Here is a 67,823-nt window from a genome sequence, read left to right as displayed (position 1 = left end):
TAGGAGATACTAGTTCTACACTAGTTCATAATCTCCTCTAAGTGAAAATTGGACTAAAATCCATCCATTATTAAAGAGATACACATATGTACAACACAACTGAAATTCTGGAATAGGACAGAACAATTAGTTACTTTCTGAGTCACTTCTGAAATAGAATTTGATACTCAAATCTTTGCCCTTTGTTAATAAACTCCATTGACAAATATTATAATTCTTCCAAAGCAACTGAAGTGGCATCTACAAACAGGAGAAAGCAGCATTGCTTTCTCGAATGGCTATTTCTGTTTTCTAGATTGACCGTAACTTTATTTTCTACTTGAAAAGTGAAATATTTCACCAATATTTTAGCTTGGGTTTATTTTCATTATCTGGGGATTAGTTTGCAAACATTAAATTATTACAGAATTATTTTATAATTCAAATGGGAATTTTAAAACTGAGAAGAATTCAGTGAAGTGTCACAGAAATGATTAAACAGGAATGATTGGAAGACATGCCCTTCTGTGTAAAAAGTGAAACATGAGGTGAAAAATGAGTAGGTAAAGAGGTAATTCAATAGCACTCTATAGAGCATGGTCACATTCAGGAACAAGTCTATCGTATCTCTTATCTATCATACAAACTAATATGGCCAAATAGCTAGAAATCTGTGGGTTTGGTTTTTTTGTTTGTTTGTTTGATTTGTTTTTCTCTATGCAGCACCGTTTAGAAACAACATTTTTTGGACAGGAAGCTGAAGAAGGAAGAAATGTTATTTCCAAACTTTTCTGTACCATGGCAACGGCAACAGCATCAGCAAACGGCAGACAGTATCCTAAGTTGCTCCTACAGTCGGTCTGTTCCGTGGGAGAGATACTGACTTCCTATTTTTTGCAGGGAGTAATATTAAAGTAACATGTTACCCTTAAGACACAGGCTGGGGTTCTTGTCAAATGAATAAAATGCATCTATGCCCTGTATGGAGAGAGGTATGTGGCACTGCCAGTACCATCAGAGATGGAAAAAATCCAGAAGGGGATAGGAGAAGCAAGGAGCACTCTTGTGGTACTGCTTCCAAATTCAGGCCTGCACCTTTCAGCAGGTGGAGCCACAGCAGTACGTTTTGGCAGGTCTGGCTGCCTCCAGATCCAGCCTTCCTGTCCTTAGAGAGGTGATCGTCATGCCACACTCAATCACATAACAAAAATGTAGCTCAAGATACATTCAGGAAGACTCATCCTTTTCCCAATATGTTTTATCCAGAGGATTGTTTTTACTTTTGGCAAGCAATTTGCAAGCCATAAGAAATGAAGCAATAGGAAGCATAATAAATAACAGTTAATACATCATTATAGGTCTGTTTCTCAAGGAAAAAGGAAATGGGGAAAACAATGCGTTTTGAAGTTAACATCAGCAGAATTTCTGGATACTGATTTTGTGTGGTTAATCATATTGACACAGAGTCAGTAGAAATTTCTGCAGTTGTGAAGTGCACGCACTGTCCAGTGAAAACTGTTTTTTCCAGCAGCCCTACAGATTACCCATTTTTTAAATTTTTTTTCAAAACAGTGGGATTCTGTCTTTACAGACAGCACAATAAACATGTTCCGTTTTCTGTTTTGCATTTTCCAGAAACTTTTTCAACTGAGATTTAAGTATTTAATTTCAACTTCATAAAAGTTATTGAATCTTAGATAAATAGCAACCACATTCTAAAACATATTTGCAGAGTATTATGACTCTGCGATAGGTTCATATCCATTTCACAATTATGAATTTATTACATAATTTTTAATCTTTGGTGAATGCTTAATAATGAGTATTCAAATAACATACATTAACTGTCCTATTAAATCTAAATTAATTATGGCTCAGGGAACATCAGTTTAAAAGGTTAACTCTTTTCCCAGCAGGTCTGATTTTGCTTCATATTTTTTCATTAAAATTAGTGTTAAAGACTATGTAAATTTGTTTCATTTAGAATATTGTTACTAGGTGCCTAAAATACCTAGGAATCACATTTTCGTAAGCTTCTCTGCTAAAAGAGATATTAAAATTATCTCCCGTTTTCTTCTAGTGCAATTAGCATTACCTGGAGATACTGCATATTTTTTTTAAAGTAATCTCTATTGCGTAAAACAATTGGCATTCAGTAGTTCATCAGAATCAGTGAGTTAAAATCTGGCTGTAGCGTTAGCGTATTTTGATTTTACAAAATGACCAAATCAAAGAAGATATGTAAGGCATTTTTTGAAACACATTTCTTCTCTAAATGAATGAACATCACCACAGAATTGATCTAAAAGTGTCTCTATCCCTTGCATTCTTCAGCTTAACAAACAGAAGTTACGATAGTACTGGATTTAGACTTCGTCTTCTTTTGGTTGCCAAAGGCTGCAGAGCAATGAGAAAGAACGGGAATAAGAGTATTTTGAGCTGAGACATTTTGTTGGAAAAAAGAGACAAGATTCAACGGAATTATTGGCAGAAGAAGCTCTGGAATCACGTAGTCAAACTATAGGAAGGCTGTTTTGGCCTCGGAGAATTGAATCTGACTGAAGATCTCTAGAGAAAGATTTCTTAATCTGAAAACATCCAGAGCTAGAGAAGCCATCGCTTCTCTTTGCATTCTGTTCCCAATGACTCTTCATCTTTGGTGTTAAAAATAAAAATCTCCACCTGAAATCTGGGGGGCTTGAGTTAGGCTGATTTTAAAGAGAGTAAGACATTATTTATCACCCGGCATCTAATTCTCAAGATTATATAGACATTTCACCTCTCAGTCTTAAAACCAAACAATCCCTTTCATACAGAAATTTGTCCCAGCCTTTTGAATCACTTAAAAATGCAGTTGCCAAGACTATATACATTATTTAGTACTAGTCTTATCAGTACCATATGAAGTAACTTATTGGTTTCAACTCATCATTCATTTTGTATTTCCAAAGATTGTGGGTTTTTTTGTTGTTGCTTTTTCTTTAATTTTGCCACTGTGCATTGGAAATCAGTGGTCAGACACCCATTGAACAGTTGTTTTGTACATCGACCCTAAGTTCTTTTTCCCCATCTAGATACCATCTCCGGTTTATACATGAAAACAGACATAAGTTTTTAACAAGAAACAGCCAGCTTTATGTGTCAAATGCTAGTTTTGCATGAAGGACTCCATGCTTCTGAAACCAAACTTTTGATGTATTACTGAGAGAACTATTACAGTGGTGCTATATAGTATCTGATGACTAAAATGCAGTCACAACAGGATTGTGTTCTGGCTCTTCCCACAGAGTTTCCACTTGAAACCTTCACCTTTCACATTACCATCTTAGAATAAGAAAGGTTGAAAGGGACCTTTAAAGGTCAACTGGTCCAATTCCAGCTCTAAGCAAGGCCAACTTCTGTGTTTGGTGAGGTTGCTCAGAGCCTTGTCCAGGTCTATACAGGTTCTTCTTCAAATTCCAGGCAAGTGGCTGCAGTCCCAAGGAATCTCCTCGATTACCCCGTACATAGTATCCATCACTCTAACAGTTAAGCATTTGCTGAAATGTATGTCTATTTCTGGAATGGAAATTAAAACATTGCAGAGATGTTAATCAATTAAAACATTGCATTGCAAGTCTCTAAAGAGATGTGCTAGAAACATCTTAGTGAGAGGCCTAATTCCCACAGGTATCATTTTAAGTGCATTGTTTATTGAATGTTTAATATCAATTTCCAATTGATAACACATAACATTGACTTATTTTTAATTAGAATGCCATTTAATATAGTGTTACAGCACTTTGCAAGGAATTCCATGTGTGAAGATGCCTCTATCAGTCAAACTTGGTCTCATGAAAGAAGGAGCTTAAATATTCATAAGAGCTGTACTAAAAAAAACACATAATTTTGTCCTTGTTGACCAGTTAAACCCTATGTTGACCTTTACTATACTCTGCCAAGCTATAAGTTCACATAAGTCATGGTTCTTTGAATGGCACTTTTGCATGTTTTCTACAAAATAATACATTCTGTACAACAATGTATTCTTGGTACAACAATAATATTGCTTCTGTTCTCTGGAGTTCGCTCAGTTTTACAAGACATACTAGAGTGAATATCTCTGAGGAAGAGATACCCTTAGCAGACACTCTTTGGAGCCTCAGCCACAGCTAATCAAATTAAAAAAAAAAAATCAAGTGTTACCCTTAAAAGATGTTGTTTGACATCCTCCAGAGTCACTAGCGGTGAGTCAAAAAACCACAATATATTACTTGTGCAAGACTGCTGGCTTCCATGTATTAAATACACATTTTGAACTGCATTTTCTACACTCCTGTGCAGACCTGGAGAAATACGCACTTAGTATAAACAAGAAGTACAGGCAACAAGAAAAGGCCTAATCTTGTGAGCCAAAGATGAGAAGCCACTACTGTAGGCCAGTTTGAGTAGAACTCTCTCCATCGTTCACTGAAGTCATTTGTTGATCAAACTAGATTTTACTACTCAAGCGTTACTCACTTTTTAGTGCTTGGTCTGAAATATCACTCTGTATCTTCACTTCTGGATACCAAGGGGGAGTTAAAATTATATTACAATTTCAAGGTTGAGAATAAGCAGAGAACAGAGAGAGATGAAGAAGAATTATAGGCTACTAAAATTAACTTCAACACCTGACATTTAACTGGAACAACTAGCAAAGCCAGAACAGGCAGTATGTAAACACCTAAAAAAATGCAGTGATAAGTCAGTAACACATTTGTAAAAAGCATAAATCAAGTGCAACCAAATTAATTGGTTTCCGTCACGGAATAAAGTGTGTATAAAGGAAACATGGTAGACACAGAACTTCTTGATGTAAGACACAGATATTGGTTGCGCATGACAATCACAGAACGAAACTAAAAGGGTGGATTAGATGAAACCAGCATAAAATGAATGCAAAGATAAAATAAATGAAACACTGAGAAGGTTTATGAACAGCTCATCTGGTAGCAGGTAAAATACATTTCAGATGATCAGACATCTTAGATAACACAGTTTAGACTTGGGGTGTCGCAGACAGAGGTTTTCTTAGGAAAAAATAAAAATAGACCAAAAGACCATAAAATAGCATCTAGTACAAGAAACACCTAAATAAAGAAACTGAACAGACCAGCAAAAATTACAGCCATGTTGCTTCTATGCCAACACCAGAATAGCTTACATCACCATCGTTTTCTGCTACACAGCTGAATTTCTGTATTTAGATGTATCAAATACTCTAAAGCATATCTAAATAGAGCTTTGATTACTGCAGGATTATCTCAAATTTATTTATTGACATTGCTTCTGTTGACTGGTATTTTTGTCCATTCATCTAAAATCCCCATGGTTCATGAAATGTTTATGCCTTTCTGTTGTGACTGAGTGACAAAAGATGTCTAGTGGTATCACAAGTCTCTGGGAACTTTTGCCACATTTCCTTTATTAAAGCAAATAAAGAAATAAAGATTCACATGATTGTTTATATTTGTCACAGCAAGTATTCCCTCTATTGGCAGTTTGGCCATCTAAGAGTTGCTATATTTTAGATTTCAGGAATACAGAAAAAAAAAACCACTTGTTCTTGTCACAGAAGGTGTCAGTCAGGCCTCCAGTCACAGTAATGTCATTGTAAAACAATTTTCTAATTTTACCTGCCTTCCCTGCCTGTATTATGTAGTCTGCAACCGAATGATAAACATGACCCATCATTTTTGTAAGGAAAAGACAGTTTCTCTCACAAGATCCTCACAATCTTAAAGCCGGGTTCAACAAATATGCATCCCCATGATTTCTCCATACTGTACCCCTCCAAACCGACTCTCACTGGTCAGGAAACTTACTGTTTAGAGCATTTTTCTTAGCTAAGAGACTAAACATATCCAATCCACGTTGAACAATCTAATCCTTTGTAATGTTGGACCTGTGTAAAAGAGCTGTGAGCAGGCTTATACTTCTAGCTTAAAATACCAGAGGTTCTTGCGCTGACAGGCTGTACATCTTCCTCACATCAAGTAGCCTTTGTCAGTGCAAGAAAGGCCCTCATCTTTAGCGTCGTTAGTCTAGCAATTCTTGTATTCCTCTCTTCAGAGCATGCTGCATTTTTTCTAGTCTCTTTTCTGAATAGAGCATATAATGTTGGGAGAATAATTCTGCTTCATAAACAATGCCCATGTTGATGACTGTATTGTTTTATAAAACTCACCTGTTTTATGTTCAAGCACTACATTATATAAATGTGAAAATAAAATGCGTATTTTAGGGTCTTAAAGATGCACAGCTGAAGACTTCCTTCCTCTTCTGAATGCAAATGCTATTAAAATCACTTTTTCAGCAATTAAAGAGCATTAGGTAGACTCTCAGTTAAGATAAATTTACCTCAAGAATGTATTCATCACTCTCTTCAAAAGTAAAGTCCAAAAGCAAAATGCACATAGTTGCCAGCAGCTTTAGTTAAAGCTAAAATTAGCCATGCTGATTAAATGGATTTTGCATAACCTTAGCTATTAATCCTTCATATTGGTCTTTTTTCTTTGGAAAACATTGAAATACCAATAACCTAAAGGTTTACAGAGTTACTTTTTAATACTACTTAGTTAAGATTTAATCCTTTGTATAATAGTTAACATTGGCACCATCTTTTAATAGCCAAAGATTTCTAGCATGCACTTACCTAACAAAACAGACACATCCCAGGAAAAGAATGGCAAAGCACATAAAGCAGCAGAACTTTAATTTAAAGAATTAAAAATGCACTTACAAGAAATGAAATTGAAGTGACAGTAAATTAATCTTCCGGTTTTTACCCTTTCTGTAAACGGCAGCCTTCTAGAATTTTAAAATAATATTTCTTTTCATGCTAAATTATCTCCCCTTCTATTTTCTTTAGCTCAGATCCTCATTTCCTAATGGCTGGATTGTTCCCCACCTTACCTGACTAAGCAGGGCATAAGTTCTCTAGTGAGACCAATGTGGCATTTGACTCATAGTCTGTTTTAGCAAACAGCCCTTATTTCATAGGCTCTTCCTCTAAAGAAGCAAGATAGTGCAGGAGCCTGGATACTATTGAGTCTATTATTTTGCTGTCAAAGACAAAATAAATAACCTCTTTTAAAAGCTGAAATCATTCCTATTCTCAGATCAGAACAAGGGGGAATCAGCTAATAGTTCTTATTGAAGTGGAGTATCGGTGTGAACTTACCTCTCATTTTGGCTGCCCCTGCTAAGAGAGGGGTTTCTCCCTGGAGGTTAATCTAACATGCTCTGCCTCTTGTTTGCTTCAGGCCAAGTGTGCAAATATTGTTAGTTACCAAAGCTCAACTGACACCTGGAAGCTCATTAGTTTACAGTAATTCCTTCGTGGGCTTGAGCCCTGCCTCAGAGTTGCATAGCACCTTCTCTTGTGCCTTTCCATACAAAAATTAATCAGCTTTCACATTTTGTAATAATTGACATTTTCTGATATTTATTCCTTATCACCACTAATTTGAAGAGAGTCCAGGAGCCTCAGTGATCCTGCTTTCTTTCACCTGGAAATATTTGAGAAGAATCCCAAAATAAGATGAGTGGTTAATAATTATAGCACACCTCTCTCTTGCCAGCCAGATAAACCACCAACAAAAAGAAATCAAGAAAATTATTAATTAGTTAATCACTTAATGTTTTTACTCTTTTATATCAATTAGGCATTTTTTCTCTTTGTTTAAGCATTAATTTATTAATTGTTTTAACCATCACTTCCTCAGCGGTGAACTCAAAGCAGCTGACAGTTGTGTTTTGTTTATATATTGGATCAATACAACCAGCTGAAAACTTTCAGCATCATTGATCATGTCATGTTCTGCTGAGTAATTGGACAGTAAAATTGAGTATTTGGAAACTAATGACTCAGGGGTTCAAGGGTCAATTCGGTAAGAAACTGAAGCTGGCTAAATCAGACTTCCTTCCCGCCCCCCGGCTTTCTATTTCTTCAGTGTGTGGTCTTGTAGATAATCCACGATCTCATCTCTGGTTCTTCATAGTGTTCTTCCTCTTTATTGATGACACAGTTGTTCCACAGATCGCTTTATTCTACTGTCTATGCTGCATTGTGAAAGTAGTAGTGATGGTATTCCAGTTGAAGAGCATAGTTAAATTTCCTTAATGTTTTGTTTGCTGTGCTTTTCAGTTACTTACAACTTTCTCAAGCTTTCACCTTCATAGCTGAAATTTCTGAGATAATTGAGCAAACTTCAATTTTATCTGCAGTATTAACAACAACAAAAAAATCCACTCCCATAATCTTAAATTGTGTAGCAGATGACTTTTTCCTTTGTGAGCGATTGTGCATTTTTTCCTGCAAAAGTTTAAGCAACACTCATACCAGAACACTTTGAAATTTGTTATTGAGAGCACTTAGTATAAACATGTTCTTTCCAGGAGTTTTTTAAAAGTCTATTCCTATTTGGCAGAACTATATAGATTATCAAAGCCATGTTACTTTTTCAACAGTGTGTCTCGTGTGGAAAGAGACAGAACTTTGAAAAACTAATAAAAATTAAGAGATTCCCAATTCTTGGAGAGTTGAGTTGTTTCCTACCCTCTTTGATAGGTTCATATTTAAGAATAAGTTCACATGGACATCTCGCTAAATGGTGTGGTGACTTCGCTCAGGAAACTGGCGCCTAGGAGAGACTCCACAGTGGTGTCATTCCTCCAAAGATTTTGCTGAAATTAGGAAAAACTTTCTTGCTCACTATTTAGAAGAGCTCACTATGGTCACTGCTTCTTGAGTAACACTGCTCATTTTTTTTCTTCACCCTTTTTATGCTGACAGTCACAATTTCTTACAGATATATTAGTCTCAAGTAGCCTAACAGTCTTTTGAGCTATTCCCAGCTTTCCACAGAAATTTTCCTTCATTTGTTATAGTAACAGATAGCTTCAGTATATATACACAAACACAGATTGAGAAGAGTTTGGTTTCAAGTTTTAATGGTTGCTAAAAGGATAAATTGTGAAGCGCAGGGTGAATAGCAACAGAGATAAAACCACAGTGGAAAAATATAACATTTTTTGATACTGTTCAATGAAAAACCTGCTATTGTTTGCAGATAGATTTAACACATCTGTTAAAATTCTAGTCCCACAGTAAAGTACCGATCTGCCCTCTTATTAGATTGTGATCACAACTCACTTCAGAGGCAGTTGGAATTATTTCTTCTGTAAAACCACCTATTTCCCGGACAGATTCACAGGAGAAATTTGAATAATAAAAACTATCAAAAAAGGTAATCTCTAATGTCATTTACAGTACTCTTATTTGAATTGACTGTATACTAAACAAAATCCTTTAAGATTTACTTCTCCACAGGAGTTGAGATGCTGCAGTATTGACTTAAATTTAATAGGCAATCATTTATTTAACTTCTAAAACACAAAGTAAATTCAGTTCAGGAAACTTGGCATCGCGAAGGTATGGATAAAAAGATCTGTTTCAGCATGCAGTCAACAATGCATAAGAGTTGCTTAGAAGGGAAGAGTGATACTTGATTTTGAGTTTCAGGTTTTCTCTCTGACATTTTAACATTTCACTTATAAAGCTCCATTAATGTCATTTTTGAAGGGTTATACTAAGTTTCCAGTTCTGTTGAGTATTTTTACGTACGAACACTCCAGGAAAAAGCACCACTGTAAACTGACTTTTAATATGTACGTAAATAGAGAAGACAGTTAAATTAACCAAAATAAAAAGAAAGAAAAAAAAAGAAAGAAAAAACTAAACTCCTAGCTTTCTGTTTTTCTAATTGTATACAGTAAATAAAACATCTGTACATGTGCTTACATGTTTTCCTAACTCTTCAGAAATGTGCTCAATGTAAGATAATTCTGCAGTAGATGTGAGATGATACAGATAGGTATAGTCCCCCTGAAAAGGACATTTGCCTGCTGAAAGCTGCAGGTGTTTTCCTAAGCCTGATATTGATCTTTTATATGGCTTTTGAGAAATTGTCTTTTCTGTAGCGACTCTATTTTTCTTCCAAAGGTCTTTTCAGGGACAGTGAGAAACTCTCATGTTAACAGCACTGGAATCATTGTACTGGGATATTTACTGTGTTGTGTCATTAAGGATCAGACAGATACCAGTTGTTTTTTAGGGCATCTGTGTCTCTTAGTAGTTTTATTTCTTACTTAGGTCTTACCTTTCCATTTGCTCATTCATGAACTCTTCTCTGGGCGCAGTAATTCTGGTTCGTAGTCATTGAAGAGCTTGTCACGTTCAAGAAAGAAAAGCTCAAAAAATTAATAGCCTCATTCTTTGTGCATTATTTTTCAGTTGTGGGAGAGACTAAACCAATGACTAGAGAAAATAGCTAGATGTTGCTGGAAACAAAGGATATAATAATCACCAGATCGTCTCTTAAGAAAATATTCCCAGCTTGCTTGATCATGCTGACATTCTCATGGAACTTTCCAAAGAGAACAACAGTTTTGTTTTGTTTAAACATTCTCCTTGAAAGGCAAGGTATGCTTAAGGCGGTAATCCAGCTATATAACAGTTGTGAGCTTTATAAGCAATAGCACATGACAGAGCATGCTGAGATACACATCTTGGGTCTGATCTAGGCATCTATCCAAGACTGTGCTGCAACTGCAAGAGAAATATGGATTTTTTTTTTAATATGCGCAATCTGCAGCCTGTAGAAAACCTTTAGAAATCTTATACATAACATACCTTAACTAGGTGGGTGTCTAATCTTGATTAGAAGTGAGGGAGCAAAACAAAAAAATCATGATCCCTTGTGCATTATCCATTTAAGATCCCCTACCGACAGTTCAGCCATGTTAAAAGAAGGCTGAGATAATAACTTTTAAAGTATCAGTTACAGATTATGTGTATGGAAATTTCATATATCAGTTGACTTGAGAAAAATGATTGTTTTATTTACAGAAGCCCCTGCAAAATAACCTAACCATTTCTTAGAACAAATCTAGGAAAATACATTGTTTTGGTTATTATAACATAGAAGCTTTAGTGCTTTCAGATACTGAAGAAGTGAATTGAAATTTGGACACAAATGACACCTGCGTGTCAGCGCGCATCTCTTGTTGTATCTGTTAAGATTCACTCAGATTTGTATAAACATTAGAAAATGTACACTTCATATAAACTCAGCGGAGAACATGTTGGAGGTTGGTTCAGTCCACCTGGGGGACAATGCCACCCTTCTCAGCTTCCTTGCCTTGACTGCATGAGACCTTTCCAGCACAGTGAACAAACTCCATTCTGCAGTTTAGAAACCAAACAAAATTTTTCTAGCCATTTTCCTACTCCTGGCAAAGGTTGTTAAAAAACAGACACTAAGATGAGGAATGCAAGCCAGGAGCAGTGTAAAAATAATTCGTAATCAGTAGAGCACACACTGTTGCAGAACTTGGAACTCAACGTAAAGTTCCTCAGTCTTTGGCAAGGAAACAACTAACTGAAACCAGTGGCAAGCTGTAGTAATAGTCCACATAGAAGGTAACAGCTTTCTGTTGTTATGTCTTCTTGCTTTGGCCCAGACTAACAGAGGAAAGTGGTATGAGTAGCAACACTACCAATGGCCCAATTTTTAAATACATTTAGTCAGCTGTTACTAACTTCGTATTCTACTGAAAGCACATTAATTTACAAAATCCGTTTTTCAAAGACTAGAAATTCATAGATTTGACTGCCTCAGTGCCCCCCTCCGCCCCATGCCAGTCTACATCATAGATCACAATATAATCTTTTTATAACCTAAACACCCACTATTCTTCTATAGGCCTCCCTGGGAATGCAAAGAACCAGAAACATTTCTAAGAGCTCAGTATATTTCCCCAGCCTTCATATCCTTGTGTGTTTAAATATTGCCTCCTCTTGGACATTGATCACAGCAGCCAAGAGCTTTAACACAACAGCTGGTACTAGGTCTGTTTTCCAGGACAGTTTCAAAGAGGCCATTGAGAGAGAAAGGTACAGAGGAGTTGGCTACAGAGAATAGGCTTGCTTACTCAGTTTGTTTTGTTTTTTCTTTTTATGAAATTCCATAGTACTTTATCAGAAGAGGAAAAATATGTATGATTTCACCTACACTATGCAACTGCTCCGAAGTGAGCTAAAATAGAAGGAAAGATCTGAAGAGCTTAAATTGAAAGAGATGCTATATTCATCCGTGTGACTTCTTTGTTAAGTAGACAACCTCTGTGATGTTAAAAAGGTCAGGGGCTTCATGATTGTACCTAGCGTATACTTTAATTTTTTTTTTTCGTTTATGTGTTTAAATCAAGCAAGAGACAGCTATGTTAAAGAGTTATACGTTTTTTTTTTTTTTCATTTGATTCTATTAGTTTAGCTTTAGGATCAGGTGTGTGTTTGTGATGTTTCCAGGACATCATAATCCTAATACATCACTGCACATCTTAATAACGTTTAGAAGACCAAAAAAAATTCATAAAGTATAAGTTACTTGAAAAATAACCTGTATTTACTGAATTCCAAATAGGTATTTGGATTACTTTGTCAAATTAAAGTACTGCTATGCCACTTATCTCACTTTCCAGGTGCAAGCAGTAGTGTTCACTAATATTTTGCAGGATAAATATGTAGAGTACAATGGATAGTATTTCTTGCAAAAGGAAAAAAATATTTACAGCATAATGGCCTAGTACAAATCTTTTTAAAAGTAATATCAGCTACTGTCTCTTGCAGTGTGCTGCTGCTTAATAGTAGATTGTTTCATATTGCTGATATAAGGAAGTGAATTTTATGTAAATGTACTAGTATAATGGGATTTCTTAATCCTGACTGGTGGAAGAAGCTTTTCAAGCATATTTGCTAAAGTCAATGTCATTAGTCATAGTCAGTGACATTCTTTTCCGTAAGAAAAGAAAATGAAAGATACAGTTTCAGTGCTATAAAAACTATTTTCACTATTTCTAGCCCATTCTGAAAACAAAATGTGGTGACTTCACACATGTCATAAATGGTGAAATCATTTGATTTAGTCAGCATATCTCCAGTACAAAATCAATATGAGCAGCATTTTTTCCTAGGTTATTCTTTGTATGTGCTAAAACAAAAAATAATTTCTGAAAGGGAAAAAAAAAAAAAGATAAAAAAGTGTTAAGAGTTCTTCTGGGTTGTTAGAGTTTTGGTGAAGAAATCTGCATAGAGTTGAAAAAGAACAAATAATTCCATGATCATTAACAGTTTAAAAAACAGGTTTGTCTAGATATTTTTGACTTTTGCTTTTTTTGTGGTTTCGTGCATCTTACTTGAAGTTTTTCCCATGGATATCAGCATTTGTAATGTGTCTCCTCTAAGCATTTTCTCTGATGTCTATTATTATAGTTGTGCTTCCATTTCAGGCTTTACCAGAGCAGTATGAATCTATCCAGTTTATTTCATCACATATCCTCACAAATCTTAGTTTTCTGTCAAATTGAGCTGAAACTGGCTGGTGATTTCCATTGATTGGAGGGTTGATAGAGAACAATGTTGCATCATCCCAGCAACAACATTTAGACTTCTCAACTTCTTTTTTACCTGCTCTACCAGACTGTGTGACTGGAATGGGCCTTTCCCTCTGGGGGAGCAGTAAATGCCGCCATGGGACAGCAGCTGCAGTCTACTCGTGCTCTGCCCTGGTTTGGCCACATTCTTGCCCACCTTTTCTTGTCGATGAGCCCACAGTCTGGCACATGGAGTCAAAAGTCCACAAGAAAAGTGTTGTGCTAGGAAATATTTAAGTTGTGAGGTTAGGGTGGGAGGATAATATGGTGAGAGGACATCTGTGAGTCTCAGGAATAACACTAAAGAGATCTGTAAGGTTTCTGAAGATAAATACGATTTAATTCCTAACAGGAGTTTCATAAAGTACCTTGATATTGGATACTGGGCCCGTGTTGTCAAAAGAGGCACAGTTGTCTTCTGTGTGTGCATTCATGTGAGCACTTGAATGGTCTTCCAAAGTGAGGGGGCTCTTGCTTGAAATGTTGGGATTCTGAGGTATATATTTTATGGATAAGTAAAAAAAAAGCACATACCAGTTATAAGGTAGAATATGGTGTGTGCAAGGAAGATCATATATGCCTGAGTTTGAAAATTTGGCTGTGAGGAAAAATAGATTCATGACATGAATAGGAAAACTGTACTGCTTTCGCATCCAGTTAAGATATCTGGGACTTCTATTTTAAAGTTGATAAACAGTACAGTTTAAAATTATGCAGACAAGTCATCCTAACCAGTTTCATCCAATTTGATTATCTGCAGCAGACATTTTCTTGGCAAAATCGTATCAAGTGACTTTGCCATTAGGCAGTTTCTACAAACTACTTGACACTGTCCGTTTTTGCAAAAATACAGGCAGCTCTCCCTGTAATGCCAGCAAAGGGGCACTGTCTCAGCAAGTGGGTTTCATTTATAAGGAATCCTTTCCATGTTTGTCTGTGATTCCGGTACTTTTTTCCCTAACATTTTTACATGATGCTTAATTGTTTGTACGTTTATTTACTTAGAAGACAGACAATCCAGAAATGGGGAAAAGGAGGAAACTTGGTGCATGAAGGAGCATTTGCCAGTTTTCCTATTGAAATGTGAAAATTCAAAAGTGGCTGACCGTATTGCTGTGTTCTCAGAGAAACAGGGACAAACTTTGGAGTGGCCAGACCTATGGAGATGGTCAGCAAGGAAGGACTGCCAAGAACTACCAAGGAGTTTTGAGGACTGAAGACCAATGTGCAATATCATTATATACAAATACCATACAGGCTAATGCTGTGGCATGCAGAATTATCAAAGCTCTTTCTGATACAGGAAGTGGTACACACTGAACCAAACATTGGAGTTTGGCATATTGCCATAGTTAATGTAGAGTTATTCCCAGCAAGACTAATTTGTGTGAGCTCCTCCGCAGGAATTAACTAGCTCGCAACTAGCTGTATCTCTCCAAGGTATTGTGCACATCTATCTGGTATTGGAAAGTTCATAGCAGCTGGCATTTGATGAGCAGTTTCCTCAGCAATACCAAAAAGAAAAAAAAAATTAAACTGCACAATGCAGTTACTATAAGGAATAGGAGAATATGTTATTTCTTCACTGTGTCATGCTCTTTTACTGTCGTTTAGCCTGTCGGTCACTGCTCCATCATTCACTTCATCAAGAGTAATACTGTTTGCTAACTTTATTGGTTACTTTTAATTTTACTTCTTGGAAGAATTTCTGTAGCTGCAAGACATACTGTTTGTTGTTGTTGTTTTCCTATACGTATGAGTGGTAGCCTGTTTTTCCAGTGCTCAGGCTAAATGCATCTTCCAGAAGAGGGCTAAAGGTACAAGAGCTGTTGCAAGATAAGTCATTACTTTGCTCGTTCTCTAACAGTTCTGAATACACAGTAGAAATTTCATTTTTATGTATATATATGTATATATAAAATTATTTTTCCGCTGCTTGTTTATGTATTCTTGCCCAGTTTTTCTGATATTCCTAACTTTAAATCTCTCTTAGCATTACAGCTCCCCAGATTTTCACCTTTTACCACCTGTCACATTTTTCTTCAGCCCAGACATTTTTCTGTTTTCTAAACTGAATCTCGTTGCAAAATTCTGCCTGTGTTTCTAATCTTGCCATGACCCCTTGTATTATTTCTCCATTTTCAGCAGTGTGCTCAGCTCCTCCTAGTTTAATAGATCTGCAGATTTCATTAATGTACCATTTACTCCCTCTTCTAGCTCATTATTGAAGCTATTAAATGAGATCAGAAGTAATACTAATCTTTGTGTACCACACTAAATGCCTCCCTTCAAAGTTATTGTTTATCATTACCCTTCATTGTTTGTCATCACCCTTCATTTCAGACAACATGATAGTTCATTTCCAATTTGATTTAAGTTTGGGAACAGAATTCTGACACAATGGAGATGGGAGAAGAGAGGCTAATCAACAGGCTTGTAGAGGCTTCTAATTTAAACTCAATTTAGAGAATCCAAGTTAGGAGTCCTCTATTGCAGAAACAGTGTAAGGTGGAAACTGTCTCCGTAAGGTAGTTAACAACACCTATATTTAGTTCTAAAATATCATAAGGAAGTAAAGTGCTAAAATTCAGACACACGACAGTATAGCTTCTACTTTCCATTCATTAATTTTGAATTACTATTAACAAAAATCAAATTTGTCTGGCAGACTTCAAAGTGTTTTAGTAAATTTGTTTTCTCAATAGCTGTTCCATTATGTTGCCTGGGATAGAAGCTAAATTTATGAGTAGCAATTTCAAAAACAGCTCACTGAATATGTGAATTTCTTCTGTCTTTGGCTGTTTCAGAGACATATGATCTTGTTTTCAAAGCAGCTGTATGCTTCTTCAGTTTCTGCACTGTACAATTTCAGGAAAGAGAGTTTCATTTTCACAAAATTAAATTCCTAAATTCCATAGTAAACACTATTAAAATTATTTATAATATGAAGCTGGGAAACATAGATTCAGTCAGGAAATAATAATCTCTAATCATAATTAATCCCATATGACCTTATGGACCAATACCAAAGTCTGTTCATCCTTCATCTTAATATAACACCTTTTTAGAAAGATATGTTGCCAGCTTTTAGTATCAGGGCCAATTACTCTTGGTCTGTACTGACTTGCCAAAAAATATTTTTATCCAAGTACACTTGGATATCCAAGAGCTGCTCAATTTTTCCAGGGAAGACTTGGCTTGAGCTCTTCTAGTTACGGTCTATGTCAATGCAAATGTAAAGCCAAAAAACCCTAAATCTAGTCTGGAAAAACTCTGCCCCTGGGTGGAACTGACGGCTCTTCATAATTAGATTCAGCTTTGGACCTATATAAGTTGAACAAAACAACGGAATATTGAATTTGAAGTTGGGCTGAGGTTATTAGATGTGGGGAAAATTACCAAAATAAGAATGAAGCTGAATCAGTCAGGCATTAAATACCAGTGTTCAGTGGTTTGTATCTCAAAGTCATGACCTGCAGTGAGCCTAATGGAAACATAATTGCAAGTCCCCTTTCTGCAGCAAAAAGTGGGTTCACGAGTCCAGAAACATGACAAAAAATGAGGTCAAAAATATAGAAATTGGGCTGCCAGAAAAACTGCTTTGAGACTAGCTGCTATAAACTCAACTTCTCTGACTGCTGAAGCTCTGCGTCTTTCAGTATCTGCCTACTTATCTGACATAGTCTGCTATCTCATTACTGTGAATCTGCCTTTACCTCTGAGGCAAATTTTCTTCACTCTTCCCCTGCCTGCTTATGAAATATTTTCCTAAAACCCATCTCTGTCTCTGTTGATTCCTGCCAGGAAATCAGCAGTGACACTTTTTAGCCTTGTTTTTATGGTTAAGCATTTTTATAAGACATTTTATTGTTTTTTTTTATTGCTACTATCTCCTCTGCCCCTCTCCACCTATTATTGTGTTACGTATTTATTATATCTCCTGTGAAATTGAAGTGTATGATTTTCTGAGAAAAGATTTAATGTCGCATTTTCAAAAGTACCTACCAATAACATTCAATGATGGAAAAATAGGCATAATTGCTCTAGTTCATTAATGCCTATTAATCATTATCTAAGGTGGCCTGGAGAGTTTTACTGTTAACTGTCCAATACTTACGCTCTTGCAACTGGATTTTTGCTTTTAGGGTTTTTGGTGCTGTAGTAGGATATGCCTGAACAGGCTGCTTCAACCAGAGAACATGAGTTACAGTAGTTCATTGGAGCAGTTTTGGGCCATTTGTATAAAACATATTTTGTTTTTATGTTTTATTTGTCTAAACTTGTTTTGAGAACAAGTTAGTATGTTGTGCTTCATTCCCTGCTTTGTACCTTTGTATTTGTGGAGCTTTTACCTTTCCTTTGAAAGACTCTTGAGGAGGTACCTGGCTGCTGTGAGACCCTGCTTCATTTTGCATCACCTCTGCACTGCCTCCTTCTCTAATGGGCATTTCAGAATTAGAAATGTGGTTTTGCTTTATTAAAAAATGGGAGAAAATACCTTTAAGTCCAAAAAAAAAAAAAAAAAAAAAAGGAAGGCTTTGCCATAGTGCCATCTAGTGAGCCAGATGTGAAGGTAATTTAAATGTTTTGGATTTTGGGTAGGGACAGTAAACTATTTGCAGCTTGTCCCACTTGTTATGATCTTATCTAGACTTTCCCTGCTGCTGCTGCTGCTTCCCTCTTGGCGTGCGGCTGCAAGAGCAGTAGCTGCACTCACAGTGGAGAGAGGAAGAGACCTGAGGGCTGCTTTGCAGATGTTGACTCTGGCACACATGCCGTGAAGTGGTTGTCATTGCTGCTCTAGAAAGAATGGGCTGCCATGGGATGTTAAGGATACTCCCATGCAGATCTTCCTCTACTACTTAGTGGTTTCAGTGGCTAAATATGTCCTGGTTAAGTATCCCCTTTCCCCCCTACCAACAATGGCCAGGCCAATTGTTTTGGTATTTGGAGAGAAAAATACTCATTTGATGCCAGAAAAGAAGAGAGAGTGCAGATGTTTGGAACGTACCAAAAGGCTGGAAATGATTCTTTGCCAGGTGGCTAAAGAATTTGTACTGGGCAGAAGCTCCTTTTTTCTGGGTGGTGGGAGATACGGGGAAGTCAAGGGAAGGTGACATTCTGGCTTTTGACACTGCTTGGGATTTTGGTTTTTGTTTTTCAATATAGAATCTGCTTATAACAAGTGGAAGAGTGAGCCAGCCAAAAAATGTTGTCTTTAGCAAGCCCAGATCTCCACAGTTTTGGAGAATGTATTCTCCTGTCCTTTGCAGATGATGTCCAGGGGATATTGCTTTTCCAGTTGGATTTGCTTGAGGTGCAGCTACAACGGTGTATCAAATTGAAAGTATCAACTTTTATCTGCCAAAGTGTTAAGGGAGTTTTAAGTGAACATAAGCATAAAATCTGCTTCCAAGGAGGAGAGCATTTGATCTTTGACTCATTACACAGATGCTAAATCTGATGCAAATCCATGTAGCTCTTCCTTTAAATCCTTCTGGCTCGAGCAGTAAGAAGAGAGAAAAAGGTTTCAGATCTCAGAAATATAACTATGTAATGGGAGAAGGAACCATTCACCAACTACTGAGAGAGAGAGAGAGAAAACAGCAGAAATATAACTAATTTCTCCAATAGTTCTTGAGTATTTCCTCTCTCTAGAGCTAATCTAACTAGATTAGTATTGAATAATGCCAAACAGAATGAATGGGAGAACTACCTCATCAGGTGCTGGTAGTGACAGGGAAGTTCTCAGTAAGGAATTAATTTCCAATGAATATGAAAAACAGTCAACTGGGAACTTAACAGCTATACTAGTGGAGACCCCTTCACAAGGATGTATGTATCATATTCCAGTGACTGAAAACACTGATAAAATGGTTTGTCCACCACTGTATGAAATTATGTAGCATAGGAGGGAATGCAAAAATGTTAGGGACCCCAAGAGCCATATTCCCAACCTATATGTCTTCATAAATGTGTGTTTAGGGACCTTTAAAATACATACAGATCAGATTTTCTCAAATTTGCCCTGCGGCATAGAGGAACTTATCTCCCATTGATTTCAGTACCTAAATGGGAGTTGTAGATCTCAAATTGTCTTTGAGGAGGTAGCTTTTAGTTCCTGGTTATTACTGAGAATAAGAATACTTGTCCATAGCTGGAACCTTTTAATGAGTTTTGTTAACTTTGGCTAAAAGACTGAACAACTCTGTGTTCCCTACAAATCAATATTCCAGGCCAGATCCTAACTCGAGTCCTGCAGTGCACATTGCTCCACTAACTGATTTCTAAAATGTGAATTGTGTGTAGAATGATATTATAATTTCCTGCCTTTTGAGTGGCTGGATGTGCAGCTTTAATGTTCTCTTGATGTAATTTTAATGAGCTTTCCTATGGATTCTGAGTGGGAGAAACTTTAAAAAAAATCTATTATGTGGTCTAGACACTACTCAAATGACCTTATTCCCACAGAAGTAAGAAATTCAGCAGGGAATTCCTCCTCCTGAAGGCTCAGGAAACTGCAGCTTCGGACTTAAAGGCAGTATGATTGAAGCAATAGTTCTCATGGAGTCCAAACTCAGTTGCTGCACATATCATGAACTACAGAGCAGATGAGGCAAGGGCTGACAGGCTACTTTATTTTTTTTACTGTCAGCTATGTATGTATGCATAGCACAACCTTCTTCACTCTGTATATTTCGAAGTGCTAAAAAATCATACCAATTGTACTCTGCATTCTCAAAGTGCAGATTTCAAAGGTTCATGACTCAGTCAAATCAAAATCAATTTGCACCAGAACACTCAGAGGCTCTTCTTCTTACTGAGGGCCATTTCTATGCTAAATTTCAACTCTCTGCTTGATTTTGATGGGGGAGGGAAGGAGAGGAAAAAGTTGCAAAAATTCTCATAATGGTAAAAATGTTTTTTTTTCACTTCTTTCTCATGCCAAATAGTTGAACTGCATTAATTCAAACAAAATTTCACCTTCTGGGCAGAGACCAGGCCAAGAAAATGTCACTCCAAAAGGTGAAAGCGCAACTGAATTAGAAAAAATGTAGCTTGGAAAGGTACATGAAAACTTAAATACTCTGATCAGTAATATTTTTATACCAGCTTCACTTCAAAGGAAAAAATATTCTGCCTTATTCCACTGTAATAACTGTAGAGAATGAGGAACAGCCATCAGCATGCTACATGATAATTGATTTTAATCATTTGATGACATTATTATAATATATAATAATTTGGTAGCTAGGTCTCACCTCTGTGTTTGAAATGTAAAATCAGTTCGTTGTCACTGTTTTTCCTGGCCCCGAAGCTGCCTAAAACTCAGTGTATGTCTGCACTATGAATGCTAGGGGTGCAGCAGAGCCATTTCTGAACACGCTGAAAGGGGCAAGCCCAGGTCCTTGGGGCTTGACGAAGCTATGCAGAGCTCTGCGTGGGCTGGTTGTGGCTCAGCAGAATATATTAATGTATGTGGAGCTTTCTGTGGCCTTGCTACCTCTGTTTAGTTGGCTCAGTTATTCATTCCTGTACAGAGAATAACCTGAAGAACATCTGAAAATGGCTTTGTTGGCCACAGCCTCACTCAGGGCTTTCTCCTCGTAATGACCACAGTCCTACCCCGAAAATCCGGTGCATTCTTCTCTCCCTTCTACCTCCTGTGCTGGAGGAAGGCGGACAAAAAATAATAGTTCAGTGTCTGTGCCAACTGACTATCCTTAAATTAAGGTGTCCATTAGGGCAGCCTTTAGCTTCTTTTCCCCACAACCCTGGGGAAAAGTAATTGTATCATAGTCCAGATTGGGGTAACTGTTCCACATGTGTTGCAGGAGATGTGTTGTTAAAGACTTCTACCATAAGATACCACAAAATAATTATCATTATTTATTCCTTCGTGCACTCCCTGGAAAACAACTGGTTTTGCTTTTCTTTTTCTTTTTCTTTCTTTCTTTCTTTCTTTCTTTCTTTCTTTCTTTCTTTCTTTCTTTCTTTCTTTCTTTCTTTCTTTCTTTCTTTCTTTCTTTCTTTCTTTCTTTCTTTCTTTCTTTCTTTCTTTCTTTCTTTCTTTCTTTCTTTCTTTCTTTCTTTCTTTCTTTCTTTCTTTCTTTCTTTCTTTCTTTCTTTCTTTCTTTTAGATATATTTGAAATCAAAAGCAGCACATGGAAAATTTTTAGTATTGTATTTTTTTCTGAGGAATGTTCTGACAGAGCCCAAAGTTGGTGATAAAATCTAAGAGGAAGAGAAACTTAAACTGTCTGGATCTAAAAATTGACCTACTTTGAAGGTTGTCCCCTATAAGAGTTTAATTTACTGATCAACCAAATGTAGATGTATCGGTGTTCGTGTGCTGTGATAAAATTCTGCAAAGAACATGAAATGTGACAATGATCTTTGAAAAGCTAGGTTATAGGAGTGATATTACAGATTTTAGTAATGCTTTAAATTAAGTGTCTTCAATATGCTTAACCTTGCATTAAACTTAGATTTAATAAGACAGATGTGTATTAAGTACTGAATATACTTAAGGGAGCAATCTTGCATTGGCAGGGGATGGACTCAATGACCTCCTAATAGTTCTCCTCCATCTCTAATTTCTATGATACTAATTGATTATTAAAACGCTTTTATTGAGGATTGATATGTAGCTATTATATAGTTATTAATCTTACAACCCAACTGATATTTAATTTATACATGATTTTAACATGCAATGTCATTTTAGTTTTTAGAGAGTAACTCAGGACAGCGTATTCATTGGAGCTCTGAAAATTCTCCCTGGGAAAAGAAGCTGGATGTTTTGGGGTTATTTGGAATTTTATGATAAAATCACTCTTTGCAGGAGTAAGTTTACAGAGTTCTTCACATTAAAAATTAAATGTTTGCCTGGGATACAGCATGGTTCTGAAAAGATAAAGAAGCTTGTCATGAAGAAAGGTGCATTTATTTTGTTTAAATACCGTGTAATGTCAGATCGCAAACAGTAACTAAGTTTCAAATATTTTAAAGGTAACCTCTATCCCAATTTTAGAATTGCAAGGAAATTTCTCAGAACTGTGGGAGCGAATAAAGTGGTGCAGGGATTTTGAACCTACAAAATTCATTTTTGTGAATGTTTGGCTAAGCGAAAAGCAGAAGATTTGCAGAGCTGTGTTATTAATTCATCTTGTAGATGCCTAGGGCCATGGCTCATAATGGCATTCCTTTCTTTTTAACAGACTGTCAGGATTTTCAAAGGACATCCAGAAAGCCATAAGTGTCTATTTGTTGGATGTATTTCTCATACCCCAAAGGCTTTCTTTGATATGGACTGATCTTTTACATTTATTGATGGAAGCTGCATTCAAAAATGCCCTTTGTGAGAACATGCAATATCTCAAGAGTTGCAAGCATCTGACTTTTGGCTAAGAAATTATGAAGTATGTCAGAACTCTAAATGGTTTTTGAAACAGGATTTTCAAATAATTAACAGCAAGGAAAAATATGAATGAATGCAAAACGTGATGCAAATATTTACTAATGCTTGAAAAATCTTTACTTCAAATAAAATGGAGGAGGGTGTGCAAATGCTGCTTGATTTGCTCATAAGATTTTGAGATTCTTGTGCCTGCTTTGTGATAAATGTTTACATTCAACATATGTCTTTTGATATCAAAAGTGTAACGACCAAGTTTTGTTTTTTAATCAGGAGGCTGGAATGCAGATGGAAAAGGCCTTAATGTCTGGGACACATTCACCCATCAGGGAGGAGATCGAGTTTTCAAGAACCAGACTGGTGATGTAGCTTGTGGCAGCTACACTCTGTGGGAGGAAGGTTTGAAATGTATCAAACAGCTTGGATTGACTCATTATCGCTTTTCTCTTTCCTGGTCACGTCTGTTACCTGATGGGACGACAGGTTTCATCAACCAGAAAGGCAATTGTTTCTTAAAAATAGAAGGTTGCAGTTTTAATTCAAGGTTATTGCTGCAGTCTGGCATAATTAATCCGGTATGCTATTCTGCAGCGTAGCTTTGAAATTGCAACTTTTTTTCACAGTAATTATGGGATGATTTTTATAGGTTTGCAACAACTTACTAATTAATATTCTAGATCCCCTTGGATAGCAAAATCTTTGGGGATAGGATTAGTATTATGTTTCCTATGTATTTTTTTGCTTACTCCATTTTTTTTAATTGTAACTCTAAATCACTTTGCTTCATCAAAATATTTATCCTTACAGGGATCCTAGCCATGAGGATATTTTTGGATGGCTTTCAAGAGACAAATCTCTTATTTGGCCAATACATTTAGATAGTTTATCAGTATAACCAGATGTACTGAACTCCACATTTACTGTTTTACGCTGGATAAGAGAGACAGAATTTCTGCAGATATTTTCATTAGTTAGAAAATGAGGGGGAATTCTTCATACTCAGCTAGAGGTTATGCTTAGTTCTGTGGCAAACACAAGCCAGTCCACGCTCTGAAAAGAAGGGTTTTCACAATCTTATCAAGTGATGTAAACTTTAAGTTAACAGGGATGCAGCACATAAACAGGTTGGTCAGATTACTAAATGTCAGATACAAAATTTTTTTGCACATCTGCTTTGTTTTTTTAACTCCTCAGGTATAGACTGAAGATGACTTACTATGAAAAGAAAGAAAAGGGCAGATTTATGTATGCATTGTGGGGAAAAGAAGAAAGAAGGAATGAAGGGAATTATAAAAAATAAAAGGAAATGAAGCTGAACCATCAAGGACAGGAGAATCAGGATAGTTATCTGAGGCCTCCTGTGTGCTGGTGGGAGAATGTTCCCATAAAAACAGTGAAGTAGGGTTGGATGAACGTCTGATTCTCAGTCCTATCTCTTACTCTTTGAATCTCATTTCAACAGAGAAAATATCTTTGTACTGCCATGAAAGAATTTGCCTTGGTAATTCTTTTCTCCCACTGGTTTAAAAATGGCAAAGATAGAAAGCTACAAAGGAAGGAATGTCTTAAAAATGCTCCTCCAGGTTGTTGTGATCCATACTGGATACTCCAGAAGGAGTGTTTTGCTGCAGAATTTTGGTCCTGTAGAATTTCAGCTGTTGAAGTGGGCAGCAGCCCTTCCTCTGCATCCAGCAGGAGACACTTCCCACCTGCAAGTGGAGCCTTTGTTTCAAGAATTTGCAAGGGGAACTGGTGACTCTGCTCTAAACAGACCAGCCACCCACGTCCCCCGCAGCCAGGGCTTCAAGACTGCGCCAAAATCCCATAGAGGCCTCACTGCAAGCTGCGCCTTTGCCACCACAGTGTACAGCGCACAGCCTGCTTTTAGCAGCACAGTTTCTCCGGGAATGCGTTGTGTGGCCTGCTGAATTCATATTTGGCTGAGAACTTGTGGTATCTTCCTTGTCTGTCACTGCTACTGAACAGGTTTCATTGTTTAGTTGTCAGAGTGGGGGAGAGCAAACAGACATGCGGGGTGTGCTTCATAAGGAAAGCCAACATTCTGACAAACCTCAGCTATAATTTCAGAAAATGCTCACTTGATTTCCAGTATAAGCAGTTGCCTGATTAATATTATGAACTTTACGTTTAGCAAAAGGGCATTGGAGGAACTCCAAGTAGGCCGGTTTTCATTAGGCAGGAGTTCACTTCCCTTGTGCAGTGATCTGTTGAAGCAATCGTAGCTCAATCGCAAGGAAAGGCCATCATCTCCTATATAAACATTTTTACAAAGAGCATGTGAAGAATTAGAAAGCTTAGAGCACTGTCCTTTCAAATAAAATCATTCACGCCAACTGATTCACTATCAATTTCACACCTAAAACGCAGGACATTTGAAAACCTTTAAAATCCTTCTGTTTCCCACTCATGGCGTGGTGGTGGGAAGCTCTTTTACAGCAGCAATGCTGTAGTTCTGTTATTGCCAAGAAATGTCAGGTTTTAGGTTAAAACTTATCCTGACTTTATTTTTAAAGAATTTTTGTACATTTGTTTTTACCCTAGGAGCTCCTCTGAGCAGAGTAAGTTAGCTGTTAAACACTAGATGTCAGTCTGGAGGAGGACAGAAGTAGCAGGCATAGGGGCAGCGTCTCTCGGAGAAATGGTGTTATGCCCTACTTCAGCAAAAAGGCAGAGAATCAAGATGGGGAAAAATGATGGAAAAGAGAGAAGAACAAGCCTTCATTTTCCCATGTGTTCCTTAATGTCTGTAATCCCGAAATGTCTGGAGAGTCTCCAATCCAAGTTGTGTATACCTGCTGGTATACCTATGCCTATTTTCCCCAGGAGAAACCTTCCTTCTGCATTCTGCTTTTAGGTGACCTACAGAGATAGCCATAAAAATGAGATCAGGCTATTTTGGAAAGCATGAAACAATCTGGAAATTTGATTTGATATTTATATTTTCTCAGAGATGCAGTTTCTCTTTCTAACACAAAGCATAAATCTTTTCCATTATTGGTGTTTAATTGATATGTAAAAAAATGATAGCTGTTTGTGATTAAATGTCAGAAATTTTGCGAAGTAATACAAAATCTGAAAAATAGAATCGGAAACTTTTATTGTCTTCTTGGGAGCACTGCTCTCAATACCATGAAACAGGATCCTGTGCCAGTGAAGGTATTATTTTATTAACCCTAGATTAAGTTTTTGCATTAAACCTTGCTGGTCCATCAGCAAACAGTTAACACATGAGCAGACCAGTTGCTGAAGTGAAACATGTCATTGCTCAGGGGCAGTAGTAACAGCCTGTGAATTTGTTTCTAACTGGATGCAAATTGCAATAATTTTCTTTTTCGAATATTAAAATTCTGATGAATTTCATCCCTTTTTACATGGTGCACTCTCAGCCATATATTGCTTCAGAATGTAATGTGTTTTTGTGCCGCTGTATTTAGAAAGAAAAGCAAACTACCTGTGAGATTTATTGTGAATTACTGTGTAAAAACACTTATTGAGTCTTGTTGTTATAAAGGGTGCATATGCGTTCATTTGTTTGCGGGAAGGAGCACTCTCAATCTGGGGTTCATAATTGCCTGTTACAGTAAGTGCTATATTAGAAAAAGAGCTCGACAGAAATCCTTAAGACCAGCCATTTGAAGTTAGGGCAATTTAATTCTTACACTGTCCTTTTCAAGATAAAGCAGTATAGGGTTCTGTGTCAGCATTCTTAAATATCAGCTGAACCTAAAAACCTAAGAGAAGAAGCCAGTATAGTACAAACTTATTTATTCATGAACAAGAAGTGGCCTGTTTTGGAGTAAAAAAATCTCTGATTCACCATCTGTTAAAAATAATAATTCATACCATACATCATTTCTTAATCATACCTTTTGTTAGTCTGTGCAGCCTAGTCTCCCTTTCTTCCTTTTCCCCCTCTCTTCCATATTCTTAGCTTCTTTAATCCTTTCTTAGTTTTGTATTTCAATCCACCAAGAGTTTGGGGACTTTCATTGAATTTTAGATTAGATTAAAACCAACCAGCATAGTTGTATCTGGGTTTAAGCAAAATTAAAGATGCTTGTATGAGAGCTTAAAGTATCCTTGTATTTAAACTTACAGTGACCTCTCAGCAGCATAAAAATAGTTCTTTAGGAAACATATTCATGTCAGCCACAGCTAAATCCAAACAGAAGTTAAATTCCTGTTAAGACCCTAGAAATACATCCCCAAAGTTTTCTCAGTGTTGGTCAGCTTAAACAATCCATCCAGAAAATTACAGTTGGTCTCTGTCATGTCAAGGCAGGAAAGGGTAAGAAAGGTTGGAATTCTTGCGCTTTTGAAGAATTGAGATAATTCCTTCTTGCAACTAGAGCTGTCTGTAGTTGTAGCAGTGTAAAAGGAAGAGAGTTGGTTTCTTGGATAAACTAATATCAAGTCATTCCTGTTGGTAGCTAAAGAGACCAATGCCCTAAATTCTATCTAAAAGCTATCAGAGCACAGTGAAAAGCCATAAATGTCAGATAGATCTGGCGAGACATCCTGTCTAGTGAGGGAGCCATTGAATTCACACCATTCTAGATTCTCTGTAGTTAAAAAATATGGAGTGCCTTGGCATTATCCTCTTTGTCTTGATGATGCTATGGAGAATGATGGAAAACAGAACAGCCTAGGAAAACAATTTACCTGTCTGAGCTCAAAGCATAAAAGACCACCTTGGTTACCTGGCTGAGTCTCACAGTAAACTTTTTAAATCTACAGTTTTTCAAGGAAAGAAACATTTTCATTAGGAACAAAACCATTTGTCAGAATTCAAGTGTAAGGATTTTTCCAAAGCATTTTGGTCTTGCACATGTCACTATGATCTCATTCAAGCATTTAAATGAAAGGACCATATTTTCCTGTAACTAGCACCCATCAGCATTATGCTTTCTTCTTTTAATATTTTTAGGAATTAGTTACTACAAATTCATTAACGACCTTCTGGCAAATTGTGTCCTGTCTATGGTCACACTCTATGAGTTTGACTTACCTCAGCCCTTAAAAGATGAAAGTGCCTGGAGATTTGAAAAGATCTTTGAGACCTTTAATACTTAAAGAATGTGGACTGGTGCCTATAGCTGTGAAAATAGATTAAGTAGACCCTCTGGACTCAAAATTTGTAAGAAATTAAGAAGCAACTAAAAGGTACCTGTCCTTTAGACTGGTTTATAAGAACAATATTTATGGATAGTGAGTATCCAGGTATCATGAAGTTCCATATTTCTGCAATAATTTCTAATCAAAGTTACTTATCATTAAGGCTTCCAGAATTTATTAAAGAAGAAAGAAAAATGCGCATGAGCACTGCTAACTACTAACTAACTATTTCATTGGACCATGAAGCTGAACAAATAATGGATTCTTCTTGGCCTGTTGCAACTGGGAGCTCATGGCTGGCAATAGTGCTATGCAATTTTCACTGTCTTCCAAATTATATACATGAGACTCACAGAATCATTTACTAGCTGGCTTTACTGGCTCCTTGCCTTGCCTTGCCTTGCCTTGCCTTGCCTTCCCTTGCCTTCCCTTCCCTTCCCTTCCCTTCTCTGCACATCTTAATGGCATAAGATATTATATAAGTATATAAATAAACAAGTCACCTTGGGATTCTTGATTTAATTTTTGCATGCTGGCTGTAAAGAGTAGAAGCCTTAGTACTTTCTTACTGTCTTCGTACTTGATAGTTATTTTACAGTTTTAAATGACACACTAGTGTTATATCATCTTTTGAACTCCAGAAATGATCTTTCTGATGCCAGCAGGAGGACTTTCCTGGCATTCATCTGCTACTGGCAATGGGATGTGTGGTGGCTGCCAGTGCCAAGGGGTTAAGAAGCAGTGACAATAAGCAGATGCTAATGCAGGGAAGATATTTTAGTCTTCTCATTAAAATAAGTCATTTCACTGTCTTCATGGATATTTGCACAGTTTTGCTTTTCCATTGTTAGTCATAAAAGGTCAGCTTATGGAAAATTAAGTTAATAGGGTCAGTGCAATTTGATGAAAACTAGTTTTAGTTTGTAGCTTATAAAAGACAGAGGGTAATGCATCTGATTTTATGGGCTTTCTTACATCTGTTCTGAGTAAAACTTCTGCTCTCTCATTCTAGGATATGTATAATAACCCTATAATTTACATCACTGAAAATGGGTTTTCCCAAAGTGACCCTGCTCTACTTGATGACTGTCAATGATGGCAGTATTTGAGGCTGATTTTACAGGAAATTTTAAAAGGTACCATTTAAAATGATGAAAGATCAATTGTGCAAACTTAATACAATTTTCCTTTGTACCTATTTGCATTCAGCAATGACCAATGATTCTTGAAGCTAAAACTCATGTAAATCAGGGTAAAGTGATGTAATTAGGAAAAAAAAATGTTTAACTGAAAGGAAAGCAAGTAGTTTCATCCCTGATTCCTGCACTTGGGATGGAAACCGAGGCAAATGTACTCCATATACATATTATTTCTAAACTCAGTTTTGCATGGCCACAGTTTTTCATTCAAGCAACCACATTGATCTTTAAAAGTGCTCATCACTCACACTCCTCCTTGTGAAAGATAAAGTTAAGTGCACCTAAAAACCTGACCATTAGGTCTCATGTACCTCACAGAATACAACCATCTCATGCAATATTTCATGCCTGTGCAAAGTCATTAAGCCCTTGCAATTCAATTTCTGCCTTTGTGTCAGGATGGTCAAAAGTGCACAGGCAAAGTCCTCAGGATGGGCACAGGTATAATTCTACTTTTTAAAAAGATGTTTTACTACTAGCTTTGATAAAAACAAAGTTGGTCCAATGCAGAGGTCTTCTGGAAATTCTGTCTCTATTTTTCTCATGTTGGTAGTATTCTCAGGGATAACTCACAGGGAATAGACCTTCTGGCTATATTTTGAGTGAACTCACTGTGTACTAGTCCACAAGTGAGCCACAAGTTCAAGTTTTCAACTCAGATGTCCTGCAGAACAGGATATTCCAATGTGTTCACTTTATTCGAGATTTATATGCTTATACATTTATTAAGTGTTATGTAAAGCAGAGCATTTACTTTAATTGTACTGCATACAGTATCAACTTGACAGCAATTCCTTATATTTTGTGCTAACTTCTGAAACCACCAATACAGGCTCATTCATGCAGTGAGCTCTGGGTCATTACAGGGGCCTATGTGGGTTTCAGTGTAGGATTTGACATTCCTTTTTTATAACCATTTTGTTTAACAAAGAAATAAATTTCCCTCACTACAGCGAGAAGTGTATCCACAGCCCATGACTGCACTTGTAAATACAAATATTTCAATATTTTATTATTGGATTGATAGTATCCTCACCTTATATTTTATATAAAACTCTTAAAGTTGAGATGCTGTTAATTTTTCCCTTAAATATGTTGGAATGAAGCAAAAAAGAAAATGAGATACAGGGAATGTGGATTGCAATAGGATGTGCAGGACAGAAGAAAAACAAAAAGTAAGCCAGATGGTACAGTTAAGAGGCTTTTAAAAATGCACCTTAAGTTACTTGCAGTCCCTTCTGGTCTGCCTTTTTTTTTTTTTTGTCCTTTTCTCCCCGTAGACTTCTGAGAGTTGTAATAAAACCTTGTATGCATTGTTGTCACTGCACACTTTGACCTTGCTCTCATGAACTAACCATTTAGTCTGTGATGTAGATACATACTAGGCTGCTGTTTCTGCATTTCCATGCACATCGAGAAGTGAGCCTATAATGCAATACTGTGGTCTGTGAAAATATGATTTGCTCTTAAATTAAATATGGATGTCATAATGTGAGCCCCTCAGGTCAACTATAAGCTTGAATGTTATTGAGAGAGCTACAGCAACAGCTCTGTTTCTTCATCGCTGCTGACAAAAATGTCTCTACAAATAGAATACAACAATGCAGACATCCTAAGGAGTCACTGAGATATGCTGTGCCTGGCATAACATTGCCATGTGACATTTTCAGGAACTATAAATACATTGACTGCTTTATAGTATGAAACTTAAGGAGCTATGCAGTGGTCACTGCAGAAGTGTTAAACTTGTTTTATTGTGAATACTATGAAGGATTCAGTGATCTTAAAAAAAAAAAAAAAGTAACAACAACAACAAAAAAAAACCCCCAAACCATGCGCATATGCTAACATGGAAACAGTGTATTCATCATATTTTATTATATAGTTCAACTGGGTCTGTGTTAGAAAAATCTCTTTTCTATTAGACACAGGACATATAAAGGAGAGTGGCCAGCATAATGACATAATAGCATCACTGCTCTAGAAGAGTAAATTTCTTTCTTTTTTTTTTTTTTTTTTTAGCAGTGTCTTAATTTTGATTAGAAAACGAAATTATCCCACAGTCAGCAGGTGACCATGAGCTGATGAAATTCTCCCTGGGGAAAAAGCTGCAGAAGACACAAGGGAGTTTGCTTTGCACTGCTAGAAACAGAATAACTGCCCTGAGTTTTGGAACAGTGTCTTCCAGGGAACCTGTTTGGGGGTAACCAGCCATCCACACCCGTCCCTCACTCTCTGAGAGCTGCTGGGATTCAAAAATAACTACCTCCCAACCCCCAGTGAACTGTTATCCTTAAAAAGCAAATAAAAAAGCATCAGCAGCTGCAGCACAAGAATAATTCCTACTCTATAGGGGAGAGAGAATGTGTCAGATTTTTTGTGACTACTAGTTTTCTCAGAGTACAACCTGAATATCTGGGCATTGTGAATGTTGTACTGCTGCAGGATAGCCCCAGTTAAATCGCTATCAGTCCACCCTCTTTAGATATTATTATTGATGCAGCAGATGCTTTGCTTTGCTTAGATAGAAGTATTACTGTTTTGCTGAGAGCAACATTCAAGACTTTCTCTTTACTGCCAGTTGCCTCAGATGTGTAAACTAAGATTTGGGATCTCAACAACTAACCCATCTCTCATCATATCTAGCTGGCCAGAAAGATCAAGGCAATGGTTACCTGTAAATTAGAGCAGAGATTTCCCATAGGAAATAATTTGTATATATAAAATATAATCCACAGATCAGAAGTAACTACTGTAGCTTTTTTGATTCTGCTTTTTTATTCTGCAAGATGAAAGGTAATGGCAACTGCACTGAAAAGAAAAAAAAAACCCACACAAATAAAAAGAATGGATTTCAGCCTGTGTGATGAATAAGCAAACTTTAATGAAAACTGTAACTTTAAATTCATCAGATGTGTATTGCATATAGCATCATTGGGTTTTGATATCAGTTCTAAGTCACGTGTTTCGTTTGGAGTTACCTTCCAGGAGAAAATGTACCGAGTTCACAGAGGCACATCATAAAGAATTACTGTGCTGTTTTTGTGTCTTTGCACAGTTTTTTAATTTAAATCACCCCTTTTCAAGATAATTCAGTTTTTAATAACTCAAGCCCATTATGTAGTCTCTAAATATTTTTCCTAGAATGATATGCTGTCTCACCGCAGTTACTAAGTTAATGTAAAATGCAGTTTGAGTAAGCTTTCCCATTTACATATACATCTTCTCCTGGAGATGAAAGATAGGTCCAGTTTATTAGAATAAACATCTCTATTTAAATACCTAAAGATTCACAGAGTCTGTGGATTTCTATTCCAAAAATGAGATTTAGCCTTACAATATACAACAGGAAAAATACTTCTGCATAGTGCAGAGCTCTTCCAAAAACACTCTGAGAATAAGTTTTAAAAGGTGTCAAAATATATTAGAGAGTTAGTAAAAGGTCTATATAGTAATAGTATCGGTAGTACTCCAATTGCAACTTCAATTTCAAGATGTTCCTGAATGACGATTGCTGTGTATTTTGCCATGTTTATTTGCCATGGGAAAGAACACAGTATTCATGTCCTGTTTCTCATCTTCCTCTCTAAATATTTGCTATCAACTTTTTAACTAGATGGACCTATTATCTGACAGACCTTATGTGTATTTGGTAGTTCATTTTTTCCAGGACATTTTTTAAACTGTGAAAACAGAAGAGCTAATACGAAGAGAAATTTCACTCACAATTGACAGAAAAAGAAATTATATTAAAAAAAATCTATGTTTTGAATTGCTTGGATAGCTAAGTTATTGCTATGTTATTTTTCACGTTATTTTTGTGATAATACTAGCTCATCATTTGATTTCATGGGACTTATTGTCATTCTGAAGGGCTGAAATGATGTAAATACAGCTGTACAGGGAATATTACAATGTCAAATGAAGCAGTGTCATTGCAGGTCTACACATAGATTGCTACAATGTCAAGATAAAAGGAAAAGAATCATATTGATCAATAGAGCAGAGAATCAGAAGTGATTGAATAAAATGCAAACAATGCGTTATTTGTTATCAGATCTTATTAAATGAAAATAGAACTTTCAGACTATAACACTGCATTAGAATTTGAACTCATAGACATTTGGACATTTAAAGCCATGATTTCCACTTCAGTTTTTACTGAGCAAGTATATGTGTCTTCAATGCATTAACACATACATTCAACATGACCTACTTTATAATTGCTGTGGGAGTTTGCCTTTGCATTTTTTGATAGCTCTCTGTTCAGATTCTCAACCATAACATTGCACTAGTTTATTTGCACTGAGTCAATTTTGCTAAAGGATTTCCCATTTTATATGAAGAAATATTTAGCTACATCACATATGGAGTGAGGTATCTCAATCTCAATTTCAAATTAGGGAAATTGAGGTAGCACAAATTTGATGTAATTTAGCTGAGGACAAAAAGTAGATAGAGTAATGAAAGGAATAGTTTCTGGGTTTTCTAGTCTCCTGCTATGGCCCTGTGGGTGAAATGTCACATTATTGCCATTTTACATGTACACATTTTCGTATTAAAAACACTGATGAGAAAGTCATTTACTGAACTTGTATAATAACAGGAAATCAAATACAAAATATTGCTATTTCAAATATATTAAAGACATCCTTAGTCAGGCAAGTCTGATGTTTGAACAGAAGATTTTTGAGGAGTTAATAATTCTATTATACTGTGGAATCATTTGCCCAGAAAAAAAGTGGAGGATTATATTTCTGAAAAACGAAAAATCAAACTATCAAAAGGTAATTTAAGTACAAGATATAACTCTGTGTGGGTGTTGCAACTACATGAATGCAACAACATCTGGAATACATATATTTGAAAAGAAATGAAGCTTTCACTGCTTTATCCTAGGGTAACCATAGACTAGCTGGATCAAATTTTCCAGTCTTGTCTACAATTAACCTTTAGAAAGAAGTAAAAGTAAGAGAAATCTCAATCACAAGTGGAATTTAATTAGCAGAATTATTATTATTTCATATTCATGAATGCTTGAAAAGAAGAATTTACCTTTGTACTTCTTGTAAGAGACAGGAAGTATCAGAATGTGTTGTGGATTTTTCTTTTCTTTCTTTTTTAAATCTTGCATGTAAGATAAAATCTGGGCAGAAGGAGTTGGCATGGCAGCTTGGCATGTCAAGTTGTTGCTAGTGTGGGGCTCAAGGGATTATTTGTACCTTTAGATGAATCAAGTGAAAGCCTCTGAGATGGGTGCAAAACATGCTATACACGTCTGCAAAGGTTCTCTGTCCTGTTTCCCACTCCATCTGTGTTTCGACGAGTAAAAGGCATTTAAGAGATTCTCATGTAAGATAGATACCACATGTTATATTCTCTGGGCAGGAGCACTAGGCTAGACATAGCAAAGACACTTGAATTCCTAGAAACATTGTCTCCTCAGCTGAAGTGTAATTTGTACTGTTGGTGTTCTTTATCTTGCTTAATTTGTTGGAATTGGAATATAGAATGATAAATTCCAAGTTCAAATGGATATTAGCAGGGGCTAAGGGAGCTTTAGAGAAGGTCTTAAGCAACAAAGATACTTTGCACTTTCGTTTTTGGGAAGAGTAAGAAATTATTCAAAATATATTTTATAAAGGATTTCAAAAATTGCAGGTCTTTAAGTACTATGTGTGCTTTATAATGAATCCTTATTTATTAGTTGTATGATTTATAGAATCAAAATAAAAGACAAAGCAATCCTTGTGATCCTGTGAATACAGGCTCATTACTTGCAGTGAAGAGCTCATGTAATATAATTTCTGCATTGGTTAATGCCATCACAGTAGTAAGTAGTCTCCTGCTGTAACAACTCAGACTGCTATGCACTTTTCAGATTTATTCCCCAGTCACCATGCATTGTAGGAATCCAACCTAAATATTATACAGGAAAGAATAAACATGGCTCAGTGCAAAGCCAGAGACAAATGCTTTAGACCTTAGAGAAGAGAGGCAGAAAGTCCTTTTGGCTTCCAAAACTTCTGTAACAGTAACTCTAAAGCTTTCACAGACTTGTATACCTTTCATAATCAAAATTCAGAATGTCACGTCTGATCTCAGCAATCATCTTTGGGTTTGCTCATGGTCTTTCTCTCCTGAGCTATGATCCAGCAGTTACGATCAGCTGGATGCGTAAGTAAACAGTTCCAAGATTCTACATCCTGTCCTTTGCTCAACATCTTTTTAAGCTTCTCTGAAGGATCTTTCACTAAGAAATATGATTTACACAGCCAGACTGGTGCGAAATTAGTCCCTTCTTTGGTTTGGACTCTGCAAGATGAGCATTACTTGAATTCTCGACCTGCATCTCAAGATATCTGTATTATGATGCTTTTAAAATATTCTTTTGAATCATGTGGATTTTTTTCTGGTCTTATTTCAGTATTACAGTATGCCTCTCTCCTTTTTTATTCCCTGCTTGACCAGTTTTTTCTGTGTTTTCCAGCAGACGTGCTGATTCTCCTTATCCATGTGTAATCTCAATGAAATTTTCATTTTCTGTGTTTTGTAGTCTGCAGCTATTCACCTTTCTAAACACAGGCAACAGCAGTCCAAGGGAAAAGAATTCACTAACCTCCTGTGGAAACTAAGAATGATAATTGTCTAGCAAGTCAGTCTTTAAATATCCTTTGCCCATTCCAGCCTCCCTCTGCTACTCTAAGTATTTAAATCTGCCCCCTACCACTCAGACCTCCTCACCAGATGGTGCTTTCTGACTAGCTCTGCCTTTCTTCAGAGGATGAGTAAGTACAATGAAGAGCATAAGGAACTGGTGAGACAGCTATTAGAATATTTCATCAGTGCTAGTGTCCACTGTTTTAAAAGAACGGTGAAAAATGGGAGAGAGTTCAGGAAGGAGCCACAAAAAATGATTTGAGGGCTGGAGAAAATGCCTTACTGTGGGACTCTAAAAGAGCTCAATCTGTCTAGCTTATCAAAAAGAAGATTGAGCGTTGACTTGATTACAGTGTACAGCTACTTTCATGGGGAAAATATACTGGGTACTAAAGGGCTCTTTAATCTAACAGAGAGAAGCATAAAAAGAGCCAATGGCTGGAAGGCAGGCAAATTCAAATGAGAAATCAGATGCAGTTTTAACAGTGAAAGTGATTAAACATTGACACAAATTATCAAAAGTTCTGCACCTCTTGCCTTTGTATCAGTGCTGAATGTCATCTGCGAGATATTCTGCAGCCAAACACAAGTTTCAGGTGGCATTCCAGGGAAACTAGTGAAATCTAACAGCCAGTCAGGGTCAAGTTGGATGATCTTATTTTCTCCGTCTTTCTTTCTATAAAAATGTTGAATACAATGAGCATCCACAGGTTATGAAAAGCAAGCAGTATTCCCTTGGAATATTAGACAATAGTTTTGTGGAACTACTTATGTTTAAGCAATTATTTTATTGAACTGGCGACTCATCTGAAAAAAAAATCAAAGAAATGTATTGAAGTGATTCAAAAGATATATTTTAATATTTAGATTAGTTCAAATTAGTCAAATCAGTTTGCAAATGAAAACCCCATTTTGTAAAGAAAAGTTAAGCTCTTTTGGGGGGGAATATAGGTAGTTGGAATGTTTATACTTTACCAAAATCTTTTCTCATTGCTTTTTTTGACTCAAGTTATTCTACCCACCTAAAACCACATCTCCTGTGTGTTTATTTTCAATGAGAAAACCACCCAAGAGTTTTTTTTCAGAATAACAGGGAAACATGTTCCACACTACTGCTTTTTGTCTGTGCTTGTTCTTTATGAGAATCATTATCATTTATGTACGCAATGATAGGTTTTTAAATGATGTAATCATACATAGATGTGGATAGGTGAAATTGTAATGGCTTTAACTTTAAAGATTTTTAAAAGGTTAATTATATTCCACAAATTGTTTTAACACTGGAATCATAACATTATTGTAAGACCCAGACTTGGAAAGAGCTTCTCTAGTCTAATATATATCACTTAATCCCAATAAGCATCCTTATTTCCTTACCATTATTGCTACTGTTTCCATTTCCCATGCTAGATAAATTCTTTCCTCTCACATTCATTCATACAGCTGTTGATAACTGAGTTTTCTCTCTCTAGCCATAGATATCACTTGGCCAGGCAATGTACATTTTTCCTTTTTCTTGGTCTTAACCCATAAGTCCTTTTTTCCGTCTCTTAGTCACTTTTGTTTTTCTTAGAACCTCATTTGAATTCTCACTGTGTTTCTAAAAACACCATACCTAGAACATGAGACCATACTAATAACTAGTGTTGCATAGTATGATTGCTGCTCTGGCAATTTTAATCAAGAAAAAGACAAGAAACAGTCTCAAGTCTGAGGCCAGAGAATGGACAGAAGGGTACACATGAGCCCAGTCTAAAAAGTGAAGTTTTGGCAAAGGCTTAGTGGATGAAGGAGGAAGACAGAGATGTCAGGGCTGTAGTCAAAGCAGATTAGAAGGAAAGGCAGAGTAAGAAGCAGAACGTGACAGCAACAAAAGTTGGCTACATAAAAATTGGAGCTCTTCTCTAGCCACAACATATTAGGTGCAGAAATTCTATGAAATTTAAATGTTCTCTATGTCCAGAAATTATTTTTTCTCACACTTCTCCACATATTTTGCCCATGTTTTCTTATGTCTCTTTTCACCACCTGCACATGTGATGGGAACAGTGGTCCATGCATCATCCTTGCTATCTCACAAGCTTGAGTCTGCCCTCCTTGTTTTGCATATATTTGGCTAATACTTCTCTCTCCATATTGGGAAACTTCAGTACAGTTTTTCGATTCCGAACTACCACTGTATTTTCTAGGTGTGTCACGGACCCTCATGACAGGGCCTAGACAACCAGCGGGGCCTCCGTCTTCTCATTTTCCTATGATCCCAGGTTATTTCTTAAAGTATGGATAGTGGTTAAGCCCCAGCAAGCAAAGACATATAGAACAGAGCAAGGTAGATTAATCTCTAATTTCAGTACTCTCTCCACTCGACTAATGTTTGGTGTGAGGAAAGAGAAATGTAATTGGTCATTATCTGCTCATAAGAATTTAGCTGGTATGGCAACATGCTGTTACTAGTATGTGGGGATTTTTGTTTGATTTGTTTCTGTGGTAGCAACTGTGGTAGTTGTGATCAAAGACAGAAAAATGGATATGGCTCTTTGCTGGCACTCAGTCTGAGTCTGCTGCCAGAATTCATGCCTGTTTTTCATTTATTCTGAATAAGTGTCTGTACAATATCAACAGTATATTCTGTACATGATCTGTAACTGGAGGGGGCAGTGTTCTGCTGCATCCTTTCCGTAGTCAGTTTTAGTCATTGAAAGTCCATTTTAATTCTTTCAGTCCTAATCTATGGCTTTTAAATAAGCTAAGTGTGAGCACCTGTTGGAAAGTTGTAATAGAGAAGAAAGAGCAACATGATTTGAAAAAATGTCTTTACTAAAATAAAATGTTTTACAGTTTTTTATTAATATCTAAGCAATGTTTATAAATTACATACAGATAATACTGAAGGATAACATTTTTTCTATATGCAGCAAAGGCAAGCCATGTTCGAATACAAGAAACATCCCTCTTTGTCACAGATAGCTAGAAAAATGAACATGCTGCATGGTTACTATAGCTATATAGAAGATTTCAGAAAATAAAGCCAGCTAGAGAATATGAAAAGAAACCTCTGTTTTAGCCCCCTGTGATAGTAACTGCTTCAGCCCTGCTCCAGAGGTGGCTTTTCTTTCTCTCCTGGGTGAGAAGTACTTCACCCTGTTGAGTGGTGAACATGTTTTTAGTCCTGCAGAATTTAACTAATTGTAAGAGATTTTGCAGGAGCAGAGGATTAGGTGAAGATGAGCTGAAGGAGGAAATTTGTCACAGACCCCAGGTCCCCTGCACCACTCCCAGCTTCAAAAATAACACTGTCTATGTCTATTGATTTTTTTACCAGCCAAACCACTGAGTGTACCTGAATCTGTGAAACAATAGAGTATTGATCTAATAAGGAAAATGATCTATTTAAAGTATATTCTCTCTTTGCTACTTCAGGGTGCAAGTGTAGCCTGGTATATTTGTACTGCAGCCACCAGTTTACACCAATTGGGTGTAAAATGAGCCCCATATCTTCTGTTTAAAAATAACTAAGTACTGGTAAAAATCTGTCACCATCAGTTTCCAGATCCCCTTAGTGGGTTACATGGGGCCATTTGAAATAGAGGACCTATTAACAAGCATAGTTCTTTTTTTTCTCAACTAACAATTTGTTTAACAGGTTTTCACTGCAACTCCTAAACGATTTCACTTAAAAGGACATCGTGAATGTTAATTAAAAACATTCATTAGGGTTTTAATAATTCCTTAGAGGCTTTAAACTCAAATCTGCTTCTGTGCCAAAAATGTTTTTTGTCTTGTCTTCATCCATCTATTTTTGGGAAACCAGTGTGTGTTGTTGGACTTCTCGTCCTCCTTGCTTACCCCCGCCTTGCTTTGAGGAAGAAAGTATACATTTGATTAGTGATGGAGAAAAATCACACTCAAATTTAAATTGATTTTCTTACAATGAAAAATTGGAAATCATAGAAACTCAGTTCAAGTCTATGTTTGTGGTGTGCTCTCTGTGTAGTTCTCTACATATCTAAGCCCTGGTGAGGCCACATCTGGAGTATTGTGTCCAGTTCTGGGCTCCACAGTACAAGAGGGATGTGGAGCTGCTGGAGAGAGTCCAGCGCAGGGCCACAAGGATGATCAGGGGCCTGGAACATCTGCCCAATGAGGAGAGGCTGAGGGAGCTGGGACTGTTCAGCCTGGAGAAGAGAAGGCTGAGAGGGGATCTGATCAGTGTCTATAAGTACCTCAAGGGAGGCAGTGAGGAGGATGGTGCTGGCCTCTTTTCAGTGGTGGCCACTGACAGAACTAGAGGTAATGGCCACAAACTGAAACACCAAAAGTTCCACAGGAACTTAAGGAAAAATTTCTTAACAGTGAGGGTGACAGAGCACTGGAACAGGCTGCCCAGAGAGGTTGTGGAGTCTCCTTCTCTGGAGATCTTCCAAACCCACTTAGACGCAGTCCTGTGCCACGTGCTCTAGGTGACGCTGCGTGTGCAGGGGAGTTGGACTAGATGGCCTCTAGAGGTCCCTTCCAACCTTAAGCATTCTATGATTCTATGAAGTGCGATAATGTAAACCCCTCCCTCCGCTAAAGCAAAGCAGTGCTGCAGACTCCTTGAGGGCGACACCTGTACATTGGGACAAAATTTGCCTGTGTGATTCCCCTGAGCTTGCAATGAGGCCTGTTGTGACAGGTGCGAATTGCTATTTGGACAGAGATGTCTGAACATGCCATGTGGGTGGAATTCAGGACCTTGAGCCAGCCACCAACTTCAATGTCTCCAAAAGCTAACTGCATGTGACTGTGCAGGCCCTCCAGTAGCATCGCCAGCTCCTTTCACCGCTCGTGAGTGGGAAGAGGCATCTTCTGAACCTCTGCGTATGTTTGCATTTGAAATCTTGGGCTGGGGACTGTTGGCTCTGGGGATGGGGGTGTATGGGATCTCTTGAGATCCAACCGAGTTCCCTTGCTCAGGTCAAATTTTTCCCCCTTTCTCTCCCTCTGTTCAGGTAAGAGTTAGAATCCTGTTTATGAGTATTAAATTAATGTTCTTTTTTTTCTCCTCTCTTGATTTTGAAACATCTATATAAATATATATGATTTTTTTGTGCATTTGATTTCTGCTTCTCTTCCACTGCATGACTGAATGCTTCCGGTAGTGAGAAAATTTGTGTATGCAATAACTTGCCAGTTCCTCAAGTTTTCAAGGACAAGTGGATCTCATAGTTTTCACTTTGTGGTCTGTGAGGAATCTCATTTTCCGGATAAGTATTGATTGTGTAGTGCAAATGCACAAGCTTTCCTTTTATTCAGAAAGAGTGATCTTGGCTGCTGCTGAACACTAATCGTGGCAGTCCAATAGGAAAGAAATACTCTGACACGTGTTATTTGGTAATTTTACTCTTTGAAAATTAGGTGAGTGCAAATGTTGATATGCAATGATTTTTGTAAAATCAGCATGGAAGGCAGGATTTAACATTTTCATTTTAAGTGTGGGACACTGTCAATGGGTTTCTAGTTTTTACAAGTTTTGGTGAATAATCCAGTGTTGCCAGTGGTATTGGTAAGAAATAACCAATCCCATCTAAAAAGGAGCCCCAAAGAACAATAATGGATAATCGGCAAGCAAGTATTCACATAGCAAATATTATATCCTACTATTTTTGTCAGTATACTCAAGCAGAGTGAACAAGGGAGATATAACTGGCTCTCAGATTAAATCCTTAATGCGGAACAATTCAGGTTGGGCCAGGTCCAATGTTTGTTGATAGCTGCATTTTAAAAAGATGGGACCATTCCTAAAAACACCCTAAGGTAAGGAGAACAGAAGGTGCTTTATACAGAAAAATGTCAGTCTGCTTGTCGTTATGGGATGTAGTTCAACTCAGCAAAACCACTTCCCCTATGAATGACCCCTCGATGTTCATGGTACACATTGACAGGACTTTCAAGTTTTATTTTATGCCTGTAAACTCTCTTACAGTTGCCTAGTCAGAGCTGGAGGTCATACTCGCAACAGTACCTGACTGGATGAAGGGCTGCCAGTCATTGATCCTGAGTATTCATGGTCCTGGCCACCAATGGCCTTACCCGGAGCACTTTCAACTCCAAAGAGGTAAAAGCTGGAGAGTTCTAATAAACAGGTTTATTATATTACACCCAATGTTTCCCCCTAATCTTTCCCTTGTAATATCCCAAGTCATTCATATTTTTCAATAGTTTGCTGGTTCATACTCAGAAGTCTCCTATTTGTGCCCCTGCAGACAATTAGGTGCTATGAAGGTGTCACTCAGAAAAACACTTCTGCAAAAGCTATTCAGAGAAAATCTGCCATTTCTCCTTACCCCTCTTGACTGATGTTTCATGTTTAGCTTTGCAGTGTAGCTTATAATATGAAGCCAAAAATAGAGGAAAGTGGAAACTACTCAGCAATACTACTCAGCTTAAAATCATCCCTGGTCAGCCCTAGGCAGACTTTCAGTGTTTTGCACGTGTAAAGCAGAGCAGCTAGTCATTCAATGAACTGAGAGGACAATTCGAAACTGACCTAACGTGCCTAAATGACCTAATATTTTCTCAGCACCGACAAACATAAAACTCCCTTTCAAGTGCCTAGACGCCCTTGCTGATTGTCAGCTAAGTCATGTAATCAAGCATGTTTCACTTCCTAAGCAGTAATATAATTGCATAAGAGTTTTTGCTGCCTATTTATTCCATGATTGTTGCCATTTTCAAAACATGCAGTCACACATTATCTACCATCACCAAAAATAGCAGATAGTTAGATGTGGCCTGTTAGAATATTTGCCCATGATGTGTGACACTCACGTTAAAAATTCACTTCTGCTCTGTGTGTCTTTATCTATCATCTTCTGCTACCCAGAAGTGAGTTCTAATATACAAGGTCATACCATACGCTGCGGAAGAACTGTTCCTCCAGCTAAAACAGTTGCTGAAGACAAGGATCAATTCCCTGGGCAAGTGAATAGCTAAGGGTTTCATGAAAACCGTTTCCAATAACAATTTTGAAGGGCTAGAGATATGCTGAAATTGTCCTGCAGGTTGGAAGCTGACATTCCCAGCAGTTACTGGTTGTAACTTATACTGAAGCTATAAGTTTAAGATGAATTAGAAAATTAATGTAAAACACAGAATGCAATAGAGAAATCCTGTATCATGTTCACAAAGATATGAATAGCACTATCACTGAGCTACAGAGTTACTCTATCACACTGCTATAAAATTAGCAAACAAACATTTTTGTTAGTGCTTCAAACATTCATTGTGTCAAATGTTTTGACTCTATTGGCTTAAAAACACTATATTTTGAACAAACACACTCTTTTACATTTTTCAGATTCAATTTGAAAAGACTTCAGTAAATACACTGCTGATTTTTAAAAGAGGTAGGGAATAGACTTGATAAATTCATTTTCTAACAAATGGAACAACAGACAATGATTGAAGTGAAAGAAAAGAAGAGAGTGAAGGTCAAAGAAGCTGTTCTGTTCAGTTCAGTTTAGCTAGAACTTTTTGTTCAGTTCAGTTTATTTAGGCAGAGGAAGGAAGAGCAGTGATGGAAGGAGTAGTGTTGTAAAAGGAAAAGTTTGGGCAATTGCAAAGAAGGAGCAGTCAAAATAAATCTGAAGCTGTATAAGATGGTGACTACGAGAATAGGTGCCTCAGATAAGGTTGCACATTCATCTTTAGACATGCAACATTTAAGGAAACAGTGGGGAGTCCAGTACAAGCTACCACAGAGTGTCAAAGGCAGAGGATTAGAGTCATTAACGATGAGACATAAGTGGGTCCAGGATATCTGGCAAAGCCTCCCAGGAGGTGACTGGGAAGAGGGGGAGAGGAATGATGAGGGAGTGCTGAGAAGCGCCAGGAGAGTTTGGTGGGGGGTGGGAGGAATAGAGGACCCATTAGCAGTAACATCCTAGTGCTGTCAGCCAGACAGCAGTAACATCCTAGTGCTGTCAGAAGAGAAAGTACGTTGGAGTCACATAAACCTAAGGGGGGAGCATCTTGTAGAGCAGTAAGTGGCCCATGGTGTCAAAGGTAACAGAGCTATCAAGAAAGAATGAGCTCAGAGAAATGACCCTACAAGAAAGAGGCACTTAATGTGAAGGATGACAAGACAAATTAGATACTTGGCAGTATACCTAAAGCAACTCCTTCAGCTACTGCGACCACCTACACTGGCAGAGTAATTAGAAGATCTTCCAAATACAGTGATAAATGATATGATAGGAGCACACAGATCTATGCCTATTTATAAAATGTCTGTCCTTATAGTATCTAGTTATCACAGCGGCCGGTGGGAAAAGAAGGAAAAAAAAAGAAGGGAAGGGAGGGGAAGGGAAGGGAAGGGAAGGGAAGGGAAGGGAAGGGAAGGGAAGGGAAGGGAAGGGAAGGGAAGGGAAGAGAGAAGAGAGAAAAGAAAAAGTAGTTACTATGCACTAGTAGATTATTTTCTTCAGTTTTGGTTAGTCAACTTTGGTATAGAAAGATATTCCAAATGAGCAACATTTTATCAAGCATGAGAAAAGCAGGAATGGCCTCTCTACAGTGATGCATCTTGTACATCCTCAGGAACAGGAGGTATTCATGCTTTGAAAGTGAAATGAAAATATATTTCATAAAAATTTGGAATGGTAAACCTCTTCCTAAAGAATAAAAAAAATTCAGCTAGCCTGTGCAGACAGTAACTGGTGCACTATTTAACTAACTATGCTAGAAAATCATGCTTAGGGCTTAGAAATAATGAGCTCCTAATGTGTTTTTCTAATCAAAGTATCAGCAGGAAATTCACTGTATCTGGAGAATGCCCTGTTATCAAGGCAGTAGTGTACCAAAAATCCACTGCGGATAATATTTTTGTGCCTCATCTTTGAATTTGCCTTTTCCCCTCTCTTTTAATAGTTTTAAGTGAAAACAGTAGAAAGAAGAGCAGCACTTACTACATCTGTTCCAGCTTCCTAGGACCAACAGACATCCCTGTCAGTCTCAGTTATCTTTCTGTGCAATACTGTTTCGAGCAGAGATTTCATACACAAAGTTTTTCCCCCAAGATTTAGTTACCTCAAAAATCAAACAGACAAGGCACTTGACGGTACTTCTTTCCCTATATAGTCCATTGGATGCAGACAAGCTGTAGATTCCTCAGTGGCTTATTTCCTAAAAAAAGCATACTATTGTGCAGCTCACGCACCACATAAAGCTCTTCGTCGCTTTTACCCATGCAGTACTTCCTGTCACAAAAATAAGTCATGTTTCACTACTGAATCTGCATAATTGTAGCAGCCGTGGACCTAGTGTCATTTCTAAGGACTCCTTTTTTTTTGCTCTTTTTCCTTGGCCTCGCTGTAGCAGCATGATTTATTCTTGAGAGACTGATTTTCTGTGTTACATTCTGTTAAAAAATTATGCATATGTATAATCAGTGACATGCATGATTATGTTTCCAGGAATATGGAAAAGAGAAGCAGATTAGGTATGTTTTATCTTCTTAGTTAAGCCAATCAAAGGAATACAGGTTTTCTTCAGTTAATTTTTGCCTCTTTTTGATTATGCAAGCTATGCGAGAATTGTCAAATTTTACGCATTTTTCCCTTGATATTTTTCCCAATAAAATATCTAAACTGCTATTCAAGAAAATTATTACTTGAGCATTTCTGTTGGCTGTGTCTCATGTCCACCTACATATTATATCTAGAAAAAAATAAAGCTATGACTAAAACTCAGTCATATGATACAGGGCAATGTGCCATAGTCTGGTGTTTAGGGAAAAAGAAAGAAGTAGAAGGTTCTTTAAACCTTACCTTGGTTCTCTAACAAAATGTGCACCAAAATATATGTGAGCATAGAGAGGGGAATTCAAGAAGTAGCATGGTTACAGTGATATGCCTCATGGCATACGTGTTACTTAAACAGCAATTTGATGGTCAGATGTTGTGTGGTGGGTAAATCATGCATGCTGCTTGTCTCCTGTGCTGTAGAATGTAACTAGAAATTGGCATGCAATGTTGTCCTTGATACATATACAATACGTGCCACACTGGGATGTCATAAAAACTATCATGTTGAGAAAAAGTTGCTAAAGGTATCATTAAGAAAGATACCATTAGAAAAACAAAACAGAAATTATATGCTTCACTCCACTTGAATTTCATAACATTAAACCATCCCACAAATTAGATTCCTAGACCAACACTTTCTTGAAAAAAATATAGCTAGGAAGAAGAGAAAACGCTATCTTGTACTCACTAGCTTACTCAGCACTAGAAGGGTCCTATATAGTGTGGTTTTAATAGACAAAGGTGGAGATAAGGGAGAAAAGTTGAATGCCCTTCCCCTATTATCCAACCCACTCCGCACCAGAGCATCTCTAAGCGCCAAGAAAGGGAGCTAAGAAGGTGGCTATGCAGTTTTCTTGTTCTGGCTGAGGAATGTTTGTCTGGGGGCAGTTGGAACATAATTCCTGCAAGAAGGTATTTACATCAGTCCACCAAGACTTGGTAAAGCACTCTGAATACCCAATTGTAAAGTTATGCTTAGGAAAAAACCATTGTTTATTCTCATATTGTCATCTCTTTTCCAGCAGAGGTGGAGAGATGGAACCCAGCTCTCTCCGAAGTCAGGATACTATCCACAGGAGCAGAACATCCTTTTATGTTCTTTGGGATTGTGAATACTGAATTCTTGTAGAGTTTGCAGAAGGAGCTGAGAACAACCTGCTCTTTAAAATGTATACTGAATCCTCTTGGACGATTGGATTTTAAATCCCCTAAATTCCACGTCAGTATTTCAGCACTGGTCTCTTTGTGTCAGTAGGCAGTACTAACACAATCACAGTCTTTCTCCAGCTGGAGCTAACTGGTCTGTATATTCTGAAAATATCATCTGAATCAGGCCATGAAAGTCAGAGCAGAGAGAAAAAAAAATGTTTTGCGAGTACAATTGCATTTAGTTTGATGCTTGTTCAGAGTATTATGAGCGTATCCATCAGTAAAAAGCTGTGTGACTGGGAAACTTGCTGCAAAAATGAAAATGCCTAGGACCTGTAAACACCTCTCATATTAAACAGCAGCTGAGATGAGATTATGTTTTTGGAATTAGGCCTTTGTCAAACACTTATTCCTTACTATCATATAATATCTACAAACATGGGAACATGAGATCAGCTATAGACTTAATAACCCATTAATAAAACAATATCTTGCTCATTTTTTACCATTTTACAGCCACAATCTTCTATTTTCAAATGTACTTCTTTGCCTTGAGACAGTGTGAAGTCCCCAGTCAAGCAAAGGGAAATGACTGCAGGAGGAAAAGATGATTAGACAGAAAATGTTGACAAGTGAACAAAGTAAATTAACCAAAAAATAGGTGAAGTGTATGTCTTTTTTCTTTTTTTTCAGCTACTATCAATGCTCAAATTGCATCAGCATGTCCTGCTGCTATGTAGTCTTACCACTGATTTGAGAGTTGTTCTTTTAAATGGGCATACGATCTCTTCAGTAGTCTTGAACCTGACCAGAGCCACGAGATTTAGCCCCTGGTTGAGGGGACTGCTTCTTCCAGGTTCAGCTGCATGTAGCAGCCCGTGTTTCTCATCTAGTAATGTATCTTACAAATCAGAGGCTAAGCTGGGGCTCTGCCTTGCTGAGAAGCCTGGACACAGTAACTAGATCATGAGTCCTGCGGGCTGTGTCAAAGAAGCCATGTGAGCGAGACTGGGAGAAAAAATCGGAACACAACCTTTACCTCTTCACAGAGCCAGTGCAGCGCTGATGTAGGGATGTACTAACACCAGCAGCAGGTCACTGCCATGGCTCTTCTCTTTCTTTGAAGAAGAGGGGAGAAAGAAGGGAATTGTGCCTCATATTACTACTTCAGAACCTTTATTACTTCATGGAGCATTGACCTGCCTTGGGTCAGCCCAAATTAACCTAAAAGCGCAATCTAAGCAGGAATAAGCACAAAGTATTCAGACAGAAACAATTAAGAAAAACTTGATGTCCCATCCCTGGAAAATATATTATCATAGATTCAAATTTTATGTCAGTGACATAAAATGGGAACCTTGCCTTAGGTTCACATCACAACCAAAGGAAAAAAACTTTCTCTTAGAGAGAAATATTCATTGTACAAACTAAGCAACCATCTTCTTCTGACAATGGGAAGAAAAATGTTGAACCTTTTTTTCTAATAGAAAAATTTACAATGGGAAAAATTAATGTAAAAAAATGTAACTTCTTAGAAAAGAAATACATAGCTCTGATGCTTAGATTAAAAAACAAGTTGCTTTACCATTGCACACAATGCCTGCAATCTGCAGCTGTTCACAAAAGACCAGAAGACTTAATATATAAGCAAGTAAGATTGCTGGCTTTGTTCCCTTCTTTTATTATACAGGGCATGTGTGCTTTACATGTTCTAGTGTTATACCAAGGTGCTCTCCCAGAACTAAAACTCTATTTTTCTCTTTTTTGGCATTTGGGAGGGGGAGAGAAGAAAGGAAGTGATAATATTTTGCTTTTATTTTGAATAGAGTCTTTCATGCTTCATCTTTAAAGAGCTTTTCTAAGCCTCAGAATGCTAAGCATCCCCCATTTTACAGACGGGGAAGGAAGTAGATGAAAACTCAATGCTTTACATTCAGATCTTATCCTGGTAGTTAATCTTACAATTGCTCTTTCTTTTCCAATAACTGTGCATGTTAACCTCTAATCAGTTCAGTTTCACAGGACTTAGGAATGAAATGATCTACAAACTGCAAAAAGATCTCAATATTTGGCCAACTTCTGTCATAAGGTTATCCTGGCCCTTGATACAGCCAGTAGCAGAGTCGGTTTTAACCACTGACAGCCTGAGCTCCTTCTGTCAGCAGTTATTTTAGAACAGTGCTGGGATCAAGATTAGACTCCAGAACTGTGGCTCTTCACCTCATTGTGAAACCATTTCTTTATTATTATTATTATTGTTATTATTCTTTCAATCTTTGTTGTTTTTTTTTCCCCTTGTTCACCTTATGCAACTTCCAAGAACATGATCATACATATATTCTTTTTCTGTTTAGAGAATTTATCTCCCTTGGTGATACTCCTAATAGAAGACCTGAACTGAACCATGTAGTCCATTCTGGCAATACTTTTGCCTCAGCATAAGGAAGATTGAGAGTGTGTGGTAAAAGCACAATTACTGTTAATGTAAATACATCCTGTTTTACTAACGTGCAGCTGAATTGATCCCTGAAGGCCACTATCATCCTGCACTTGAGAGAAGCTCCACTGCATTATTCCCTGGGTGTCTCAGCTTCAGCTAAAGAACGAGATTGTAAACTTGCAGCCAGCATCAGATTATCACAGTGGCTATTTGCACACAAGTTTGTCTGTGGAACAAAGCCAGGCAAAAGAGAATCTTAAGGCATTTTCTCCTTTCAGGAGCATGACAGAAACAATTTAAATAAAGGTTACCTGAATCGACATTCATTAGTTAATCATTACCTTATCAGTCTTGACTCTTCTACTTCCCTACTGCTTAAACAGTGAAGTGCTGATAAAGGCCTACGAATCTGCTTTCATATGCCTATTCCAAGACTGCCTGCTTTAGCAGTAGTTTTACACCCAGAGCCCAAAACAAGTGACTCAAACGGGGCTCACTCCATAGGAACATTTTCTGCTTGTGAGGGGTTACATCAGTGGCTTCCTGCAGCAAGTTATCTTACTTCTCCTAAAGGTGATTAGAGTCTATTATGTAATTTTTGATCATTAGAGGGATACATGCATTTCTGGAAGGTCAGAGCTTCAGTGATAGACACTGTGCATCACACACAATTCCTTGAGGTTCAGCTCTGCTTATTACACCTTGCTGAAGTCATCTGCCTTCACCTCTCATCTTACTGTTTCAAACTATAACTTTCTCACCCTATCATTGTTATATCCCGGTACGTGTACATAGTATAATAGCAGGTATTCTGCTTGCATGGATGATTTCTACCATCAGAATGCAGTGTGGTGTGTTTTCATTTGCCTCTTATTAAAGAGGCCTTTAATTTAATTTGCCTTATTAAAAAACTAAAAGGTCTTATCAAACTTCCGAAGCCCTCAGCAGAAATACTGCTGCGAAAATCAACCTCCATGACTACAGGGGAAGCTAAGTGTGCTTCACTTTAAGACCGTTCTATAATGTAGTTTTAAGGAGAAACAGGACTCTTGTTTGCATAGATTATAATGTGAACATGAAAGACACCCACTCTTCCTTTAAATCAAAGTCACCTTGAGCCTCTAATAATTTTCTTCAAAGGAACTGTTCTAAGTTTCTTAAGATAGAGAGTAAAATGGCCAGACTAATAGTTACGTTAAGCTGGACATTGTAGAAAATCTGGCTAAGGTAAATAGTTAAAATATTTAAAATTTATTTGCTGTTTTTAAAATTTTATTTTGTCTGTTCATTTTTAATTTTAATTTCATTTCTATCTCTTAATAAAAAGATTTCAGTTATGCTTGTTTAAAAACAACACACAATATATATATTTTATCTGTATTTCTTAGGTTGTTTTGTTGAGCTTAATAACATATTGTTGAGCTTAGTAGCATATTGACAGTTTACCTTTTCTTCCTGTGTTTCATATGAAGCAGCTGTACTTTTTCTTTTAATTAGAGCAACTAGGTAGTGTATCGTCTATCCTATAAGGATATTTTAATACTTTACAACAGAACAAATAGGCTGTGCATTTTTCTTTACAGAAATTAATATTCTTCATTGTAAACAATATAATCCATCATGTTTGGTCTATCTGGTGAAATGAATATCCTGATAGTTAGCATGAAGGCTTACTGAAGTACAATGACCATCTGCATCTCTCTGTTGGGCTTTAAAGGCCAGTTCTCTGTTCCAAAGATTTATAATACAAAGGGCAACTCGCTAATTAGTAGTGTAAATTAGTGTTGCCATGAGGTTAAAAAAAAACCCAACAGCCCCTGCAGTATTTCAATTAACTTTATTTTTAATTGCATGTATTAGCATTGAGAACAAGATTGATTAGCTTTTGACTGTCAAAGAAACAGAACTTGAAGCTCTTAAATACTGAAATGGAAGTTGTTAATTATACTTAAAAATCCATAGATACTGTACACAGAAATCTGGGAGGTCATCTGAGTACTAAAGAGGGTGTATTTCATTTCTGTTCTGTTTAAACTTAAAATGTTTAAAGCCACATTTATTTCTCATGTTGTCTATTAATTGATCACACAAATTAACATCTCCAAAATCATTCGAGAAACCAAGCAGCTTTACTACTGCAGCTGTTTATAAAAAGTAATTTTAGAAGTTGTAAAACTTTAAAAAGTGATTAATGAATTCTCAGTTCATGACTAAAATGGCAAGATCTGAAATTGCTCCTCAAGCTGCTAAGTTGTCCTGTGACCCCAACTGAAAGAATAGTCCCTGCTTCCTGAGAATCTATGGCTAGCACCAAGACAGGACTTCTGTTTCCACCTCCCGAATTCAAGGATGCCGAGGCCAGCTGTGCTGTGTAGCATGCTACAGAGCTCCTTTTGTCTGACAGTGTGCCCATGGGGTGATATTCTCTCCAGAATAGATCTGTAGTCATCATTTAGAAGAAATAACTAGTGTCACTACTTTCTTTATTATTTAGCAGGCACAATTGTTAGAGCAGTCATTTAGGAGGCAGAACACCAGGATTTATGTCCTTCCTCAGCTTGAAAGGACTTAAAGGCATCACCCATCTTGGAGGGACATGTGTTAACAACTGAAGTGTTGGGGAAAGGTGATGAAGAAAAAGAAGATGGCAAAAAAAAAAATCTCTTTTAACCAGATCACTGAAGATGTACTGTTTAAGTTATTGTGTCAGCAGATGTAAAACCTCTGTCTACCTGAGGTGGAGATCTGTTTTCTTAATGAATTTTGGACATGTGTGTAAGAGCTTTGCTGAACTGCGGCCTTTGCTGTGAATCAGAAAGGAAACAAAGCCTGAAGGCCCATGTTCAGTTTCTCACAATAGACACCCTGTCTGCAAGGCCTCATGCCCACCTCAAGACTGACTCCTCAGGCACATACATGCCTTTAATTAGGTTGGGGGACTCAGATGGCTAAGAAAAATCTTTCTTTTTTGTTTCCCAGGCCAATTATTTTTCACCCAGATTAGTGCAGGAGGAGTATAGTAATTATCAAACCACAACTAGAGTAAACATACCACTTCAGCTTCTGCTTTTAAAGAAAATGTAAAGAACCTGGTACTTTTAAAGCTTGTTTCATTCATTGCCCTGAGGTAAGTGAATTGGAGGAACATCTAAAGGAAGAGTTTTATTAGCTTTATGTATGTGACAGGCACTAGAGAGAACTGATGCACGCTGTGGCACACCACAATGTAGAAATGTCAGTGCCTGAGAAGCTTAAAAGGCCAACCAAAAAATTGTGGACTTTAGGAAGTTCATGTGTCTCTAGGTAAATTTGTGGTAAATTTGAGGATTTAGTTTTGAACTGAACTGGTGCATTTCAGATCTTTCTAAGTTACTTTTTGATTTAGTCCTAAATCCAAACACATGGAAAACATGTCTCGTGCTACTTCCGAGACTGGGAATGTGGAAATTGCTTGGTGGCAAACATTGTGGTAGCAAAGACTGTGGTAGTAATTGATGCTGTTGCCCTGACTTCCAAACGCTCTCTTTTCTTTGACTGTGTGTTTCACATTCCCTTACCAACCACATGCTTTAGCCTATAGATAGCCAAAAAAAAATGACTGCAGGTAACAAGTAATTATGTACCAGCTATTCTACAGTAATTGTAATGTGAGGAAGTTGTTTAGTTTTCTACTGATTTATATCTTCTTCTAACTGGATAATAGTAAGAAGAAAAGGATGCAAAAGAAAGGGAGACCAGGATAACGACATGTGATAAAAAAGAAACCTGATATTTTTTACTGTTAGGAAGATAAAACAAAACCACATTTTAAGTGAAAACCAACAAACTGAAAATGAACATTTCTCAGATTTTAATTTTGAAAAAGGTTTTTCAGCTGAAAAAGCTTTCACACAAAAAAATCAGTTATGTGTGTCAAAACAGTATGTCAACTCATCAGAGGACCAGGATTTTTTTTAGAGGCAATTAGAAGGTATATTTTAGAGCTAATTTGACTATCTAATGAGAATATCACAAATGAAGTGATTCAAGATAGCTCAAGTACTAGTGATCGGAGTTTGTCAAGGTCAAAAGTTTCAGTTATTAATTTTTATATATATACATATACATAAGTGGGCAAATGGTTTATATACAGTTAAAACTTACAAAAAATCTCCAATGTAGTGACCCACAAGAGTTATTATACTAATCTCTACTAACCTGCTGTTGAGTTCCTAACTGCAGTACATATGTCAAATAGAATGTTATGTTTAATTCCTGGAGAAACAGATAATAAATCAAACTAAATAGAATTAATAGTGTTTAATTACTACTTATATACTTCACCTGGAGACAATAAGAATTGTCTTTTGTGGCTTATAATAAGGAGCCTAAAGTAAGATAAACCTCAGAGAAACACACTAAATGGAGAGAGAATAAAAAGAGCCCTTTATTTTGAATACTGGAATAAAAATCTTGATGTTTAAGAAAACCGTCATATTTGGCATTTTTAGTAAACGTAAGCATAAGATAATGAATTGTGTAACTATTGAAGCTGCATCCTGCTGAACTATGAAGAGGAAAAGTAGCCTTATTTTTTTTTTCCTTACAGGGATGTGACTTTCTGGGAATATGGTACTGAATCAACTCGAAGAATTATTGTTACTATTTTTTAATCCTTCTAATACACTATGGTATTTTTAACTTGACTCATTTTTGGACAAAAAAACAAGGAAGAAAAACAAAATTTTCCTTACACATAAGTTTGCTGTAGGTACCCACACCGCCTTTTCTTTTCAAGTAATGTAGATGAGGTTAGAACTATCTAATATTGAGGAATTCTACAAATCTACAAAGAGACATTGTCAAATGCTGGGTAATTGGTACATTTTATTTAAGTCTTAAAATAGAATTAGAGGCACCAGGCCACTGAAGACTTTCCAAAGCAAGTGTGTTATTCCTGTTCTGTGCCAGTTCCCATGTGCAGTTCTCTAGCTGGCCAAGATTGCCAAGAGCTGCCCTGAAAATAAAAGGTTATCATTATTTTTCTCTCTACTGGTCCCTCAAGATTTAGAGAAAAGGAATACTGGAATCATTGGAGTAGTTGATCATTATATTGTGCCAATATTACTCTATTACAGTGCATAAAACTACTGTGCAAGTTAGGCAGACACCACTAGAACTCTAAATAGAGTAATCAAGGCAAAGTTTAAAATATTTTTTTCTCAAAGAGTACCTCTGGAGAATTCGATAATTTATTTCCTAATTTATTGTGTCAGTGAGAAGAGTCTCTTAAAACTTATGTCTTTTTTTAATCTATCTGTATAGTGCGAATATGTCTACTTACTTATATGTGTAATCCAGACCTATTTCTCTTTGGTCTTTACCTAACGCATAAGTACTAACCTATTGTTTTAGAAGTGCATAAAATGGGAGAGAGGAGATTAGTTATACTACTAAACCTTTTGCTGCTTTCTCTTCTTTGAAAATAAGGATATAAAAATGCTTGCTCAGGCTAGACTTAAAGATTAATTTCTAAAGGGCTTTGCAAAAGCATTGGTATTTTATAGAAAGATGGTCCAGCAGTTAAGGATGAGGTTAGCTCTCTGTTCACAAAAATTCTGATATGCATACAACCTTAATTTTTACAGACATCCACTTCTTTTTTCCTAGTGTTTAAGAGTTTTCTCCAATGTCTTAGCTCTCTCATTAAGGACAATGATCCCAATATGGCTAATGATGATGCTTCTTTACTATCAGCACTTTTCAAGTTTCAAAAGAATCTGAACTACTCAAAGAAGGAGTGGAAACTTAGTTCATCAAACATGAAACTGTAGAAGTAAGATGGCAGTGAAACCATTATAAGTAAAACAAAAATCTGGGCTCTCCTCTATGATAATTTCACTAATGTTCTTATCTACCTGGGTTTAAACAGTGTGGCATTTCTCTACTGAGAAGCCGTAAATTCCAAATTTTGCCTTGACAGTGGGAAGGAAACTTCTACAAAGAATGACCTTCTCACAAGATGCACTGTAGATGTACATGTAGAGACAGACCTAAGGAACATGTGTGCTGAATATTATTGTTGACAGAGTTAAGAGTTAGGAGCTACCGTTCTAAGAATCCAACCTCAAGTCTTTTCAAATGGCAGGTTTTACATAACTTTTACATACCTTATATATTGTTAGTGCCATGCAGAACTGAAAATATTTTATTTGCCACTATGCCAGCAATAAATGAGACTGTGATAGGAACTCTATGCAATATGTCCAGTTTTCTTGCAAGTGTATTTTCACAATATACAGTTCCTATTACTTTTAAAGGGCTCTGAGCTTGCTTGCTTGCACTATAGAAATAGTGAGAGTGCAGGTCTGAGGATGACATCTTTCTTGCATTTTTTCTTTTTACAGTACAAAAGGTCACTGAAATCCTCCTCACTCCTCTAAGTTTTGATAAACTATTCCACTGTAATTCCTCCTAATATCAATCTTTGTTCTGTCCTCTATAAAACTACATTTAACCCTGTTGGGATTGTCTTTACTGAAAGACAAAGATGCACTTATTTGTGGACACTGAAAGCTTTCCTACACCAAGATATCGGACTCAGTAAATGTGAATGAATCCATTTTTAAATTTTTTTGACACATTATCATGCTGTGTGGGACCTGGATGGCACTGGATTGTTCTGTACAAGTAATTTTGGTGCACAGCAAGGAAATTCTGTGCCATGTAGGATAAGGCATGATATACTCAGGGAGACCTAAGCCATCATACCTCATGGAGGAGAAAGAGTGCTAGATCCAGGCTTAAATTAAAATAACCTGGCTGGAATGCCTAATAATACCTTTTTATCATTAGGATATAGGCAACCAAAGATACAGGAGTCCTTTATTAAAGTTTACAGGATTTATTTAGTAAACTTTTGCAGTAGCAATAAATTCTGGTTCTCATTTGATGCACTGGAAAACTATGCCAAATCACACTTTTGTTCTTGTCATGAAAATACGGAGACTAAGGTCTACATATCACTGCTGTGGCAAGTTGACGCCCAACAAGATTTATGCTATTTGAAAACCCTATTCTTGCTAAATGCATTGCATATGTAAGTTCAGTGTAATTTACTCGGAACTTTGCTGCTACAAATAATGTTAATATCTCTGTTCTGATATGACATGAAATTTATTTAATCTGGTACTTCATTCTGAAATATATTCATTAAAAGTGTTGAATGGAGGAAAAATCTGTCAGCACAAATGGTGTTCATTTTCAGTGTGACAGTATTCACAAGTCCCAAGGAATAGAACAGTTGAATAGATAATGTCACATATCATAGCATTATTCGGGTGGTGTGATCTTCTTATTGATTGGACAGCAGCTACAAATTTAAAGCTTATGCTACATTTCACTAATACCATGACAATGAAGAACATGAGCAATGGTCTGTCAAATGTGTGAAAATTGTGCCATGCAAGTAAATAAAGAAACAGTTTATAATTCTCTGAAAGGATGAGGATAACATTTGTTCTGGAATTAAGCAATAATGAAACAGAGGCTCTGCTTTGTGCTCTAAACATAAAATGAGGTAATAATAGAAGAGCAATTCTTTCATTACTAATATTAAGAAATAACTGAAATGGTTAGCTTCCCTGTATTGTAAAAAGGCCACTTCTCAAGCAGACAAAGAGATATTTCTATTGAAACCACATTTTGTAATCTCTGTACTATTATCAGCCTTTAAGACAGCAGGCATTTTATCCTTTTTTATTGTTGTAAATAATAGTGAAAGCTTTTTTAATACAATTCTTTCTCTGTAAAGAAAATAAAATCAATTTTGTTTCATATTCGATACATTCATTGAAGCTAGAGTCAAAAGGGCCAAATTAACATTTCTGGTAGGATTCTTTAACTGTGCCTTTCACTACAGAATCTGAGACACCCCAAGAAACAGAACAATTAAATAAGTAATATTTGGATGGCATGAGTAGCGATGCATCACAAAACCTGACTATATTTTTTTTTCCTCACCAAGAAAAAAGGAGCAATTCAGACATATAAGTATTCTGTGGCATTTTAAATGCTATAGGGTGACCCGCTTGGCCTCCAGCTGTCACTCTAGAAAGACATAGGCCTTCCACAGACCATCTGTTGTACTTGTCAGCATCATGGAGGTGTCTTGAATGCTCCAAATCATGTCAATGGCACTGCACTTAAGCAGATGCCTATAGGCAGAAATATTAGGAGTATTTCTGTTTGCTGTTGTGTGCTTAAAACTTTGAACAATGAGGAAGATACCAAAAAAAAAAAAAAAAGGAACTACACTATGAAGCTTAGGGGTTTGAGCATAAGGAAAACATGATCTTGGCACCTGTAGGCACCTGTAGGTGCCAAGTAAGGCTGATTTTCTTGGACCCTTGTGTGTGGAGCATACACAGTTCAACACTGTCCTTGCTGCAGAATTCATAGTTCAGTTTGGAAAGGGAAAGTTTGGCAGAGACACAGCTAACCTCCATTATTTTGGAGGAGCTAGATGAGAGGTATGTGCTTGGCCACATGAATGCTGACTTTAAGAGCATTTTCACAGTCACTGTTTACCCTCTGGAGGGCGCTCTGGAATGACATTAGAGCAAATCAGCTGATAAACTTTGGGAAGGTGATAGAGTTGCCTTCAAGTGTGCCTTCCATTCAGGTTGTGTAGATGTACAAACTTACGTTTCTGTCTGTGCTTAGCCTCGATGTCTCCTTGTATTTACCTCCGAAGCACTGGCTACATCCAGGAGTCTAATGGAAAAGAAGAGTCTTAAAAAGGTTTTTATGTTTCTTTCCACAAAAATAAATTCTGTTTGCAGGGGTTAGGCTGTCTATGGAGATGGAGTGCACATGAACAGTGAAATCCCCAAAGAATCAGCAGACTCAGGTATGTTTAGGCATAATTACTCTACTAGGTTAGCATCCCATGCCCAAATCAGGTTCTGCATTGTTTAGGAGGCAGATTCTGTTTGTTTTCACTTGCTGAATTTTACTTGCCATACTGCATTTTTTTTCTTGTCAAAAGGCAGATGGGGAGATCTAGGCATCTTTTCTGACCAAGATCATGCACAAGAGCCACTTTCTATTTTGACAGGTATTGAGGGTGTACAGTTGACACAGCACCCTCATTGGAATTGGTAGGAAAAAGAAGAAAACTTTGTGAACATTAGTGTTGGGGTTTTTTTTGTCCTGAATATTTCTACCTTTTCCTTTTCGTTTCTTTGTTCCATACTCCTGCTAATCACCACTTAGAAGCCAGGTATTCATCTCATTTTGGCATGTTACTGATCTCTTTCCCAATTATTTCCCTATTTCTATGCGCTTCAGAAAGATGGGAAGGGAGATGCCAAAACTGATTTTCTTTTAAAGGTCATTTCAGGGCAAGAATAAGGTCTATGGGCCTGATCTTGGTCATACTGGCAATGTCAGGTGTTGCTTTAGACCTTTTTGGCCTCGCGTACCCTTTCATACTCTTGTGTCAGCCCCAGGGAAAGCCATGTTCTGGAAGGATCCCCTTTGTTTACTGTCCTATTTGTGAACAATGTGTCCTACAAATGCCTTATTGCATCAAAGCACTGTGCAAGTAGAGTTGAGCACTCCTGGACTTACTTGCCTCTAGAAAGTCTCTAGCTCTCAGGGTTCCCATCAGCACAAGATTCCCATAAATCATGATGAAATTGCTGTCCATTCATTCTTTGTGTGCATAGAGATGCAGGAGGCATGGTGGATGAGATGCTCCTCAGCAAACTGCTGTTAATGCCAGGCAATCTGTCTGCCCTCAGCATGCTTCCGAGTTGCCTGCTAGAGAAAGGGCTTTTGAGGTGGGCTTTGGGCCATCAAGGTTGCCCTGGGAGAATAAATGTGGTCTACAGAGCCCAGCTGGAGTGAATAACAATATGAAGTTAATGAATAAGCAGGATCAAGGATCATCAGATCAGTCCTTTATTCTCTCTAAACATTTGAAATTGCCTCTCAGACATTTCAACACAGGCAGTAAGTCTGGAAAAGTTTTTATACTAATTATTTCAGGGGCCATGCCTTCTAGAATGATGAACTGCTGCACAAGGAGAACATTCATATGACATAAATTTGTGGTTTACAGAAAACCAAAATAAGCAATTTCAGGCAATTAGGTGTGTGCTAAAGTCATTCTACTATGTGTTTTACAAGTGAAATTTTCACTCTCCTGATGAAGTCTTTATATTCTCCTGCTGCAGCTATTCAAATGGGTTTTACCATTTCTAAAATGGTAAAATAAGAATCCCTCTGTTTCTGACAGCGACAAAGGAGTCCCAGTATTTTTACTGCTCTCCAGCGTCCAGTGAGATCTACCTCTACCCCAAGTGGTGCACCAGCCACTCTGCACAGCAGCGTTACGAGAAACAGAGGTTCCCACATCCAACAAAACCATGAAGCTCTTTGCACCCGGGATCCCATCACAGCACGTCGGGAGAGCAGCCCGACATTGCACTTCCTCCATGGGAGATCAGGGGATCCTTTATCTTGCTGCTACCATTCCTAGGCCCCTATCACTTTCAGATGGTGGCAGAAAATCATTGGAACTAAAGTCCCTACTGTCCAGCAGTGACAAAGAAAGCATCACTGTGTATCAGTTGTCTCGCAGCAATTGTCACTGAGCACTGACAGCATGCAAAGTGCACTGCCATTCCAATTATTAAAAGGTCTTTTAGTCAAACCTGGTTTTCCCAAAGGTAACTGATACCTGTTTATTTATCAAGTTTTCCTAATTACAAAAAGAAGAAAAAATTGCTTAGTGAGATGCATTGGCATTTCATAGTGTTTTCAGGGGAAAAATCTCTAGAAAATTAGACAAAATATATTTCTGTGGGAGAATGTGATAAGTCATTCACTATTGATTTAGAAACTTCACATAAGAAAAGTTTTGCAGTGTTCAAAATGAGATTGAAAAGTGACTGCATTGGATTTTTTTTATCCGTATTATCAAAGTCTAGGGTTGATTTTGATTCAGTCCTTTTTTTTCTGATGAAGTGTTTCATGTTGTAATGTAATAGAATTAATAAGATCTGATACATTGACTTTTAATGAAATTTCATTTTTCAAAAATAGGCACATAAAAATGTCTCCATAATAAACTTAATTAGAGAAAATAGAAGCTTGTGTTATTTCATCATTAATACAAAGAGATGGATAATTAGGAGGATGCGATATGCATATAGAGTGAAATCAACCCTCCTGAAGGAAGCCGGAGCATAGAGGCTTTCCATGGGAAGTAGTTTAAGCTGAAGTATGGGATTCCTGGGCTCATTGCTAGAAGTCTTACTATGAGTTCAGGACTGCTCCAAAGGCCATGCCTGAGGCAAAACCAGTGCTTTACAGGAAGATACACTGCTAGTGGATAATAAGAGCCCAGATGGAGAGTCATTCTTTTATCTTAAGGGGTTTCATGGACCTTTTGCCAAACTTTTTGCTCTCATGCATGGACGCAGGGTAAGATAATAGTGATCAAATACATTCTATGAGTGCCTATGGTTTTTCAGCACCAAAGAAATGGTACAATGTTCACTTTTTGTCCCTTTGAGAGCTACTAGAGATCACAGAGCTCATGAGCTTCAAATTTTCCCAGCTGCATTGAAGACAATTTACACCAGGTGAAGAGTTGACACCCTATAATCCAGTATTTGGGGGGAAGGGGTCCTGAAGCAGTTTCTCTGTAGCCTAAATATTTTTATATTAGTGATTTTGTTCCAATTCCTTCCCAAAAGAATCCCAAAACGTGCTGCCTTTTCCATATTCATTCTATTTCCCTTCCTTTTTCTTAGTCTTTAACTAAAGCTCTGCTTTCTTGGTCTCAGTAATTTTCCTGACATTTATCTTCATTTTCTTTTGTACTAGTATATCTTCATGTGCCTCAACAATGTTACTGCCAAGGTCTTCTTATTTCATTATATAACTCCTACTTACATCAGTTGATACATTTCACGTCAATGTTTTTATTAATCAGATTTTACCAAGGAAACAATGAAGATACTCTAGTTAGCCTGAAACCAGATTATTAGTGAATGTAGTATAAACTGTTACTCAAAATTTTGTGTTGATGACTGAACCAGTTGATGTTTTGCTGGAACATGGAACAAATTCATTTCTCATGTGCTCAGAAAGAAAGGTAGTTTTTCAACTGTTAAGGGTGAAATTCACTCCTGTTACAGGGTCTGTATAGGGACCTCATTTAAGTTTAGCTGATGCATGAGACCTTGTAGGGGTGCTCTGTATTGACTGAAATTTATAGAGCTGATTTGTTCAGGCTATTACATTAGTACTGTTCTGAATAGGCTTGAGCACTTATTGGTGGATTTCCTCTCATAATTCCCCTTTTTTTTTAAACACTGCAATCAATTTTATGATTGGTATTAAATTAGCCCTGCCAGGGATGGTAAGTTCCCAATCTATTATGAAAGATCCCTAACTTGCTTAAAAAGCTACAGAAAATATATTTTAAAATAAATGTTCTAAATGATGCTTAAATGGAAAATTAAGATTCTCCAGACCAGCATTCATCAGAAACTGTACAGTAAAAAGTAGTGTAACAGGATTTAGAGAAAAAGTATTCAATAAAACACTTCCATTTCAAGCTTGCAAACAATAAGAGTGTTTTGAGAAGTATTTCTCATTGTTCTTCCAAACTGAGGGTCTGGGGTGGCTCTTAAAATCATTGGAAATTAATTTTCTTCAATGGATGCACATAGGGCTTGGCCCTCCACTATGAAATGAGATTGTCACGTAACTTTTTACTGCTTGTTATTTGTTTGTGTTAAACAATAGTTTTCATTCCAGGCTACTGCAACAAGTCAGAGTGCTCTACCCCATTCTTACCAAGCCTGGAAGGAGAATTATGTTTCAGGGAAGTACTGGGAATGACAACAAACTTACTTAAAATGCCATTGAAGTATATTTTCTACTATGGCATTCCTGAAGTCATGTGGAGCTAGGTTTGTTAAATTGTTCCCCTCAGTTTCCTCCCGACAAGTATTTTCAGTAGATGTGTCCATATGCTTGCTTCCCAAACCATCCCAAGGGTTCGTTGGTTCCAAAAACAAGGCAATGCACCTTTGCCAGTTAACAGCAGCTTTCCAGAAGGCAGAGCCATTTTGCTGAGTCAGAAGGCTTACAAATGCTTTAGCATCAAATTACAGTTTCCCCATTTAAAATTATGACTTTGCAAAAAGGTGCATTTTTAAAACTGAAGAATACTCCTTTTTCTTATCCCTTATAACAAATAATTAATTTTGTCACTGCATCTCAGCTGATACCCATGGCAAATGGTCGTGGGTCCAAGGGCAGACATAGACTGGTTGCATCTTATTAACTGCCTCACTGGTTAGATGTTTCTAAAGAAATTGCTTCTGGGATGGTGTCTACCCATTAGTGTGGGGGAATATTTTCATGCTAGTTGCTGCGAGGACACATCCTGGTCTTGCTGTATTTTCTGGTAGTTGCCTCAAGGTCTGGCTGCATTTCCCACTGCAGAACTGCTCACAGCTTGCTGTGCTTCCAGGTATTCCCATTACTTTCATCTTCACTTTCTGTAGAAATGTAGCAGCAAGCGTACTTTTCAACAGTTCTCAGAAGGCTCAGAATTCAGGTGTAGAATTATAGAAACATGTTGCTCATATTCCTCCTCCTTTTCTCCCTCACTGTCTTTAAGAAGGAATTTTGATGCAGGGGCCTAGTCCCTGCAACAGTATGCAGGGTAACCCAGGCATCTTGCTCCAGGCTGCTGCAGAGGTCTTCCAGAAAATAGGCACCTGAGCAACCATTTGAATCTCCTCAATTTCAGCTACTTCTTCAATGAGTACTAAGAACTAGCTTCAGCAAGTCAGACATATGAGATAGCTCCTGGTCTGCATCAAGCTCTGACGAAGCTTTGTGCTAACTCCCTGCCAGGCAGAGACCCAGAGGACTTAGCTAGCTGAGTTAGGGGATTGAAATTCAGTGGTAGTAATGCTTTCCACTTAATTTGAGAGCACATCAGTCCTTTATTAAGTGTAGTTCCTGATGGGTCCACTGCTATCCTGCTCGGTTTCTACCTCAAAATTAAGAGCAGCCGCATTTATTTAAGCATCCTCCAGATGGTGGACCACCCTCAGATAGAAAGGAAAGGCAGAAAGGCTAAATAAGTCTCTACATAAGTGTCTCTAGATCTCCCCTTTAGCCCTAGAGGGAGTCTAGCTGAATAGCTTTGATTAGATGTCCGATTTAGATGACTAGATTTAGATGAGTCACACACTAAGAAAATGCAATGTTCTCTGTGTATGGTAGTTTGTTTTATAACAATACAATAACTTCCTGAGTGTCTCTCTCATACAATGTCCCTCTCTTAATGTGGTCTAATTCCCCACCTTTTTAAAGAACCATTCATAACTCCCTTGCACACAAAGTGGAATAAGTGGCCCTCAATGCCCACAAAAAGAACAGGTGTTAACAACGCATTTTGTACAGATTTTAAACTCCTGGAGAGAAAATGGGGCAATAAAGGTTATTTGTGAAGGCCAAGGTGCCTCAGTTTTTCTTCAGCTTATGGAAGCATCGATGTACCCTGTCTGGCTACAACACATAATTCAATTAGCATTATCCCTTAAATGCCTCTGTCTGCTAAGCTATCTAGACTTATTCCCTATTTACTCCTGTGATCACCTTTATAGATTTATTTCCTATTACCATCATTCTCTATCTTTTTATGTCATTTTACTTTGCAAGAAGACATATAATTCTTATCAGGCCCCATAGTGCATGATCCAATCCTCCTTTACTTTATATTGTATAGGGCTATCAATATTCCATTCTTATATGTTTTGTAATATCAGACAAGAATATTGTATCATCTTTACTTTTGCTCTGATAAAAGAAATGCAATATTTTGGTATGGAAACTACTCTGTAATCCACATGAATATACAGGAGATTTGTTTTCTGTATTGAATAGAGGTCTTTTTTGCAGTATCTTTAAATCAGAAAAGACATTACATTTTTTACATGTTTTTCTCCTTAAAGGATGAATTTAGTGCTCATGAAAGCTGCCACACTGACAGCTCTGAGAAAAGAAACCTATTTAATTGGCTATGGAAAAGATGAGTAGCAGCGGTGTAAGCTTCCTAGACTGCTTATGCATTCACCTGGAAAAATCTATGATCTTGCTCCCATTCAAGTGAACGGTAAAATTTCCTCAAACCTGCTACTTCATTTGGCTTGAGTCTACCCACTGAAATAATCTTTATGACGACAGGAGATATGGCATGTTCTTAGAATTCTTTTCCACCTGGAGATGCTGTGAATTTTCTCTGAGGATTGAACACCTTTTCTGCCAACACATCTCTGGCTGCTATCAGCCTATGCCAGATTCACATCAGTGACATAGGGAACAGAGGGGGTACAGCTCTCTGCCACTCTGCCAGACCCACCCCCTAGTTTATATTAAAAGTAAAACTGTAATGGTATTAGCTGTGCTTGATATATTACAAATCTCCTTTAATGTCGCACTCTAGCCCCTAAAGGAGTGTGAGAGGTCAATCAATAAATAGGTGATACAGTGTCTACCATTGTGGTTTGCAAACGTTATGCCCAGAAGAAATCCTGTTTTATAAACAGATGGATCCTTTTTACTTAATTCACTAATGCTTCACAATTCACTAATTAAAAAGTTTATTGCCAAAATTAGCAATAAAAAGTGTTCAGGATATTTGACCAAAGCAGTCTTTGGCAATTAGATAAATACAAAACAATCTGCATGATAGTTTGAGGCTAAACATTCTTCAGATCAGAATTTAACCTGCTGTTTTCAAATAAAAGTTGACAAATAGGAAAGCAAACCCTGCAGATTTCTTCAACCATTTCATATTTGAGCGCCTCAGTCTTAATTAATATTAAATACATGTAACACAACAAAAGTTTGAAGGTCTGTTTATGCTTCTCCTAGACAAACAAACCAGTTGTTTAATATCTTAGACATTGATGCACTAGCTTTTTCCAGGCTCCTCTAATGATAAAGTTCTGAGTTGGGAATCATTGTGCATTTGTGTTATAAATAACATTTGGTTTTAAAGGGCATTGTATTGTATAGGAATATATACCACATTGGACTCTTAAAATTTAATTATTTAATACTACTGCAGATCAGGCAGAAATCAGGAAGATCAGGGGGAGTCTTATAAAAATGGGCTACTGGATTCTGGATAATCAGCTGAGCAATTCACTCATAAAAATCAGGCCCCTTAAACTGGACACCCCGAAAATACAAGCGAACAGAACATTATGATTGGAGTTTTTAAAAATCTTATTCGTTCTTTTTGTGGATTTATCTCCAAAATGTATTAATAAATGAAGACAAGTGATTCACTAACTCTTAACCGTGAATAGTTGAAAGCAAAATGTATATCAAAATACAACATATAGTCAAGTCAAAAACAGACTAGTTTGTAAGTATATAGTGTCAGTATATATGTCCAGCCATAGATACTGATTCACTCATGATTTATTATACTTATCCAGAGTGTAAAGGACTCTGTTTACAGATTGACTATCCAGTGCGTCCCATTATGCTTTCTTTTATATTACTGTGTCTTGCAAACTATTTATATTTTTCATTTTGGACGAGATCTGTCTGTGTACTTTGCTGAAGTTAACAAGCAAATTAACATTGTATTTTACAGAGCAGTCAATTTTTAGTACAATAAGCAGAGAATGAAGTGAATAACTCTGTTACCAAGAATAGTAGTCTTTAAATTCTATGTTCTAAAGACTACAAAGAGCATGCAGTATTATTTTCTCAGTCTACTCAAAGATTTACTGGACTGTTGAAACGACTGGTAAGCAAAACTGTCCTCTAAGTGACCAGAATAATAAAACGTTAGTTTTCTTTTTGAATAAGGGAGTAAAGGCAATATAATATGGTTTCAATAATACACTACAGGTTTGTTATTTGAGTAAGATATCACTATCTTTTAACCCTTTTAACCATTTAAAAGTATATCAGAAAAAGAAGAAAGTTTTGGATGTAAAGTTTGTTAAATTTACCTACTGGTTTAAATAAAAGTTAAGGATTTTTTTTCTGATGACTGCATTTGTTTGCGTCTTTTGCATATGTCTGCAACAGTACATGAGTACTGTTATGCTAGTATTTCTTTCAAAAGACAGAAGCTTTTCTGACTCTTATTTATGTGAGTGCATCCTAGACTTATGTTCAGATTGGTTTTGAAAATGATCCTTAATTTTATATTTAACAGGGTTTATATATTTGTTTATCTTACTGTGTATGGTAGGTTGCACTTCTTAAGAGGTACATTATATTATGGACTCATTTAATGAACTGAAGCATATTTGCAGTAATTTATTCCAAATGAGCCTCTTGTGTTTGTATGTATTAGAGAAGGACTCTGCATGAGAGGCCATGAAGATTGTGGAAGTTTGGAATGGCTTTAAATTGCTGGAAGTTTGCTTCTGTTGCTGATCTTGCCATCGATACCATTCAGAATATTTTACAAAGAGCGTATCTAAGGTTAAATTATAATTTATATCTTTATTGGCTTTTTTTTGCCTGGTGGATATTATCATTCCCTTAAAACAGAGTGTTACAATAATAGAAACACTGAAAGGCTTAAATATAGCACAGCTAGTGGACAGTGTTATAATATACAATTTATCCTATCTGATAAGTGTTAAAAAGGGCAGTGATCCATGAAGAAGATTCTTCTTCTAGTTTTTGTGTCTGAGAGTTTAAATTAACAGTTTGTGAGTAGAGTCTATTACTGTGCTATACATCTAACAATCGTTTGAATTCAACATAAACTACAAGACTTCAGTGCCTAGTTATATCTGTGATTGGCAACCAATCATTTCTTTTTCATTTTCATTACAATATGTCATCAGAAACACAAGTTTGTGAGATGATTCTTCTGTTTACCATACGTTTGATATTCATGACACCAGCTTCAGGGGAAAAAAAGGAGTAACTTAGCAATATTGCTACCTGTTTCAAATATGAAATAAGTACATACATTAGTTTTCAATCTATCTGACCTTTAAGAACTAGTAAAGGAGAAACAAACATCAGCAAACGGCATCTGAAGCTTTAGAGAAAGCTGATGTGATCACACGCCAATGTGGCCCACATAGCAGTACAGTGATTCTCAAGAAAAATAGAGATATTATGTCAGTGAAACAGAAATCACAGAATGATGATCTGAGGATCAGCAAGAAGTCAGGTTTTGACCTTGAAGAGGTTTAAGAATGCCTTCTGGAACATAATTAAAAGCATTTTAACATGATAAGCCCTGAAGAATACAAGCCATCATCTGTGCACCTTGAAGAGTAAAAGATATTGCTTTTACAGCTATGGAGCTTATGGTCAGAAGTGATATGAAATATTAGAAAAGTGACAGTTTTATAATAATTTTAAACTCATTATCATTTTCATTTGTAGCTTTTTGCCAGTGAATCTCTGGAATGGCATTAAGTATTTCTAACAGCACATTGCCTAGTAATATCAGAGTTTGTCATTTTCATTTTTTTCACATTGATGTGAAGGTGGAAGTTGCAAGAAAACAGACATTAAGATAATGCCAGTTACTAAACTAGCAAAAGAATAAGGGACTAGGGCTTTTTGTTACAATTTATCTTAAGTTTCTATGTGAAGAGTACATTCCTATGTCTCCTCAAGTTTTTTGTAAAAATGCAAGTGTGGTATTTCAAGCTAGAGAATAGATAAGTCTTGTTGACTTCTG

At 37.0% G+C, this 67,823-nt stretch overlaps 1 protein-coding gene across 1 annotated transcript; it reads left to right on the top strand.

The window, feature by feature from the left end:
• The first annotated feature begins 19,196 nt into the window (after positions 1-19,196).
• On the top strand, positions 19,197-29,199 carry LOC104568695 (cytosolic beta-glucosidase-like). The gene is given in 6 exon segments (XM_088540058.1): positions 19,197-19,332; positions 21,639-21,719; positions 23,190-23,417; positions 27,865-27,966; positions 28,116-28,261; positions 29,065-29,199. Coding segments are annotated over 6 exon segments (828 nt in total).
• Positions 29,200-67,823: the final 38,624 nt, after the last annotated feature.

Source organism: Tinamus guttatus, unplaced genomic scaffold, assembly GCF_059628265.1.
Source record: "Tinamus guttatus ecotype Peru unplaced genomic scaffold, ASM5962826v1 Tinamus_guttatus_pri_ptg000052l, whole genome shotgun sequence".
NCBI classification, from domain to species: Eukaryota; Metazoa; Chordata; class Aves; order Tinamiformes; family Tinamidae; genus Tinamus; species Tinamus guttatus.
This window is presented reverse-complemented; position numbering and strand designations above follow the sequence as displayed.